Raw genomic sequence first — 72,089 nt, forward strand, 5'->3', positions numbered from 1 at the left:
AGATTTACAGCAAGATTTGGTCAAAACTTGGGATTTAAGCCCCAAAACATATCTTGGGGGGATTCCATGCCCAACATGTATCTTCTAGTGATTAATTGTTCCCTAAGGAACTTGCTCTAATACCAATTATTGGAATTATGATTATATTGAGAGGGGAGGTGAATCTGTATAATTGTAATCTAAAAAATTCCATAATTCATCATAACTAAAAAATAACAATGTGTTAATAAAATAATCATAACTTCAACACATGAGAACGAAAGGCATATGTGGAAAATATTGCAAGAGAAAACCATAAATCTTCTTATCTTCTTCTTCAATCTTTGATTACAACAATTTAGTGGCACAAGCCAGAAGGAGACACCAATCTCATGAAATATGCAAGCACCAAATTGCTTTAGGCTACAACATGATTTAGGCACCAACTACATAAATATGCAAGAACCAACTTGTTGTAGGCTTCAACCTAATGGAGGAACCCACCTCCTTAATCACTTTGCAAGCACCAAACTATTGGAGGCACTAACCTCCAAACTCATAGTGGACCTCCCTTTCATAACATTTTCACATCGGATCCACAAGATTTAACTTAATCTAAAAAAACATACTTTCACCCCTTTTAGTTTCCTTCTAATCTTCGCAATTTCCTCTTTGCTCAGCAACACATTAATTTTGTTATCCAAATCAACAGTGGAATTCATTACCAAACTCTATATGAACAAGAGACTTCATACTCAACACTTTATTTTTATTACTCAAACTTTATAATTACTAAGACTTTGTACTCATTATGGATAACAGGCTTCATTGACATGAGCTTAGTATTATAAACAAGCAACCATACTTCATAACAAGCAGCTCAAATTACAAGCTTCTAGTCAACATGTTGTTTTAGATAGGTACACTACTCATCTTCTTCATCATTCATTTTAATATGTGTGGTCACAAAATTAAAGCTACAACCCTGTCACAAGATTAAGGCTTTGACCCTTATACAAATATAGCTCTACCCCAAAAATAATACAAGATAAACCTACAAGATATTCAACCCTGTAAACAAGTCTTATATCTCCATAACAAACAAAAAACAAATATAAAATAAAATAAAATCTCTGACTTCAGCCCTATGTTCTTTTCTCTAGGTTTCATTGTCCCATACTACAATCGTACTGCAAGAACACACACCTTCCACAATGATTCAACTAGCGTATTTATAAATGAAATTTGGTTCATAATTCAAATTGGGGTCGACCTCAAACCATGGGACATAGTTACAATGGTAATTCAATTTGGTTGATGCAACTCTAGATATCATTTGACTGAATTTGACGGCCTTGAGGGATTACCAATTTATCCCATAGGATCACATTACCAAAATTGTTCCCTTCACCATCATTTGGTTCCAACCACTTAGTCCTTGAGGGCTTGATATTTTTTCCCATGTGACCAAGCTGCATAACACACTCTTAACCATCTAAGGGTATTTTGGTTTTGACGTCAACATGATGAAATTATGATGTCACCATGCCACATGACACCCTCTATGTGGTGTTATTATCACCCAGAAATGGCTCAGTTGGCCACCCAAAAATACCAATTTTGCATGCCACGTGTCACTTTTTGTACAATCACATCATCACTATCCACATTATCTTGCCATACTAGTGGTCCTTTCCATGTTTTCTATCCTGGTTATGCTCATGTCACCATATGTCTTCATCTTGTTATCCATGATATCCACCATGTCATGCTATATATCATGCATCTATGAACTCTATAAACCATTGATTGATTTAACCCTTGTTTGATCAAAGGAATCATTTTGGTGCCCCCTTGCCTACTCAACGTTTAACAAAAGGATGGGGGGGAGAGGTTTGTCACATGTGTGACTGAAACTCTCACACATTTCCCAATTGTTCCATGCTCTCCTCATTGGCCTGTCAAATTGACTAGCAATAATCATACACCAAGGCCCCATGGATTTTCTGAAGTTTAATGTCAAGGGGGGTTGGGGGTGAAATTTTTGTCATTTTGTGCTAAACTACTTAAATTGAGATCAGCAGGAGTTGGAACCCTACTTAAATTTCCAAACTTCAACCTTACTTTTCACTTCACTCATTTGGAATTAGAGCAAGTGCCATATAACATTGGAAAGGTCTCTGATATGACTATTCAACCATAAACTTTGCATGCTCTTTTGATAGAGATAAATATGCAACCTCAAAAAATATTCAGTCCCTTTGACCAAAGAATCCTCGAGCTTCCATATTTTCTTTGACATCAATGATATTATTTATAACCAATGACAACAAACTTGCCAAAAATACCATCCATTAAAAAAATGATGAAAACAAATTTGAAGCATATTATAGATAGAAAAGAGATACTAATGGCCCATAATCGTTGGAGTTTTAAATGATTTCATTCATCTAGAATCATAAGATGCATATGAGAAAAATCACAAGATGTCATGATTTAAATATAAAAAATGTTTGAATCCATTAATGACATGAACTCTTGGAATATCTCTCTATGAGAGTCAAAATATTACAAATTTAATTTTAATTTTGAATAAAGTTTGTGCTTCATGCACTACACAATGTTCCTAATACTTAAAAGATAAAAGGAATACAATCATCCTAAATGGACTGGGATGGGGATCGTATAGACCAAATAAAGTAGTATAATAACTTGGAAGAAAAAGAGAAATGCAATAAGGGATCAATTTTACAAATGAATAGTACACTTGATAGAGATAGATAATGAAATATTGCGATGAAAGAAGGGAAATTGCTTCAAGTAATAAATTAACACACTCACAAAAATGTATAGGAATAGACAATAAATGTTTCTTCCTCATTCATAGAATCCAAGGGTTGGATTATATATCATAGGCTTGAGGTCTCCTTGACCTAACTACCATTGGAAATTATGTTAAGGATATTTTAAACGAATCTTATATATACTCCATTGGAGGAACTATAATATCCCACTTTACCCTAAGTGAAAAATTTGTATTTTCCTTTTCTTTTAATTCTAAGCATAATTGTTCGATGGTTGCCAAGTGGTTATCATTGTTGTTTACGAAGGTAACTAACCACCATTTGATGTCCTCCTTCGGAAAGTCAGTTATATTATCAAATTCATTGGCCCATGAAGTTCTTATTATGCTCAATTCATATTCTAACTAATATTTATAGATTAGCATGGAGTCTCTTGTCATTTGAGGTCCTTGGATATCTTGAAAGACTTTGATTGCTTTAAAGAAAGTATCACTTATCATATCATTAATATTTGTGAAACTAGAAATATAATGTTTTAGCACTTGTATTATAATATATTATCATGCTTTTACTTGCTTTATATGTTGACTTAATGTTAATCCTTGTTAGTTTCTTTGGAAGTCACTTAGTCTTGAGACTCTTACAATAAATTTATTTAAATCAATATCATTGAAATTTTGATCATGTTCTAAATCTTTTGGTAAATGTTCAATGAAATAAGAAATCCTTTGTGAAAGATTAAATAAATATAAACTAATGTACCAAGCTTCCAAAATAATATCCAGTCACTTATTGATGTTTTTTGTTACATATTTTCTCACTCCACTAAGTAACTTGGAAAATGAGGGAATTCATAGTATCTCCACAAAATACCACTTGCTTTATTTTAGTCACTATACTTCTTATACTTCCAATGTGATTTGAGATACATGACACATTTAGTGCTACATTATGGAGTTCTTAGTTGTTTAAAAGTATAGTTTATGAATAACATTTACTCAACATCTCTTCATCACATAACAGATTACTCAACATCTCTTCATCACATACCAGATTAGGAAGTTAATCTAATAAAAGCAAGTCATTTACGCAAATGAAAAGTGATTGATTTTCCTTACACAAGATCACCACCTTTTTCCATGAATATCGGTATTTCTTTAATGTGTCTTGAATTTCCCTGAATAGGTACTTAGGGCATATTTTCCATGAATTCTTCTAAGTGCGGATTATAGATAAATAATTCTTATGAGGATAGAGAATATTAAGGTGTGGGTTGTTTTATGTGTAGAAATATTGAGTATGTGGAGGTTGAAAGTGCGATAGAGTGAGTGAGTGGGAGAGTGGATTATGCAAAGAAATACAATGTGGGAAGATCTTCCACACAAGAATGATAATAAGCTAAGTAAAAGTTGGTGCAAAAGAGTAAGGTGTGTGGAGTGTTGAACATAACTTGTGTGAAGTGTGAAAGATCATTTCAAAAAGAGGGGCTTCGATGTGTGTTAAAATATGTGTCTAAGTATGAGATTCGTATGAACCTTGCACTTTAAAAATGATAAGAAACCAATAATTATAGACCTCTTTGAGGGGGGAACCTCCTTTTACGATGAATGCAATGTTTAATACAAGATGTAATGATCCAAAAACTAGGTATCTTAGTATATATATAGTAGACAAAGGTTACAACTATCATTACAAGAAAAAGACCCTCTAGCAAAGGTTTTTGCTAAAGCCCCTATAAAAATAGCCCAAAAATCCATTTGTAGCAGGGGTCACTAGCGAATTTGGGCAGGCGGATGTTTTAGTGGATTTTTTAATGGTGCATCTATAATAGATTAATGCACTGGTGCATTACTATAACTAGACACATTGGTTCTTAATAGCATATGGTGCACTATGGAAAAGTTATTTTATATATAAAAAAAAAAAATGATGCGCTAAGAACATAAGGCGCACTGATGCATATACTACTTGATAGCACCATAAAAGGGTTAAATTTAAAAATTGTCGGTCGTAAAATTAATTTTACCCAGTCTGGCGATATACTCTCATGATGCCCCAATGTTAAACCAATATATGAATGCCCCGGTGCATAAAAAATATGGTGCACCGTTGCGGGGTTTTTTATTTTAAAATAGTGGTGCACTTCTTATATTATACGCACTGGTGTTTCTAATTGAAATGAAGGCCTCAGTACTTAATAGAAAATTGTACACTGTTACAGGGTTTTTTTTATAAAAATAAAAATAACGGTGCACTATGTATATAAGGAACATCAGTGCATATAATATTCGATAGCACCAGGAAAGGGTTTGTTGGACACCTAATCCTCTATGGGTTGGTGTAGAATGTGAACAGCCATGAGAGTCCAACAGACCTTGGGATGTGGAACCCAATGGTCACACGAATGTACTATAAATATATATCATTGTCAATAATATATAGACGCTCATGTTTATCATCACCTTTGCTATTTACATTCCATGTGACTTTAACATGGTATTAGAGCAGGCGTACTCCTGCCTTGCCCAAATATGAGCCACTAATATTTTGACCTCTCTATGCATGTCAGTATTGCATTTCATGAATATGTTGTCAGCTAAATTGTAGCTGCGATCTCTTCCCAATTATGTAGCAGCTCCCTGCGCAATCACATCTTCTTGCAGAAACCTGTCATTTCTGTGTGCATTGTTCTATCCATTTACCTTCTACATTTGTCTATGGGAAATCATGAATACTGTCTCTTGGGAAGAATTTGTCTCACCAAAAATTTGATCATTAACAACCATAGCAGTTTTAGCATGGGGTGGTTGATATGCTGCAGGTTTTGGTGCAACGACAACAATCTTTGGAACTTGATTTGAGGTTTTGGAGGCTGCATTAGTTGTCCCATTAGCTGTCTCAATCCACAAATTTTCCTTTACTTTCTCTACTAACTCTGGAAGATCTACATATATTATGGACTCTACTGGGTGCCGCTCTGCCTGATATAGTTTGTCAAACACCTTCTTGAAGTATAGTGATCCATTATAAGAAAATATCTTGATCCCATTGTCCACTTACAACCGAGGAGCCAGTGTTGCTATCATAAAATATCGTCCATCAAGCAGCCATTCACTTGTGACTCACCATTTAGCCTTTGAACTTCCAAGCAAATTTTTAGCAGAACAATCCAAAAATTCCATTTCGCCAGGAAAATTACCAAAGCCTGCCATGCATAAAAGTTTTCCATGAGGGTTCCATCTTAGTGTATTGTAAGAGCATGTTCAAAAATCAAAGAGAGGATTTCACTTTTTTTCGAACAATGTTGCTCTTGCAGGCATGAATCCGTAAACCACTACAAATTCAGTTCCTGAAGGAGACCACTTAACATCATGGACAGGTCCCTCCTTATGGAGAGGCACAATCCCTTTGTGACTCCCATCAGTCATCAAGTAATGTAATCTAGACTCCCCATAGTAACTTTGATTTCTTTTGTCAACATCACACTGTGCAATAACCAAGAATCTAGTCGATCCATGGTTCCAAATTAACTGGACATTGGAACACAAAAAAAAAGTTTCGTCGAGCTACAAGCTGGGTTGGGCCTGTTATCACTCAGGTTGTTCCCTGCCTCCAAAAGGGAATACGGCCGAGGTAACCACTAACCAATCTTTTAGCTGCAGATTCTAGCCAATCTGCAACCAGAGAGGGCTCTCTCTTTGTAATTTAACTTTGTTTTGAAGTATTTTAGGCTAGTTATGATGCACAAAGTTTGGTTTTTAGTTTGTTGGATGGTGATCTCAAATAGAGCTGGGATGCAAGTCCAAAACAGTTTATACCATTGGGCAATGGGGTCAATGATGGTGTACTGCTGAAAGTGTTTCTTTGGTAAAGGGAAATGCTACAGAGCAAGATAATCAGTCTTGGAACAACTTTTAGATCTGGAAGTTTATGGAATGTAAGCTAGTGGATGAAGGGCAGTAAAGAATCCTTCATCATGCTAGTAGAGAGAAGGTGTATGAATATTATCAAGGAGCAGTTAAGAATTCCTAAATAGTATTCAAAATGAAAGAATTAGTGAAAACAGGAGCAGCTAAGAATTCCTATTTATGGCTAACTCTGAATAAAACATAATTAATACCAGAGATTGAACACAGAGTGTATTTAAACAAATTCTAGGCTATTCTTCTTCTCTGTTACTAAGACTATGAAACATGTATGAAATTTGCAAACACTGAAAACATAAACGCAGATTAGAGCAACTTATTGATTCATAGAAAGACACAGGAATTCTGTAGCAGTTCCCAGAACATCAAATCCACATTCAGACGGTCCAACAACAGTGAACTTCAACAGCCTTTGTCTCAAAATTACAGTGCAGTCTAGAGAGAAAATCACCAACCCCAAATACATATTATGGGGAGGTATTTATATAAAAAGGGAGATACAAAATATCATGTAGATAAGTTCTGAAGCCATAACATCCTTTACCAACTCTTTAGAATAATTAAATGAGGGAAATAAATGTTGCAGTAAATGTGGATGTGCTGGCTGTCTAATTTGTCAGAGATATTTGACTTTTTGGACTGAGTGAGTTGGTTGGTAGCTACGTCTTTACTCTGTGTTTCCTGCGTTTGCTGCCTTGATGTTGTTGTGTTACTATGTTGCTATCCTAGCCTTGTCATCAGTGCTTGGTTTTTCATTAAAGAGCTGTAGTCACAATTTGACTTCTTATTTCTGTTATTTTCACTCTTTGACAGGTGGCCCGTGCCTTTGACTTTGCTGACCTGTAGCTGATCAAAAGGAAACAGAAAAAAAATTACCTCGGTAGAACATCCAGCATTCCCTGCCACCAGTCCTCTGTAGGAAACTGATGTCTTTGTATTTTAATTAGTGTTTCATCAACTTCAGTGTATCTATAAAAACTGGGCTAGACTTCAAAAAGGTGATTTATCTCATGTTAAATGTAGAAAAGATTTTCCAGTTTATCATAAAGACTCTGTCCAGAGGGAGGCCCTGTTTCTTTTGAGGTGCTTGAGGATGTTGTAATTTGATTGGAAACATAATTATTTACCCTGTTGGCATACTGCTCATGTGTTAGCAGTCTTCCACTGCTGGTTAACAAGTTGGGTAATCCTTTGCTCTGCAATGTTGCAAATTTTAGTTTGAAGGCATTTATCTCTGTCTGCATTTCTTGGCATTTTCTTTCTAGAGTCTGTACAAAATTCCTCAGGGTTAGCAACCTTTTCACTATCAAAATGGTGTCTATCATGTTCCTGATATCTAGCGCTGCCAACTGCTCTTTGGTATGAGTGTTCAAAAATTGAATCATTCTATTGGCTTGCTCAGGCATATTTCCCAATGATGCTTTGGCCTTTTGAGTCTCAAATTGAGCTAAGCCTATCAATTCTATTTTCTCATGTATAGTCTGAATTGATTGCCATTGGTCAGTGATAGATTGGCCGATTTTGGCCCACAAAATTTTCTTGATTTCAGCTAGATTTTTATCTAGAGTAAGCTCTTTTTCTAAGGACTTTATTTTATTGTCCAAGGCCTTTATTTCCCTTGTTTTCTCAGCCACTGTCATTTTTGACTTGTCATAACTCACCTCAATCTTGGCTAATTTTTCCTTGGCTTCTTTTAATTCTGCCATTTGTAGTTCCAGAGCCTTTATTTCTTTCATCATCTCCTCCATACTTAGGCTGGCTTCTTGCTCTGCTATTGCTGTAGTTGTTGTTGTAACTGTTGTTGAAGTTGAGGCTCGAGCTGAGGTACCTGCTGTTGATGTTGGACCAGTAGGAGGGACTACTGTGGTGACTGTAGGAGGAGCAGTCCCAAGAGTTAGAGCTGTTTGAGCTGGCTGAGAGGCCAACTCTCCCTGTTTTCCTTGCAGTGATGCCTCCAAGGCTTTCTCTGTTTCTACCAGTCTTTCATGCATCCTCATAAGCAAACTTACTACATCCTCCTCTTCTTTCTGTTGTGCTACTTCTATGGTTTGAGGATGTATTGTAGCTGGCAGCCTGAGTTGTTTTTTGAGGGCTGCTATGTCTTCTTCTTTCTTCTTAATTAAAGCCTGCACACTCTTGGAATCATTGGGATCATGTCCCAGCTCCATAATGATCTCCTCCAATGATTTGATTCTATTGTCATTGGCTTGTGATGAAGCTTTCTCCAATTCCAATTGGGCAAAGGTGTTGTGAAGTGAATTTTCTAATCTGTGGGCCAATATTGCTTTATCTACCAAGGTGGAGTACACCATTTCTCCAGTTTGTTTGTGTAACTCAATCTGGTCCATTGGGTGGATGTCTTTAGCAAGGACTTCCAGATTGGTCCTAATATAATCAGCAGCTGACTGGGGCTGCTATATTGTAGGCTTGAAATGACTGAGGGTCATTTTCTCTTCTTGGATATCATAGGCTGCCATTAGCCTCTGTTGATTAGTGGGAGCCATTCTTAGTAATTGGTTGTAGAGCTGGAATCTTACCAGCTCATTTCTGGCCTTGATTTTGGTGAATGCCTTATTTATGTCAGAGCCTTGTTTGCTCTGTTGCTTGGTGGATGTAATCTCCACACCTTGTTGTCTCTCTTGCTCCTACTGAAAGGAGCTCGCTGATGCTTCCATGCATGGAGGAATCCGTTGTTCGGTTGTTTCCTCACCCCTTTGATTTCATGTTGTCTCCTCTGTAAATTCTTCCTCAGAGTAGGGATTCAACCTTTGCCTTTTCTCTCCTTGTTGTTCTGTGGAGGACCCTGTGGGTGTCTCTTCTTGCCTGTCCCTTTTCTTGGCTCTTTCCTCATTAAGAGGAGTTTGTAAGACATGGACTTCAGGTGCTTTTGCTTGTGTTGAAGGGGCTTGCCCCTGACTTTGTTCTTTTTCTGTATCTGGCCGATCTACCATTGTCTCCTGCTGCTCTGAATGCTACACCTCCTTGCCTTTAGATGTCCCTGAAGGTGGAGCACTTCCTTGGGTAGGTTGTTGGGAAGTTGTGGCAGATGATGTGCCTGCTCCAAGGTGACGAGGCAATGTGAAAAACACTTGTCCAACAGAGTCTAGGTCAAGTGTCTTTTCAAACTGTTTCATTTCTTTTGCTAATCTCTCTTCTTCAGTAATTTCCTCAACTAGTGTGCCTTCTATCCACTCATGTTGATTAGCATATTATTAAATTTGAGGGATACTATATTGCACATATCCTATAAGCTTGTGTTTAACTCTCCTAAAGCTTATAAAATGTTCAGGGTCATATGGTGACCAAAGAAAGCTTTGTTTCAGCTTAAGTTTTTCACTCAGAATAGTGTAAGCCTCTTTCCATGTTTCTTCCCTTTTATTAAAGATAAAAGGGCCCAGTTGGTGCCTTATCTTGAGCTGTGCTTTTTTCCTAGCACCATAGAAATGAGTCAAATCTGAACCACTGAATTTCCGGTAGTATTCAAGGGCAAAGAGTCTCATAGGGACATATTTTGGCAGTTTGTAGGGAGCCAATTGACAACCATAGATCCTGATCACTGTATGGTTTTGGTAAAAATACCAATTACCAATGTTGTATTCCTTTAAGAGGTGTAAGGTTTTCTGCATTTCAGTAGAGAGCCTGGCAGGAGGAGTTATTGACAACAAGAATGTGGCTGGATATATGAAAAGGTCAATAAACTAACAATATGTATATGGGGAGCTACCAACATGATGGAATACTGAGGACCAAAATATTACAGACCTTCGCTCCCCCTTAGCATCCACTTTTTTAAGGGGAACTGGGAAACTATCAGGTTGATAGTACAGCATCAAATGGTATATATATGCAGTGTATTTGAACACTCTCTCCCTCTCTAAGTTCATGAACTGCTCGTGAATTTTGTTAGCTATGAAGGTGGCATAGTCATACTTGACAGCAGGGGGCTATCCTGGAGCAAACATGGACATCAAAGCAAAGACAATCTCATCCACAATCTCACTTGTTCTGAATCCCAGGATGTAGGAAATCATGTCTATGAGCATTTTTCTAGCCTCAATAAACCAGGCATGGTGATAGGGAATTTTGTATCTGGAGTAGCAATATGGAGGCATAAACAACTTGGCAATTCGGTCAACTTCTGCAGAGAACAACTTGGAGGCTTGGTCCAGCAAATTTTTCATGGTGATAGGGACCAAAGGCTGAGCTAGCTCGAAGTGCAACATCTCATTTATAGACTGAGGGGTAATATAAAATAGGACATTTCCAGAAGGGTCCATCATTGCCCTTTGAGAAGGCTCATAATTAGCACAACATTGATGGATGAGGTCAGGGAAGACATTGACTAAAGGCAGGTAGTATATAGGCATATTAGACTCTCAGATTCTAAATATGTCAGTGTTGTTCTTATGACTATTCCTTATTTCACAAAAAGCTTGCAAGTGAGGCTTCTAACCCTCCATGTCATCAATCTGGAAATCTCTATCAGCAAAAGGTAACCACTCCAACTGCTTATGAGGTGCATTCAGGGGTGCAATGTTTAGGGCCACTGGAGCCTCCATGATTCACTGTGTTTATAATTGGATTTTGAGTCTGTGTCTCAACAGGAAACAGAGTACTGATAGTGGGTTTTTAACAGGAATTCTGCAATCTGAGTTCTATATGAAAATGGCCTTACTGAGTAAAACTTCAAGGGAAGACAGAGTCTGCAGGGTTTTTTAATGAGGAAGCTAAAAAACAGTGGAAAAAGCGCAACTTTTGTAGGTGTTTTCGGTGGTTTTGCAAGCGGACATGAGCTCAAGTTAAGTTCAATGGACAATTTATCAGAGGGCCACAGAATTGGCAATTTTTGCCTGAGAACAAGGTCAAACAGTGAGTTAGAGAGCAAAGGTTTGCAGGCAACAGTGTATTTTAGTCGAATTCAGCTCTCTAGGTTATCTTAACAGTGAAATCACGTAAAAAACAGGGTTTATGGGTGGCTAACGAGTAAATACATGTTTTACGAGAGTTTGGTGCGAAATGCAGTTGCAAAGGGAGTTGAGGAGGTCAGGTTTGTAGCATGAAGATGCCTGGGTGGCGGACTGGGACGTTGATGGTGGATTCAACGTAATTCACATGCACAGTCTCCACTATCCGACGCATAAAAAATAAACAAAAACATCACTTTCGTGACTTTTGAACAATTTGGGCTTTTTTGGATTTTTTGGCGCTTTTTATGCTGATGTCATCATGACGTAACCTTTTCCTATAGCAGGGTATGGAAGGCGACATGGCAGCTAACGTGGATGGGTGACGGGGCAGACACGGTGGATGGAATAGTGGTGAGGGCGCTGACGCAGACGCAAACGTGGGGATGATGTGCGCGGTGGGGAGAATAGGCAGTAAATGGTTTCCATCAGACCACTTTTGGTACGGAGGCGGTTTCTGTCAGACCGGGCCCGATGCAATAGGAATGGGACACGCGTCCCCGCATACGGTGGCAAAACCACTTTCCATTGGGAGCTAACGTGCGGGTGCGGGGGTGGCTCCGATATCAACGAGGTTTGTTGGATCTATAGCGCCGGATCGAACGATTGTCGGGAGAGGTAGGTGGTGGGGTTTTACGATGGGGGACCTGCAAATTATTTTAATGCTTAATAAAGTTTGGCGAGGTTATAAACTTTAGCTTAGGAGTTTTAATAACTGTTGTTATTCGATTAATCAAATATTAATCAAATTCCAATGCTTTTTGCACGGCGACTATGGTTATTCGTTCAACCGGAGGTCAACGAATCCCAGGGTGACAAGTGTCGGGTTGTTATTGGTCCCAGGTGGACCAATGACTCCTGAAAGAAATTTTATAGCCATAATAGGTCGGGGTGGGGTATTTACAATATTTTTGGGTTTTTGTGGATTTTTATACATAATAGGGGGAGGGGAAATATAGGGGATTTATATAATAAAGTTAGAATATTAATATGAATATGAGGGGAGGCGCTAGGTGCATGAAATTAAATCACCTAGGCTTTAAGGTGTTAGGAAAAATAAAAACTTACACAAGAAATGTGGCTTTTAGCTCTTAAGCAAACCTGCAATTTGACTTAAGTTTTTATGAAAATGAAGTGAAGTTAAGAGTTTGGGCATATCCCAATCTCTTTAAGGGATGTTAGTGAATATTTGTTGTGAGGGAGGATAGGGGAAATTAGACATGCAACGTCTGATCTGTCATCACACCTTTGCCATGGCACTTGAGATATCCATGAAGTAGATCATATTGAAAAAGATGACACTGCTGATAGACTTGTTTCAACAACTTCAACCTACTTACCCATTCTACAATTCCTAACATTTTTTATTGATTTTGATTGGGTGCACTTGAACTTGCAAACCCTGATTTAGCACTTTTCTTTTGACTGCCCTCCGATCTAGATCTACCCTTATTTCTTCCAAGGCTTAGATTAAGCAGTTGAGACCCTTTGCTTCTCTACTTAGCTAGTGATCTGCCAAGCTTGAACTGTTTTGACAGACCTTCATTCTCTATTCAACGACAGAAAATTTAAATATGGACTGGCCCAGATTGAACTGTCAGGCCATCCATCACGTGTGTTAAAGACAATGTTTGCACTTTGTGAACTAGCTTTACACAGATAAGATAGTAGTGGCATTTTGGCTAGCCACTTTCCTGGTCTTTCTATGGGGTTCATTTTTCTTTTTCTTTTGTTGACCAATTCATTCTTCTTGCCCTTTGATTTTTCTTTTAGGGCATACCCTCTTTACATTTTTTAATTTTCTTTATCTATTTACAAAATATGGAACCTTTGCAACATGGAAAGGATGATCATATTTGGCACTTCCATAGTCAATCATGAAAAATGATACCTATTGGTATAGGAACCTAACAGTGGCTCCACTTGGGGATGGCTTTTCCAGGTGAAAAGCCAAGAATAGCAGGTCAGATGGCCTTATTTTTAGTTGCTTGTTGTAATTTGAAACTTCCTTCTCCTGGAGACCAATAATCTGAACCTTTGTAGCATGTGTGCACTTCTCATGAGCTGATCTGTGCAAAATTACAACTCTGTTTTTGCTGGTTTCTCTGAGTGCTTATCATCATCTTTATAATTCCCAAGTTTTCTTTTGTTCTCTTCTGATAAATTCAAATTATACATAAAGGTGGTATAATTCCTTGACCTTTTTCTCAAAATCTGCTGCATCTTGTCCCTTATCTAATTGCTCTAAATGAAAACTGCTGGAAAGACAACTATTTATGTACAATATACAGTTGTGCTTTGTTGATCAAAGAGAATCAAAATAATTCTTGAGCATTCACCCATTGACTGGGCCATCCTCAGCTTCTGTGCCATCCAAACTCTTCAAAAAATAGGTGTTGTTTCCTTGTACAGCCTGAATGACATAAGGTCCCTTCCATAGGAAATCAAATTTGCCATGCTTTCCTTTGTCTTCCCTCCTAGAGTCCCACCTTAGCACTTTGTTTCCTATGAAGAAATCTTTAGCTTTTGTTCTTTTGTCAAAGATCTTCTTGATTTTATCTTGTAGGACCTGAGTTCTCTGATATGCTTCCTCTCTAGTCTGCTGCAAGTGAATATTTTGATTGGTCCTTCTCTGAATATCATTAGGTTTTGCTTGTATTTCTTGCAGTAACTTTATCACTGGGATTCCAAAAGATGAAGGGAACCTTGCCTCCATGCCATAAACCAATTCATATGGACTTGTTCCAATGGATCTTTTGGTGGTCAATCTGTCTACCCAGAGTGCATTTACAAGCTTTTTATGCCAATTCTTTTTATTCTCCTCCAAGACTTTTTTGATGATGCTGATCAAGCTCTTATTGGATGACTCAGCTAGGCCATTACCTTGAGGGTAATAGGTTGTGGAGTGGCCCAAGGTAATGTGGTACTTGTGGCAAAAATTGATCATTCTTTTGGATTTAAAGGCAGTTGCATTGTCTGTAATAATCTTTTCCGGACAGCCAAATCTAGACAGGATGTTGGTTTCTAAGAATTGCATGATGACTGAGTCATTGGCTTGCCTACAAGGGATGGCTTCTATCCATTTGGTAAAGTAATCTGTGGCAGTCAAAATCCACTTGTGTTGACCAGAGGATGAAGGGAGGATTTCCCCTATGAAGTATAAACCCCATTGTTGAAATGGCCTTTCAGTTGAAATGGGTTTGAGGGGAAGAGGCAACAACCTTTTCTTGCCTTCAAAAATTTGACACTTATGGCAAGAAACTATAAATTTTTTCACATCAACAAACAGGGAGGGCCAATAAAAACCAGCTCTTAGAATTTTATCAGCTGTTGACTTCTAATACAAGTGTCCACCACAGTCCCTTGCATGAAATTCTTTTAGTACTTTGTCAGTTTCATCCTGAATTAGGAAATTCAGCAAAATACCTTCATGGTTTTTCCAAAATAAAACATTGTCTATAATACAAAACTTTGATGCCTTCATTTTCAAGAATCTCTTTTTAGTCTTGGATAACCCTGGAGGAGCTTGCAGGTTTAACAATACAAAACATATGTCAGCATACCAAGGTGATTGTAGAAAGGCTTGATTGATCTGTGGAGTCGCCATCTCCTGTTCGTTATCCAGTTCATTGATGTCAAGGGCTTGGAAATTGGTTTCAGTCATTAATTTAGCTAATCCTTGTCCTTTTATGAGTTTTGTAGGCTTGATTTCAATGTCATACTCTAAAATGTTAGCTATCCATTTGCCCCTTTTGCCTTCAATTCCTTCTTGAGTTAGAATGTCTTTGACCACAACATTAGGGACATAAGCTATCACATGTGAATACAAGATGTAAACTCTGAAATCCTTGATGGCTTTTACAAGGGCGTAAGCTTGTTTTTCCATGATCTGATATTTGAGTGGAGCATCTCTAAGGGCTTTGCTGAAGAAAGCAATAGGCTTCTCACATCCTTCGTCATCTTTTTGCAATAGGACAGTAACAATAGTATGCTCAGATGCAAAGGAAAAAATCATGAAGTCTCTATCAAACTTGGGGCTTGTGAGGACTGGTGTTTTTGTTAAATCTGTTTTTATGTCCTCAAAGGCTTGTTTAGCCTCCATTTTCCATTTGACTTTTGAATCTTTCTTCAGCATATTATTCAACAATCTTATTAGCTCGGCCAAGTTGGGAATAAACCTCCTTAGGAAATTGATCTTTCCTAAGAAAGCTTGCAGTTCTTTGATGTTTCTTGGATGAGGGACTTGCAGGATAGCTTGAATTCTATCCGGGTCGATTTTGATGCCATCTTTTGAAATTATATGACCTAGGAGTTTGCCTTCTTCTAGGCCAAACATTGATTTCTTTGGGTTCAATGATATGCCATATTTTCTGCAAATTAGGAACACTTGCCTCAGATGTCCTAAATGTTCTTGGTCTGATTTTGAAAAAGTAGTGAGGTCATCAAGGTATATGACTAAGAAATCATGGATCTCCTTTGCAAAGGCTATGTCCATTGCTCTTTGAAATGTGGCCCCTGCATTTTTGAGTCCAAAAGGCATTTTCACATATTTGAAGGTTCCCCAAGGTGTTGTAAAGGCAGTTTTGTCTTGATCTTCCAGGTGTACTAAGATCTGATTGAATCCTGAGAATCCATCTAGCAATGAGATCCTAGAAACCCCCACTACCCTTTGTAGGATATGATCCATTTTTGGTAAGGGGTAGTGGTCTTTGAGAGAGACTTTGTTCAAATTTCTTAGGTCAACACACAATCTTATCTCTCTCGTTTTCTTCCTAGCAGGCACTAGATTTGAAATCCACTCCGAGAATCTGATAGGCACAATGATTCCAGCTTCATACATTCGTTTAACTTCCTTTTCAATCAGGGGAAGGAGGACATGATACACCCTTCTAAGCTTTTGTTTAAAAGGTTTTTGATTCTCTTTCAAAGGTATAGTATGTTGGATGACAAAAGTATCATAGGACTTTTCTCTTTCAAAGGTATAGTATGTTGGATGACAGAAGTATCATAAGACTTGAGGTCCTCATAGCTCCAGGCAAAGACATCTTGGAACAATGTATTTCCGCTTTTGATCAGCAGGTAATGCTTTGGAGAGTTTTACCATTTTGGGATTTTCTGTGGTTCCAGTGTTGCATTCCTCAATTTTTGCATTCAGTGGTTGCATTTTTGGCTTTCTAGGAATATCGTTTGAATCAAATATATCCCCAAAGGAGTTAAGCCTGTGGGCAGAAAATTATCCCTTAGTTCAATTACTTTAGATTCTCCCTCAGTCATTTCACCAAGGTCCATTTTCTTCAGCTCTTGTAAATTCTTGTCATCAAAAGTTGTTGGATGCAAAATCAGATTTGCTATTTGAGCTGATATACTTTGCTCACTTTTGTCTATTTGTTGTTGATCATCAATGTTGCTTGTGTCAATGTTTATACTTGAAAATTCCTCTTTCAAGGTCAGGAAATTATTTATTTGTGTATCATTTTCGAAGACATGCCATTTTTTGACATTATCTGGGACAACAGGTTTGTGTTTGATTTCAGCAGTGAAGTGGTGGTTGGGCTCAAATGGTAGCTTGCAAGTGCTGGCAAAAGTTTCCAAGCTATGTCCATGTAAATTGTGCTTTCTTGGAATTTTGGTGAGTTGAGATTCTGAGAAGGTGTTAAGTATTTCAATGGTTGCCCCTCTGTAAGCTCTCAACCTAAGATCATTGGTACAAAGTTTCCCTTCATGTGTTGTTTAATTAGATTAGAAACCCATAGAATTGTAATCCTAGCTGCCCCAAGACTTTTAATCAATTTGAGACCCAATAAAAGGGCCTCATACTCGGCCATATTGTTTGTACATCTGAAATTTAGCCTATATGCATGACCTTCAACATGGTCATTATTCATGTTGTGTATCCAAACCCCTGCCCCTGCTCCTAATTTGTTCACTGAGCTATCAAACTCTAAGTACCATAAGATTTCTTGGTTATGACTAGCCTTAAGAGTTTTAGAAGCTTGTTCAGTGGGCAGATTTGGCTCTTGTAACTCATATGATATGTCATTTTTCTTTGTTGCATCAATCATATCAAGATTTTTTTGATCTTGGGCACTAGATTGTTCATTTATGCTTTTGGTTTGTGCTGTTTCCAGGAGTTTGACATTAATTTTGGGACACATCTCAGCATTATATAAAATGAATGAATCCATATCAGAATGCATCAAATAAATAGGGAAGTTTTGGGGTTTCTCTTGACTACTAACCACATATTTCATTAGTGTCTCCCTGTACAATCTCTTTGGCTGGCCAAAGACTGAAATAGTGGCATAGGACATGTCTAGCTGCAAAGATCCTTGGAGTTTTGCACCCCAAGATCTAGACAAAAGCATACCATACCTAGGTGGAATATCAGCTACCACCACATCCATCAAGATTGTTTTCGCTGGATATTGGACTAAGGATACACAAAGATATTTAATTAGGCCTAGACACCTGACCTGATTGGAATCAAATGAGAACAAGTCTTTGTATGGCCTTGTGATATCTAGGTCTAGTCTTTCCATCACCGACTTAGGCATTAGGTTATGGGAAGATCCCAAATCAAACATCGCAATATGCAACACTTTGTCATGAATGTTTAAGCTCACATAGAATGGAGGGACTCCTCCATCTACTGTTTTACCATTGACTTCAAGACCAAATATCAGTTCTGGTTGGTCATCTAAAACATTGACTGCATCCCTATTCTCTGGTATTTGGAGTGACCTATTGATTTGTTCCTTATACACTTCATGTTTAGCTAATTCAGACAGAGGAATGGCTATTTTGAGTTTTCCTATTTCTGTTTCTAAGTTAAAAGGCTTTTCCATTTGAATTTTTGTATTGTGGACAACAAATTTTTCCTTTTCAGCTGAATTTTCAGTGACCTTATCTTCATTATTAGTGTTGTTTTGAGGTAAATCTATTTTGAAACTATTTTCAGGAGGGGAGTTTAGATTTTCTTTTGAGGGAAGGGATGTAGATGACTGATTTTTTAGGGTTGTACATCTGATATGTCCTCAACCGTGGGTTCCTTTGGGTTAGGGTTTGTTTTAGCAGGGATTTCTGTCAGAGCAGCCTTATCTTTTGTTTTCTTTGGCTGCTTGGTATCCCTCAGCTTGGTAGGTTTAGGCACATCTATGGTTCTGCTTCTTAATTTGTACTGTTTATGAACCTCATAGACCGCTGCATCATACCCTTCTCTGAAATCAAATGACTCTCCAGATTTGGTTTGAAATTGATTAAAATTATGAGCCTCTTGTTCATCTTGGGTTGAAAAGATTTGTTGCTCATTCTTTAACCCCATTAGATTGATTTGGGTGTCCTCTATTACTTCACTAGATGTTGAGGCTTCTGCATAGTTTTATTGAAATGGAGGTCTGATGTTCTGGTCAGGGCCAACCCTTCCAACATTTGGATTTTGATTTTTTTTAAAGTTTGGGTTTCTTGCAGTGTTACTTGGTTGGCCTTCCCAAGATGATTTTCTTTCAATAGTTTCCACTCTATCTCCAAGTCTGCCCATACCTTTGATGATTGCATCCAGTTTTTGTTCAAATGCTGAAGGCTCTTCTTTGAAATTTGTTCTTCTTTCAGCTCTTGCCCGATTTCATTTAGCAATCAGGTTTGCCTCCACACTAACAGCTATATTCTGCATTTCTGCTAAGCTTGGAGGGGCTCTTTCCCTCAGTTGATATGCCATGTTAGAATCAAATCCATCAGGGAATTTGATCGAGGCCAAATTAGGTGGAGGTCTAAGGTTCTGAGGAATAGCATTATAGACATTGTTGAACCTAGCACAATAGTCTTGGACGGTTTCTTGTGGGCCTCTTTTCAAATTTTCATATTATGTTAAAATGTGTAAAGGCTCTTTCTTCTTTTCCTATCTGTTTAAAAAGGATTGATAGAGAGCTTCTGAATCAGCTATAGAATTTATAGAAAGTGCTCTAAACCAAATCCTTACATCACCAGTTAGACTTTGGACAAAGATCTTCATTCTCACATCACCATCATCAATTTCATAATTCTCAAAATAATCTTGCATTTTCTTAGTGTGTTACTGGGTTGTATAGGAGCCAGTACCATCAAAATATGTGATTTTTCTCTAATAATCCTGAGGCATAGCCCCTGTATTTCCAGGTAACTGCAGGGGAGCATAATGGTTTGCCATATTTATAGGGATAAATGGGACAATAGGAAGAAATAAGATAGCTAGAATAGCAGGGACAACAGTGGAAATATGTGCAGTAGATGGGGGAGTGGAGAGGATACTTTGAGTGTGGATGAAGAACTAGGAGAGACTGTAGAAAGGATTGTTGCTCTCCCAGGAGTAATATCAGATGTAGTAGGGTTTTGCTGAAGTATCTCAAGGTGTAAATCAGTAGACTTTTCTAATTTTTCTTGTTTTATAAGGGTATTAGAAATTAAGTTAGGATTTTCAAAAATAGCTGGAGGATCTGGGTCAGGGTTTGACCTGGTGTAACGAGTTTTCTTCTTTGGAGCCAGATTCTAAATGTGTTTTTTGGTATTTTCTGGGAATGTTTAGGGATCACAATTTTTTTACAATATTCTACAGGAAATTTCCCGAAATATAGAAGGCCTTGGGCTTTCCTGTGAATATGTTGAAATGGGGAAACTAATCAAATCTTTGGGACAACTGTTTAAAGCCTAAAGATATACTGGAGATTGACTGAAGCAGCGTTTATCTACTCCTATAAATGCGTGGCAAAAACAGTTTCAAAGGATACCTGGCTAACTTCAGGTTCCATCTGTAGCTTTAGAAAATAGACAACAGTAACAGACAGTCATTCAGTCCCTAGTGGAGTCGCCAATGATGTTATCACTCAGGTTGTTCCCTGCCTCCAGAAGGGAATAGGCTGAGGTAACCACTAACCAATCTTTTAGCTGTAGATTCTAGCCAATCTGCAACCAGAGAGGTCTCTCTCTTTGTAATTTAGCTTTGTTTTGAAGTATTTTAGGCTAGTTATGATGCACAGAGTTTGGTTTTTAGTTTGTTGGATGGTGATCTCAAATAGAGCTCGGATGCAAGTCCAAAATAGTTTATACCATTGGGCAATGGGGTCAATGATGGTGTATTGCTGAAAGTGTTTCTTTGGTAAAGGGCAATGCTACAGAGCAAGATAATCAATCTTGGAACAATTTTGAGATCTGGAAGTTCATGGAATGTAAGCCAGTGGATGAAGGGCAGTCAAGAATCCTTCATCATGTTGGTAGAGAGAAGGTGTATGAATACTATCAAGGAGCAGTTAAGAATTCCTAAATAGTATTCAAAATGAAAAAATTAGTGAAGACAGGAGCAGCTAAGAATTCCTATTTATGACTAACTCTAAAGAAAACATAATTAATACCAGAGATTGAACACATAGTGTATTTAAACAAATTCTGGGCTATTCTTCTTCTCTGTTACTAAGACTATGAAACATATATGAAATTTGCAAACACAGAAAACATAAACGAAGGTTAGAGCAACTTATTGATCAATAGAAAGACACAGGAATTCTGTAGCAGTTCCCAAAACATCAAATCCACATTCAGACAGTCCAACAACAGTGAACTTCAACAGCCTTTGTATTAGACAGTCTCAAAATTACAACACAGTCTAGAGAGAAAATCACCAACCCCAAATACATATTATGGGGAGGTATTTATATAAAAAGGGAGATACAAAATATCATGTAGATAAGTTCTGAAGCCATAACTTTACCAACTCTTTAGAAGATGTAAATGAGGGAGATAAATGTTGCAGTAAATGTGGATGTGCTGGTTGTCTAATTTGTCAGAGATATTTGACTTTTTGGACTGAGTGAGTCGGCTGGTAGCTGCGTCTTTACTCTACGTTTCCTGCGTTTGCTGCCTTGATGTTGATGTTTTACTATGTTGCTGTCTTGGCCTTATCATTAGTGCTTGGTTTTTCATTAACGAGTTGTAGTCACAATTTGACTTCTTATTTCTACTGTTTTCACTCCTTGACAGGTGGCCTGTGCCTTTGACTTTTTTGACCTGTAGCTGATCAAAAGGAAATCATAAATAAAATTACCTCGATAGCACCTCCAACATTCCCTGCCACCAGTCCTCTGTAGGCAAATGATGTCTTTTTATTTTAATTAGTGTTTCATCAGCTTCAGTGTATCTATAAAAATTGGGCTGGACTTCAAAAAGGTGATTTATCTCATGTTCAATGTAGAACAGATTTTCTAGTTTTTCATAAAGACTCTATCCAGAGGGAGGCCCTGTTTCTTCTGAGGTGCTTGAGGATGCTGTAATTTGATTGGCAACATAATTATTTACCCTGTTGGCATACTGCTCATGTGTTAGCAGTCTTCCACTGCTGGTTAACACGCTGGGTAATCCTTTTCTCTGCAATGTTGCAAATTTTAGTTTGAAGGCATTTATCTCTGCCTGCATTTCTTGGCATTTTCTTTCTAGAGTCTGTACAAAATTCCTCAGGGTCAGCACCTTTTTCACTATCAAAATGGTGTCTGTCCTGTTCCTGATATCTAGCATTGCCAACTGCTCTTTGGTATGAGTGTTCAAAAATTGAATCATTTTATTGGCTTGCTCAGGCATATTTCCCAATGATGCTCTGGCCTTTTGAGTCTCAAATTGAGCTAAGCCTATCAATTTTATTTGCTCATGTATAGTCTGAATTGATTGCCATTGGTCAGTGATAGATTGGCCGATTTTGGCCCACAAATTTTTCTTGATTTCAGCTAGAGTTTTATCTAGAGTAAGCTCTTTTTCTAAGGACTTTATTTTATTGTCCAAGGCCTTTATTTCCCTTGTTTTCTTAGCCACTGTCATTTTTGACTTGTTATAACTCACCTCAATATTGGCTAATTTTTCTTTGGCTTCTTTTAATTCCGCCATTTGCAGTTCCAGATCCTTTATTTCTTTCATCATCTCCTCCGTACTCGGGCTGGCTTCTTGCTCTGCTGCTGCTGTAGTTGTTGTTGTAACTGTTGCTGAAGTTGAGGCTGGAGCTAAGGTACCTGCTGTTGATGTTGTATCAGTAGGAGGGACTGCTGTGGTGACTGTAGGAGGAGCAGTCCCAAGAGTTAGAGCTGTTTGAGCTAGCTGAGAGGCCAACTCTCCCTGTTTTCCTTGCAGTGATGCCTCCAAGGCTTTCTCTGTTTCTATCAGTCTTTCATGCATCATCATAGGCAAACTTGCTACATCCTCCTCTTCTTTCTGTTGTGCTACTTTTGTGGTTTGAGGATGTATTGTAGCTAGCAGCCTGAGTGTTTTTCTAAGGGCTGCTATGTCTTCTTCTTTCTTCTTAATTAAAGCCTGTACGCCCTTGGGATTGTTGGGATCTTGTCCCAGCTCCATAATGATCTCCTCCAATGATTTGATTCTATTGTCCTTGGCTTGTGGTGAAGCTTTCTCCAATTCCAATTGGGTAGAGGTGTTGTGAAGTGAATTTTGTAATTTGTGGGCCAATATTGCTTTATCTGCCAAGGTGGAGTACACCATTTCTACAGTTTGTTTGTGTAACTCAATCTGGTCCATTAGGTGGATGCCTTTAGCAAGGAATTCCAGATTGGTCTTGATATAATCAGCAGCTGACTGGGGCTGCTGTACTGTAGGCTTGAAATGACTGAGGGTCATTTTCCCTTCTTGGATATCATAGGTTGCTATTAGCCTCTGTTGATTAGTGGGAGCCATTCTTAGTAATTGGTTGTAGAGCTGGAATCTTACCGGCTCATTTCTGGCCTTGATTTCAGTGAATGCCTTCTTTATGTCAGAGCCTTGTTTGCTCTGTTGCTTGGTGGATGTAACCTCCACACCTTGTTTTCTCTCTTGCTCCTGCTGAAAGGAGCTAGCTGATGCTTCCATGCTTGGAGGAATCTGTTGTTCGGTTGTTTCCTCACCCCTTTGATTTCCTGCTGTCTCCTTTGTAAATTCTTCCTCAGAGTAGGGGTTCAACCTTTTCCTTTTCTCTCCTTGCTATTCTGTGGAGGCCCCTGTGGGTATCTCTTCCTGTCTGTCCCTTTTCTTGGCTCTTTCCTCATTGATAGGAGTTTGTAAGACAGGGACTTCAGGTGCTTTTGCTTGTGTTGAAGGGGCTTGCCCCTGACTTTGTTCTTTTCCTGTATCTGGCCAGTCTGCCATTGTTTCCTGCTGCACCTCCTTGCCTTTAGATGTCCCTATAGGTGGAGCACTTTCTTTGGCAGGTTGTTCGGAAGTTGTGGCAGATGATGTGCCTGCTCCAAGGTGACGAGGCAATGTGAAAAACACCTATCCAACAGAGTCTAGGTCAAGTGTCTTTTCAAACTGTTTCATTTCTTTTTCTAATCTCTCTTCTTCAGTAAGTTCCTGAACTAGTGTGCCTTCTATCCACTCCTGTTGATTAGCATATTGTTCAATTTGAGGGATACTGTAGTGCACATATCCTTTAAGCTTGTGTTTAACTCTCCTAAAGCTTATGAAATGTTCAGGGTCATATGGTGATCAAAGAAAGCTTTGTTTCAGCTTAAGTTTGTCTCTCAGAATAGTTTCAGCCTCTTTCCATGCTTCTTCCCTTTTATTAAAGATAAAAGGGCCCAGTTGGTGCCTTATCTTGAGCTATGCTTTTTTCCTAGCACCATAGAAATGAGTCAAATCTGAACTACTGAATTGCCAGTAGTATTCCAGGGCAAAGAGTCTCATAGGGACATACTTTGGCAGTTTGTAGGGAGCCAATTGACAGCCATAGATCCTGATCATTGTATGGTTTTGGTAAAAATACCAATCACCAATGCTGTATTCCTTTGAGAGGTGTAAGATTTTCTGCATTTCAACAGAGAGCCTGGCAGGAGGAGCTATTGACAACAAGCAGGTGGCTAGATATATGAAAAGGTCAATAAACTAACAATATGTATATGGGGAGCTACCAACATGATGGAATACTGAGGACCAAAATATTATAGACCTTCGCTCCCTCTTAGCATCCAATCTTTTAAGGGGAACTGGGAAACTATCAGGTTGATAGTACAACATCAAATGGTATATATATGCAATGTATTTGAACACTATCTCCCTCTCTAAGTTCATGAAATTCTCGTGAATTTTGTTAGCTATGAAGGTGGCATAGTCATACTTGACAACAGGGGGCTGTCCAGGAGCAAACATGGACATCAAAGCAAAGAAAGTCTCATCCACAATCTCACTTGTTCTTAATCCCAGGATGTAGGAAATCATGTCTATGGGCATTTTTAGAGCCTCAGTAAACTAGGCATGGTGATAGGGAATTTTGTATCTGGAGTAGCAATCTGGTGGCATAAATAACTTGGCAATTCGGTCAACTTCTTCAGAGGACAACTTGGAGGCTTGGTCCAGCAAATTTTTCATGGTGAGAGGGACCAAAGGTTGAGCTAGCTCGAAGTGAAACATCTCATTTATAGACTGAGGGGTAATATAAAAGAGGACATTTCCAGAAGGGTCCATCACTGCCCTTTGAGAAGGCTCATAATTAGCATAACATTGATGGATGAGGTCAGGGAAGACATTGACTGAAGGCAGGTAGTATATAGGCATATTAGACTCCCAGATTCTAAATATGTTAGTGTTGTTCTTATGACTATTCCTTATTTCACAAAAAGCTTGCAGGTGAGGTTTCTGACCCTCCATGTCATCAATCTGGAAATCCCTATCAGCAAGAGGTAACCACTCCAACTGCTTATGAGGTGCATTCAGGGGTGCAATGTTTAGGGCCACTGGAGCCTCCATGATTTACTATGTTTATAATTGGATTTTGAGTCTGTGTCTCAACAGGAAACAGAGTACTGGCAATGGGTTTTTAACAGGAATTCTTCAATCTGAGTTTTATATGAAAATGGCCTTACTATGTAAAACTTCAAGGGAAGACAGAGTCTGCAGGGTTTTTTTAATGAGGAAGCTAAAAAACAGTGGAAAGAGCGCGGCTTTTTAAGGTGTTTTTGGTGGTTTTGCAGGCGGACATGAGCTCGAGTTAAGTTCAATGGACAATTTATCAGAGGTGTTGGCATTATGATGCATGTGTTGTACTTGATGGCAAACAACTCATAGAAGATCAGCTCACTTATATATATCTAGATGAATCTACGGAAGAGATATATGATGAAAATTCTCAGTATGACAAGTCCAAAGGGAGAGATTGTTGGCATTATGAGACAAGTGTTGTCCTTGATGGCAAATCACACAAATGATAAATTATAGTGCAACAAATTTATTTGATAAATTATAGTGCAACAAATTTTCCTTCATGTAGAGAAAAGTTCACGCATTTTTATGCAGAGAAAATTTTATTCCATGTAGAGAAAGTTCACGCACTTTTATGCAGAGAAACGTTTATTCCATGTAGAGAAAAGTTCACGCACTTTTATGCAGAGAAAAGTTTATTCCATGTAGAGAAAAGTTCACGCACTTTTATGCAGAGAAAAGTTTATTCCATGTAGAGAAAAGTTCACGCACTTTTATGCAGAGAAAAGTTTATTCCATGTAGAGAAAAGTTCACGCACTTTTATGCAGAGAAAAGTTTATTTCATGTAGAGAAAATTTCATGCACTTTTATGCAGAGAAGAGTTTATTTCATGTAGAGAAATGTTCACGCACTTTCATGCAGAGAAAAGTTCCCTTCATGCAAGAGAAAAGTTCACGCACTTTCATGGTTGGTTCATGGTATTAGTCCGACAGTTTTTGATCCTATGGTTTTGGTCCGTGGTATTGCATCCAAAAGTGTTAATCTCACGCACTTTCATGGTTGGTTCATGGTATTATTCCGACAGTTTTTGATCCTATGGTTTTGGTCCATGGTATTGCATCCAAAATTGTTGATCCCAAGTATTGGGTCCGTGGTATTGTGTTATTATGGTTTTGGACCATGGTATTGTGAAAGGCCTAAGACTATAAAAGAGGAAGGAGATCATTTGGCAAAGTATCTTCTGAATTATTGAATATCTGATAAAGTGCTAGATCTGGAATATTGTGATAGGGTTATGGTGCAGATTTGGATCTGAATGAAGAAGGAACCTGAGCATAAGGAGAAGGATAAGTTCTATTGATGGGTCAAAATCTTAAGGCTGGAATATTGGTATCTCTATATGATTTTGATCTGTGGTATGTGGCACACACTTGATCTATAAATCTAATAATCTGGGTTAACTAAATATTTGAAACAATGAATTTATAGATCTGAATTATTGATGCATGTTTTATTGTACACATGTTATGATCTGGGTATACTGCAAAGTTATAAGGAAATATTTGCAGATCTATATACGGGTTGGCTTTGGTGAAAGCATTGATTCAGTATCGGATAAATCAGAGATTGATGATGCTAGTATAGCTGATGGGTTTTTGATGTTCTTGGATCTAGTCTGAAAATTAATGAAAAGTGGTCCTTGAAAGAAAAGAAGTAGGGGGTTGTAGCTCCCTTCCAGGAGAGACTGGAAAACGAGAGAGAGAGTTGTAGCTCTATGCAGGTTGTAGCCTGCGTACTGGTAAAGGACTGCACTAGTACAAAATCATTGTAAAAGGAGTTTCTTATTAAAAGAAGATAGAGACATATTGCAGCAGGTGGTTTTCACCCACATTGGGTTTCCACCTTATATCTGGTGTTCTTTTGTGTGACTATTTGCTTTTCTTGTTCCTACTCATTATTTTATGATACTGACATACAAAGTAATGATCAATATTTGAAGAATTATTCAAAGTATAAATAAGGAAGATATATTGAAAAGAATTTCATAATACTGATTCACCCCCCCCTCTCAGTATTATTTCCAACAAGAGGGCCACAGAATTGGTAGGTTTTGCCCGAGAACACGGTCAAACAATGTGTTAGAGAGCAGAGGTTTGCAGGCAACAATGTATTTTAGTCGAATTCAGCTCTCTCAGTGATCTTAACAGAGAAATCACGTAAAAACAGGGTTTATGGGTGGCTGATGGGTAAATACCTATTTTACGAGAGTTTGGTGTGAAATGCAGTTGCAGAGGGAGCTGAGGAGGTCAGGTTTGCAGCATGAAGACGCCTGGGTGGCGGACTGGGATGTTGATGGTGGATTCAATGTAATTCACATGCACAGTCTCCACTATCCGACGCATAAAAAATAAACAAAAACATCACTTTCGTGACTTTTTGAACAAATTTGGGCTTTTTTGGATTTTTTGGCGCTTTTTGTGCTGACGTCATTATGACGTAACCTTGTCCTGTAGCAAGGTATGGAAGGTGATGTGGCAGCTGACGTGGATGGGTGACGGGGCAGACATGATGGATGGAATAGTAGTGGGGGCGCTGACGCAAATGCAGACGTGGGAATGATGTGTGTGGCAGGGAGAATAGGCGGTAAATGGTTTCCATCGAACCGCTTTTGGTACGGAGGTGGTTTCTGTCAGAGCAAACCCAATGCAATAGGAATGGGACACGCGTCCCTGCGTACAGCGGCAAAACCACTTTCCATCGAGAGCTAATGTGCGGGTGTGGGGGCTACTCCAATATCAACGAGGGCCGTTGGATCTATAGCGCCGGATCAGACGATTGACGGGAGAGGTAGGTGGTGGGGTTTTATGACAAGGGACCCGCACATTATTTTAATGCTTAATAAATTTTGGCGGGGTTATAAACTTTGGGTTAGGAGTTTTAATAACTGCTGTTATTCGATTAATCAAATATTAATCAAATTCCAATGTTTTTTGCACGACGACTATGGTTATTCGTTCAACCGGAGGTCAACGAATCCCAGGGTGACAAGTGGCGGGTTGTTATTGGTCCTAGGTGGACCAATGACTCCCGAAAGAAATTTTATAGCCATATTAGGCTGGGGCGGGGTATTTACAATATTTTTGGGTTTTTGTGGATTTTTATACATAATAAGGGAGGGGAAATATAGGGGATTTATATAGTAAAGTTAGAATATTAATATGAATATGAGGGGAGGCGCTAGGTGCATGAAATTAAATCACCTAGGCTTTAAGGTGCCAGGAAAAATAAAACCTTACACAATAAATGTGGCTTTTAGCTCTTAAGAAAACCTGCAATTTGACTTAAGTTTTTATGAAAATGAAGTGAAGTTAAGAGTTTGGGCAGATCCCAATCTCTTTAAGGGATGTTAGTGAATATTTGTTGTGAGGGAGGAGAGGGGAAGTTAGACATGCAACATCTGATATTTAATCACACCTTCGCCATGGCACTTGAGACATCCATGAAGTAGATCATATTGAAAAAGATGACACTACTGATAGACTTGTTTCAACAACTTCAATCTACTTACCCATTCTACAATTCCTAACATTTTTTCTTCATTTTGATTGGGTGCACTTGAACTTGCAAACCCTGATTAGGACTTTTCTTTTGATTGCCCTCCTATCTAGATCTACCATTATTTCTTCCATGTATTAGATTAAGCAGTTGAGACCCTTTGCTTCTCTACTTAGCTAGTGATCTGCCAAGCTTGAACTATTTGGATAGACCTCCATTCTCTATTCAATGACAAGAAATTTAAATATGGACTGGCCCAGATTGAACTGTTGGGCCATCCATAACGTGTGTTAAAAACAATGTTTTCACTTTGTGAACTAGCTTTACACAAATAAGATAGTAGTGGCATTTTGGCTAGCCACTTTCCTGGTCTTTCTATGGGGTTCACTTTTCTTTTTCTTTTGTTGACCAATTCCTTCTTCTTGCCCTTTGATTTTTCTTTTAGGGAATACCCCCTTTACATTTTTTAATTTTCTTTTTCTATTTACAAAATATGGAATCTTTGCAACATGGAAAGGATGATCATGTTTGGCACTTCCATAGTCAATCATGAGAAATGATACCTATTGGTATAGGAACCTAATAGGGCCAACATCCTCTTGCTTAAATATCTAAATGCTGGTTGGTATTCCCTTTGATTTAGGAATATATGCCACAAAATATGTTGGAGAAGCTATAGCAAGTTGCAAACCAGCTATTCTAGGAAGGAAGATCTTATTCCAAGAGAATCAGCCTTGCAAGAATCCATTCCAAAAGAATTGCAACAATATCAGGGGTTTAAAAAAAAAAGATGATTCAGTGTATCAACAGAATGGCATTGGTTTGAGGCATTGGTACATTCTAGAATAGAACGAAATGAATGACAGGCAGTAGAAAGGTGAGATTCAGTTCATAGTATGCATGTTCAATTCATAGTATGTGATTCATTATGCATTGAAGTCCATGTTCGTGGGTTGAAATAAAAGGTCTCCACGCATTGATTAATTCTTGGAATGAAGCGTTGAACTTCCGTTGATAAATTATATGCCTTTGCACCCTTGTGCATGCCCAGTCTCTGTAGTTCTCCTTTCTTGTGAGAATTTATCCATGATTTCACTTGAATAAGAGCCAGGGAGATGATCTTGTGACGTTGGCAGTTTAATTCGTAGAGGATGCAGCTGGAGTCTCCACGACCCCAACTTGATTCATCAATGACAAGCTCTAATTCTATCTCATGTCTAACCTTGTGAATCTCATCAGAGGAACTGAAACCAGGATGTCCTCCATGCGGGCAGAAACCCTGAGATCCATCTGCGGCAAAGGAAATAGTAGTAGTGGTAGAGGCAGTGCCGATGCCAACAAGTACAGAGCCAAGACAAGGCCCGAAGGAACAACCTTTAACTCCTCCTCCCAGCCTTAAATTGATTGGCTGATCTGCCTACATAACTCTCTTCTTCTTCACTGACTTCAAGCCAAATAGATGTACCCCTCGCTCCACAACAAAACCACCCATAGGCAGCCTTTGATTCAGAAAGCGCAGCGTTACAGAGGTAGAGTTCTCCTCATCCTTCCTAGAAGAAAGAACGCACTCTGAATGGAAGAAAATATTTATATGTATGAGTATATATATTTATATATAAATGTTGTCTAAATATATTTATTTATAAATAGATTGGATTCAATCCAGGAGGAGAAGAATTCACGAAGTGAAGAAGAAGGGCTCTAGAGGCAACCAAAGAAAGAAATAAGGAGACAAAGAAGAAGGGATGATGGGAAACGGGGCTACCGGTATCTAAAAGCTTCCTATGTTTCTGCACATGTGGGAAGCTTGCTCCATTAATGAATGGTCGGCAAGAGTCATTGAATTTAGAACTATTTAAATTGTTGAATTTGGTCTTATAGATTGCAACCTAAGATATTAATTGTAAGCTACAACAAACTTGGCTTACTTTTCATGCACTGAATACATTTGACTATAGCTATAATTGTGGCAAGTTTTAGAGTGATCGTTGGTCATATTGCCAAATTTGAGTGTATTTTGGCCATTGTACAAAATTATCTTTGTGAATTTTGTCCAACAGGGTATCTTTGTTTATTGTTGCAACCATTTTAGCCATATAATTCGAGAGACTTACCTGATTTGTTCAATGAAAATGACTTGAATTAATGCAAAAATGGAGTTCTTGAAAACTCTGATACTATATACTCTGGTGACACATTCCAAATCAGCAAATGATCTCTCTCAGAAATTCAGACTTGTCTACAATATGCACAAGAACAAATTGCTTTTTTGCAGCTTGAATGTCAACTACAACAGGAAGAATTACAACAGTGGAGTCATCATTCTGAACCTGCTTTTGTTCAGATGATTGAAACAGACTCCCATAAAAAACAAGACAATAATGTTATAGTTGATTCAAATCCAGTGCCCAATAAAGCAGCAGAGTTAGATTCAGATGCAAAAGTTTAGTTTACACTTCCCAAGCCCATCATCAAACCTTAGGAAGAGCTTGTCAACAAAAAGCACAGACCAAGTATTGGATATGATAAGGAGGTTTCCTTTCATATTCGAGATTACTCAAATCCCATTCAATTTCAGATTGTTGGATTCCTTCATGACAGTTCACCTTTAGTTTTTCCAAATTATTCTCCTCTTCTATAGCAACAACAACAAATTGTGAAATGCCAATACTATGACCGAGTTTGCCACATGAAAGATCATTATTTTGATCTTCATCCATGTATGCACTGTCATAAAACTAGTCATTCTTCAAACAGATGCTTCAGAAACAAACCCCCTACAAGAAAAAAGATTCATCTTGGATGGATCGCTTCTTGGCAATGGGATTCAACAACCAAGAAAATATTTCACTCATACAACAAGATTTGTTCTCAAATATTGAAAAGTTTTGCAATTGAGATCTCTTCATATTCTCACCTTGTATCTGAAAAGGGGGGAAATGATGGTCATCTACAAGCTTCAAGGCCACATCAAGCGAGCCTGAGCCACAACCTACCATACTAGATTCAGAGTTGTAGCCAGAGACAAAGATGCGCCTGAGCATGCCTTCAGTCGATGATACCTCATCAAAGAATTGAGGACACTTCCTCTAACATAAGACTTCAGCTTTTTTCTAGTTATGGAAGAGTTCCAGGAATTGCATTAAGCATTCCAGAGTTGTTGGTCATCCTTATACCATCACAAGTTGAGACCTCCCTTTTCAGGTTGAGGTTCTCCCTTTTATGCAAGGTGAGACCTCCCTTTATTGGTTGAAGGTTTCCCTCTTCAAACATCAAGAGAACTTCCTCTAGTAGAAGACTTGAGCTTCATGCCAGACTTGGAAGAGTTTTGGGAATTGCAATAAGAGTTCCAGTGTTGGTGGTCATCCTTAAACCACCTCCCTTATACCAACATTTCAGAGAGCACATTCAGCCTAGTGCCGCCATTCAATTTTGCACATTTTGTAATACAACTCTCTTCTTGGACTCATACATAGCCCTTCGGATTAGGGGGGGGGGATTTTGGACACCTAATCCTCTATGGGTTGGTGTAGAATGTGAACAACCATGAGAGTCCAAGAGACCTTGGGATGTGGAACCCAACAGTCACATGAATGTACTATAAATGTATTGTAGGTTTTAACCCTGTACGAAAAATTACCTGCATATGAATTCTAAAACACAGAAAATAAACAATGCGAGAGCATAACACATAAAACAAATATACACATAGATTTCCCCTGGATCCCAAAACCGGGACTACCAGCTTTATTTTTCATTATGTTCCTTTCAATATTACAATACATATTTATACATGCCGAAGCATCCAATACCATGGACCGAAAACCATCGCGTCCAAAAAACATGTGAAAAAATCATGCACAAAACCATAGGTGGGTCTGCCCAACCTAACATAGGGTCCAAAAACCAAAATTTTCTGGGGCGCTACCCAGGACCCCATAAAGTGGGGTTACGGGTACACCTCAAACCCCCTATGAACCCCCCGCTACATAATCGGTGCAACGAAGGAGGGCTCTGCCACCCCCTAACCCCCCGGTTAACTACGTGGGCTAGTCGTGGAAAGAATATAACACAACCCAACATTATCCCACTTGTTGTCTTCTTTCCACAGGGGGCCACAAGAGAGCTTAGTAATTTTTCCAACCCTGAAACACCCATTGTCTCTCTACACCAAGAGAACTTCTCAGAGCTCCCAGATTTTGTTAATGCATCTACAGTATTCTTCAAAGTGTCCACCTTTACCAACAACACCTTTTTGTCTTCTATCATATCCCTCACAAAGTGATACTGAACATCAATGTGCTTTGTCTTTGAATGATATGCGGGGTTCTTTGCTAAAAAAATTGCACTTTGGCTGTCACAATCTATCCTTATAGCTCCCTATACTAACCCCATACTTGAACATAATCTCTGCAACCAAATTGCTTCCTTTCTTGCATGAGTATCTGCCATGTATTATGCCTCTGTAGTTGATAGTGCCACTACAGATTGTTTCTTACTCATCCAACTGACAACACCTCTAAATAGGTTAAACACATACCCACTTGTAGATCTCCTTTGATCCAGATCTCTAACGCAGTATGCATCAACAAAGCCACGAATATTCAACATTCTGTCTAATCCTGATCTTCCTTGATAGCACAAACCATAATCACTAGTGCCACACAAATACCTGAAAACCCGCTTCACTGTTGTCCAATGCTCCTTCCCTAGTTTTGACATAAACCTGCTCAATACTCCCACTGCATGTGCAATGTCTGGTCTATTACAGACCATTGCATACATCAAGCTACCGACTACACTTGCATATGGAACATGGGACATGTCCTCTTCCTCTTCTTGTGTCTTGGGACATTGTTCAGCAGATAACCTCACACTTACAGGAATAGGAACCTTCACCGGTTTACTATCCTGCATATTAAACCTTTGCAGTATTGTCTCAACATACTTCCTCTGGTTTAACCAGAGCTTCCTCTTTGCCCGATCTCTTTTAATTTCCATGCCCCAAATATAGTTTGCAGCACCAAGATCTTTCATGTCGAATTTGGAGGACAATTGGGTCTTCAAATCCTGGATAATTTCTTTGTCATTTCCAACCAGCAACATATCATCCACATACAAGACCAGATAAATAACATGGTCACCAATTAATTTAAAATACACACAGTGATTTGCTTTGCTTCTGGTGAAGCCAAGTCCCCATATAAATGTATCAAATTTCTGATACCACATCCTTGGTGACTATTTTAACCCATACATAGACTTCTTTAACTTGCATACCAATTCCTTCTTACCCTTCACCGCAAAGCCTTCAGGTTGCTTCATGTATATTTCCTTTTCCATATCCCCATGAAGAAATGTTGTCTTCACATCCATCTGTTCTACCTCAAAATCAAAAGAAGCAGCAACAGATAAAGGTAATCTAATAGAAGTTACCTTGGCAACAGGAGAAAAAATATCACCAAAAACAATTCCCAACACTTGGGAATAACCATTTGCTACCAACCGAGCTTTGTATTTCTCCCTTTTTCCTTCCGCATTTTTCTTCTTTTTGAAAACCCATTTGCTGCCAATGGGTTTCCTTTCGGCCGGCAACTCCACTAGATCCCAAGCCTAATTTTTGTGCAAAGATGCCATTTCATCAACCATGGCCTCTTTCCAAAGTTTGCCATCATTTGAATCTACTGCTTCCTTCACAGTTCTGGCATCATCATCAGTAATAGATAAAGCAAAATTTGAAAAGAAAGCAGATGGACTATACCTTTCTGGCTGCCTTCTTTCTCGAACTAATCTTCTCACACCCAGAATTTGTGGCTCTTCATCTTCTAATTCCTCCTGTGCTATAGAGTCTGATCCTTCCTCCTTAAGCTCAAACTTTATCTTCTCGGGTTCCTTTGGTTGGAATTCATGTTTAATAACATCTTTTAACTCTCTAAACACCACATCTCGGTTGTACACAACCTTTCGTGTGACTAGGTTCCAAAGCTTATAACCCTTTAAACCATCCTTATACCAAATAAAGATGCACTTTTCATATTTACTATCCAACTTGGTTCGTTTCTCCTTTGGAACATGTACATATGCATCACATCCAAATAACATCAGATGTGAAACAGAGGATTTCTTACCAATCCATACCTCTTGTGGAGTCTTATCTTCCAACGTTGATGAAGGTGACCTGTTGACTAGGTAACATGCAGTATCCACCGCCTCTACCCAGAATTCCTATCCTACACTGACACCACTGAGCATGCTTATTGCCCTTTCCATAAACGTCTTATTCATTCTTTCTGCAACTCCATTTTGTTGAGGTGTATATGGAGTAGTCTTCTGTCATGCTATACCACACTTCTTACAGAATTCTTCAAATTCTTTGCTGCAAAAATCTCCACAATTATCTATCCTCAGCACCTTTATCTTCTTCTCTGTCTGATTTTCCACCAGAGCCTTAAATTCTTTAAACCTATCAAATACTTCAAATTTCTTCTTAAGGAAATATATCCATGTATTCCTTGAGAAGTCGTCTATAAATGATACATAGTACACAGACTTACCCAGTGATGGAACCTTCACAGGTCCAAACACATCACTGTGCACAAGCTCTAATATATGTTTCGCCCTCTTACCACTAGAGGGGAAACTCACCCGATTCTGCTTCCCATATACACAATTTTCACAGAAATCAAAATCTAGAGAGCTAATACTCATACCTTCTACCATACCTTTACCATGAAGTATCTGAAGGCCCTTCTCTCCAATATGTCCAAGCCTTTAATGCCATAGCATGGTCTTCTCTTTAGAGACCACTAGATTTTCTGCTCCACTTTCAGGAACCACATAACTGTTGCACCCATCAATAACAATGCTACCTTGTAGCTTGTATGGAGTTCCAATCCGAACTCCCTGCATCAATACCAGTGCTCCCTGAACCATCTTGCAGGTATCCTTCTCGAACATTGTTTTTACACCTGCATCATCCAGCTTGCTAACAGAATCAGATTTCTGGCTAATGCAGGAATATGCAGAACACCCGGAAGTGTTCAAACCCTTCCACCTTGCAGCTTCAACTTTACTTTTCCATGACCAATGATTCTAGCCTTCCTGTCATCCCCCAAGAAGATATCACCACCATCATATTTCTCATACTCGCAAAACCACTCTCTATGGGGAGTGAAGTGAAAGGATGCACCTGAGTCAATCAACCATGCCTCATGCTCTACATGTGTACTTGAAGAAGCCAAGTACACATCCCCACCTTCATCTGAGGTGGTTTTCGCCTCTGTGGAAGGAGAATCATCAAATCCCTTTCCTTTGTCAGGAGCTTTTGATTTACAGTCCCTTTTGTAGTGCCCTTCCTTTCCACATTTCCAGCACACCACCTTTACAAGTTTTCCTGGAGATTTAGATCTCCCTCTAATTTATATCTCCCACTCGATGACTTATTTTTGTTTCTATTCTAGGACCGTCCTCATACAGGCAAGGCATCACCATTTTGTCTCTCCATATTTTTTCGTCTCATCTCCTTCGTCAGCAAGGATGAGACTATTTCATGAAAATGCAAGGTAGTTGCATTGCTACCTATTGCAATAACCAAACTATCCCACGAATCTGGTAGAGAACACAAAAAACTGATGCACTTATCTTCATCTGAAATTTTAATATCAACAAATGCTAACTGACTTACCATAGTATTAAATGCGTTCAGATGCTCTGTCACCGAGTCTCCATCTTTCATCCTCAGGTTATACAACTTTTTTCGCAGGAACAGTTTATTCACTAGAGACTTATTGGTACAAAGTCCCTAACTTGTCCCACAAAGCCTTCACCGTAGCTTCCCCTGATACATTCAACAATACTGAATCTAAGACACACAATCGTATTGTGCTCTTTGCCTTCCGATCCAACTTCTTCCATTCTTCATCGGACACTCCCGTTGGTTAGTACTCGGATCTACCGCAATCCACTGATCTTTATCCACCATTAGATGCTCCATCTTGAGTTTCCACAACTCAAAACTTTAACCATTAAATTTCTTGATCTCTATCTTTCCACTGCTCGCCAGCTTCTTTCACCACCAAAATCTATCTCGCAGATATCCCACTAAACTGGGTATACCACAGGCCCAAGCAAAACCCCTTAGCAACAAAGGCATCCCCTTGAAGCCAAAATAGCTCTGATACCAAATGTAGGTTTTAACCCCGTACAAAAAATTACCTGTATATGAATTCTAAAACACAGAAAATAAACAATGTGAAAGCATAACACATAAAACACATATACACAGAGATTATCCCCTGGATCCCAGAATTGGGAATACCAGCTTGATTTTTCATTATGTTCCTTTCAATGTTAAATTACATATTTATACATGCTGAAGCATCCAATACCATGGACCAAAAACCATCGCGTCCAATACCATGGATCAAAAACCATCGCATCCAAAAAACATGTGCGAAAATCATGCACAAAACCATAGGTGGGTCCACCAACCTAACATAGGGTCCAAAACAAAAATTTTCTGGGGCGCTGCCCCGGACCCCATAATGTGGGGTTACGGGTACACCTCAAACCCCCTATGACGCCCTCATCGCTACATAATCGACGCAACAAAGGGGGGCTCTGCCCCCCCTCTAACCCCCGGTTAACTACATGGGCTAGTCGTGGAAAGAATATAACACAACCCAACATGTATATCATTGTCAATAATATATAGACACTCATGTTTATCATCCACCTTTGTTGTTTAAATTCCATGTGCCTTTAACAGGGTTAAAAAAAACGATCATAAAATTCATTTTCACCATTTTGGTGTTATACTCTCACGAAGCACCGGTCCAATAATTGTTTACGAAAGCCCCAGTGTGTAAAAAACATAGTGCACCGTGGTAGGATTTTTAATTTTAAAAATACCATTGTCCTTTAAATAATACGCATCATTGTTGTTAATGAAACTATACAACCCAGTGCTTAATATACAATTGTGCACTGTGAAAGGGTTATTTTTTATAAAAATAAAAGATAATGGTGCTCTAATTAGAACAAGTGCACCGATGTGTACACTACTCAATAGCACTAGACAAGGGTTAAATTTATAAAAAATGTCAGTCATAAAATTCATTTTCACCATTTTGGTGCTATATTTTCATGAATCACTGATGTTATCCCTATTTATAAAATCTTCGGTGCATAAACAACATGGTGCACATGGAAGAGTTGTTAATTTACAAATGGTAGTGCACTTCATATAAAATAGGCACTGGTGCAGTTAATAAAATTGTATGCCTAGTGCTTAACATACAATAGTGCACCATGGAAAAGTTATTTTTTATAAAAATTAAAACAATGGTGTGTTGAATCAATACGACAAACCGATGTGTATATTAATCGAAAGCACAAGACAAGGGCTAAATTTATAAAAAAAATGTCGGTCATAAAATTCATTTTCACCATTTTATTGCTACTCACATAAAGCATCATTGATTTCCAGTTTTACAAAAGCCCTGATGCATAAACAACATGGTGCACCATGGCAACGTTTTGAATTTAAAAAAATCGGTGCACTACTCATATAATAAACACTGGTGTCATTCATAGAACTATACATCTCAGTGCATAATAGATAATGGTGCACCATTGAAGGGTTATTTTTTTAAAAATAAAAAATAATGGTGTGGTAAGTAACTCTGGAGCACTGGTGCGTATACTACTTGATAACAACGGACTAGTGTTAAATTTAAAAAAATGTTGGTCGTAAAATTCATTTTCACCATTCTGGTGCTATACTCCCATGAAGCCCCGGTGCTATGACCTTTTTTGAATGCCCTTGTACGTATATAACATGGTGCATCGTTGCAGGGTTTTTAATTTAAAAATAATGGTGCACTAGGTGAATCCTAAGCACCAGTGCGTATACTACTTGATAGCACCGGACAAGTGTTAAATTTAAAAAATGTTGGTCGTAAAATTCATTTTGACCATTTCGGTACTATACTCCCACAAAGCATCGATGCTTTTCCTTTTTTGAATGACTTGGTGCGTATAAAACATGGTGCACCATGGAAATATTTTTAATTTAAAATTAGCGGTTCTCTTCTTACATAGCCAACATAGGTGTTGTTAATAGAATGGTACACCTCGATGCTTAATAGACAAGTTGCATTGTTGGATGTTTATTTTTTTGAAAAATAAAAAAGCAATGATGCACTAAGTAAATAGGAATATATGGTACATATACCGCTCAAGAGCACTGAAAAATGGGTTAATTTTAGAAATATGCAGGTAGTAGAATTCATTTTCACCATTTTGGTGCTATACTCCCATGACTCACCGATGTTATTCCTCTTTTGAAACACTCATGTGTGTAAATAACATGGTTCCGTGTGACAAGGTTTTCAATTTTAAAAATGGCAATGCACTTCGTACATAATCCACACGGTGCATCGGGTACTTGAGCACACTAGAACAAGATTAATAAAAACAAAACACTTACAGAACATAGAATTCACTTTTACAATTTGTAGTGTTGTAGAGGTCTCAAGAACCGGTGCTACTTTAGCCTTTATGAAGCGTGCTTCCATTGGTGCTTCCCTTGCTTTCCATCTTTCCATTTGTTGCTCATTGCATGCCTTTCAAATTTTTTCAAACAATGGTCAAATTTGATTTTTTCAATTTGGTGGAAACCATGCCTCCCCGACAACCAAATTTCTAGTTAATGTCTATGTTTCTTGCTAACTTAAATTTTTAGTGGAGTAGAATTGAAAATTAAGTAAAAAAATTCATTGTTTTTTAATTTATTTTTCAGTGTAATGCATTTCAGATATTCGGCTCGCACCATTCACTTTACACCTTATAAATTAATAGGGTGAACCAAAAATCAATGCATAAAGTTGAAGCACCGTAATTTTTTAATATTATGCGGTGAGTTTGGTAAATGGAAACACACTGGATCGTGAAGTTCCACGACGCACCGCTTTAAATTTTTTATTTTTTTAGGTAGTGCATTGGGTAACAGATTGAAAGCACCGCTAATCGGCGTGTAAGATCAATGCAACAAGAAGTTACATTTGAGGATGCACCTCTATAAAAAATATTAATTTTTTAAGGGTGCATCTGGTAAAAGTAACTTCCTCGTGCGTTTATTTTTACCAAATGCACTACATAATATTAAAAATGTATAACTTGATGTGTTCATTAACCTAAACGTTTCAGTGTGGTATGTTGACATAAAATTAATGCACTGGTGCAAAATTTTATGTCGATGCACCACATTGAAAAATAAAAATAACTAATTTTATGTATATATGTGCACCAAAAGTGGTCCATCAAATCAATGTATGCACAATGTCTGGTGCATTCTTGTTTTTTGGTGCACCGAGGTTGATTTTTTTTAAATTGAAAGTTATATGTCCATATTTATAAACACATTTTTCATTTAATAATAAAAAAAAATGTATGTTTTATGTATGAGGTTGATGTATTTTATATGTCAATCATGCAGAGACGTCAATGGAGAGAGGAGCAACAATAGCAGGAGAAAAGGGTTGACCAATACAATGTGGTATGATAGTGGGAGGCATGGGAGAGGGAGATATATTTGTACCCTCGCCCTATTACGGTAGTGACCCAAGGCATCTTGAGGAATGTAGGCCTCCTGAGTATTATGAGGAGGTTATATCCCTGAAGGGGCACTCACAGTTGTTGGTGCAGCTGATCCGTTGGTGGAATGTCCACCGTCAAGATTTCCATGTCAGTCCTGACATGTGGTACCATCCCTATGAGGAGGACATATATTTTATCACTGGCCTATCCAGGAGTGGGGGTGATTTTCCCTAGTTCCCTGATGGACCCTCTCAGTATTGTAGCAGATATTCAACTTATCTACTCTTAGAGATATATTGGGGATCACATAGTTTCTCTAACGAATTTTTAGGTGTTTGGTGGACAACTACAAATCTCTTCTTTTGGTGCATAGGAGGTTACATGTCTCTCACTTTTAGTGGCTACCATTATACACTCTTCAAGTGATGGGAAGCGCATTAGTTTCCCTCTTTTGTTTTATGTTGAGTGTTTGGTGTAGAGGCTATGATGTATCAAACGGTATGCCATTTTTTTGTGGCAGTTTTGTATATTTTTAGATAGATGTATTTCCATGATACATGGGAGGTCAAACTTCCCCTTTTCTTCAGATTTTTTTTGTTTATTTTTTGAGAGGTTTCTAGAGACGAGGCCTACTTTTGACTGTCACCCTCCTAGGTCGATGCCTTAGGTACAAATGCACATCTGGGGAAAGATGATGCCCACAAGGGGCCCGTTGGAGTATCCAGCCAAGATTTCCACCGACACATTGGGGCTACTAGCCAGTGATATCGACCACATGTTCATCATGGTGTTGTGTCCTGTTGAAGCCCCGAAAATTGAGTCTACAACAAGGGGGATACCCACCCGGTCTGGACCTTGAAAGTAGCTCCTTCTAAAACTATCCCGGGATTAATTTTTCACTTATAAGATCTAAAATAGTTTCTAACAGCAATCGGTAATAAATATTATTCAATTGCTACGAGAAAAGAATCCATTAAAAGTAAATTGTTTCGTATAAGAAATTAGCCGAAACAATTATGATAATCATATCGCAAAATAAGTTATTCATACACTCAGCATAAACAGAATAGTTACCACCGTACAAAAGTGCCAAATGATAACTTAAACATTCAGGCTTTCATATATAAACAATTGAAAATAACATATCACTTGACGCATAAGCATAAATCATTAAGAGATAAAAGTAACATTGATAATAAGTCCTACTCATAAGATTCAGCAATATAGATTTATCTTCTCATAATTCAATATCTACTAAGAGTACAGAAGTGCATTTCAGTAGCAAACATTAAACACAGATATAATATCCTTCCATTCATTCATCAAAACCTCCTCAGAGGGTGTAGAAGTGCATGTTCTAAAAAACTGTTTTTAACAAATTTTTGGACCCCTCTCTAAATGCATGAGAGGGGTTTAAATATTACTAACTAAAGACTAAAAATAGTTATTAAAAAAATATAGGAGGAGGTTTAAATGACCATCCTCATTTAAAGCAAAAATAAATCAAAATTAAACTGAAATTGTATCTGAAAATCAACTATGCATCTGTTCTCTTAGGTCGCAAGCATTCAACATCGACTTCAAGAGTGTCGGTTGGCCAACCTCCAATTTTAATTGTCCTGGGAAAATAGAATTAGCAAGCACTAGCGCTATCTTCTCGGTGGAATTGGTAAGGCACTTCAGAGTCATACACTAACTGTGTGGTTTCACCAAGTATTGGCAGTAAGTTGCACAATTTAACTTAGTTAACTTTTTTATTGACTCTGCCCTTTCTTCAGCTTTCTGTCTCCAACTTGTCTGTAGTTGTTGTGTTTTTGGGAGAAATCCTAGAGCAGTTTCCGATATCAGGTTGGCTCTGTGCAGAATTTTATTGACACATTCAATGAAATTGATTGCTATTGTCGTTGCTTCTTCCGTTGCTTGTTCTGATTTCTTGATCTGTGCATCCCATTTATTAAACAACATTTCTTTGTGGGATTCATTGATCTTGGGCGACCCTGCTTTCTTGCCTTCCTCTGATTCCTGCCAATTCAAATAATCAAAAAATTTCTTATCAATTAAATCATAATCAAGTCGCAAATCCACAAATTGACTTGTGATTTTGTCACTCATTTCACAGTGAGAGTTCCATTGCGATATTATTTGGCAAAGGGTTTCCCGCTGTTGCAAGAGTTGATCATTTAAGGCAAGGGATTCTGTGACAAATTCTCCGACTTTAGGGTCATGTTTGTGCATTTCTAGCGTGGCCTGTAATTGATTTTCTTTTTCGGCCAGACTGCTTTGATAACCCAACTACATTTGCTGAAAGTCATGTTGTAACTTTTCCAATTTTTCTTCTACTTCCCAGCTAGCGCTGGCCTGCTGTAACTGTTGCTACAAAAATAGTATTTTATCCTCTTTATCCTTAAGCAATAGCTGAACTTCGGATGCTTTTTCAATAGTAGCAGAAGCATAAGCTCCTATAATTTGGGATGATTTAGTCAGGTTCTCTATCAGATCAGTGGTAGGGTCTCGCTGCAGGACATCTAGCTGCTCTCCTTCAGGTGAGAGCACACTGTCTAGTTTTCACTTCTTTCTCTGTCTCCTAACCACTGCTTTGTGCTGTAGACTGTAAAACACATCTAGAGGAGGGATTTCCCCTATCTTTAGCATGATTTCAGATGACGGGCCTATGGGAATGTGCTCAGTTTCTGGAGCATTCACAACTATTTCAATCACCATTTCTGTGTTTGTCTGTGCTAGATTCCTTGAAGTCTCCACATTTTTCTCCTCGGTGTTGATCAATTCATTAAAGGTTTCCCACTCTTTCTCCAGCTCTGTTCTTAATGGCTTTGTTGGCTAGATGAGAGGAGAGGGAACTTCCTGTTTTGGTGACACCACTTGCTGCTCAGGATTCTCCTTGGATTGGGCAGTATCCCTGACTGATCCTTCACTCTTATTGTGGTTGCTCTCTGACTGTCTAGACCCTTTTGGTGATTCTCTTCCAGACTTAGATTTAGACCTGTCTGGCCTAAGCTTCCACTTATACTGATGCTGGGAGTGGGTTCCCTCATTGGTTCTAGGAGAAATTTATCCAAGGGGAGATTTGCCAATTTTCGTTCTCTACAGAGTTTAAACTCTTGAAATTCCATTGGGCCAAACTTGATTTGGGCCATGTGTAAGATTTCTTTGAGTGTGCTCTTCTGCTAGAAAAAATCGTCGAAAAGATCATCTTCCTTAGTGAAAACCTTTATTTTAACAGCCATGGTAAAATTCTTTATTACATCAAAGGGATCAAACTGTCTCCCTGGGAACATAGACAATCATAGACTCAACATGTTTTCTACTTCTCTGAAAGCGTGACCTAGATCAAACAATGAAAAAGCCCCACATGCCATAGGGAATTGCGGCCAGATTTCCTTTTTCTTGTCTTTAAGTTCTTTGCTCATTCCTCCAACCCCACAGTTTTGGTAGGCTATTTCACGGGCCATCAACTCATCAGGAACATACAAGGGAAGTACATGAGGAGAGGCAATGCTTTCGAATACTCTGATATAAGTGAAAAATTCTTCTCTGAACCATCTTCCAACAGGAAGAATATCAATTTCAGCTTCAGGAGAAAATCCTGGGGCATCTTTATTATACAACATCTTATGAATGGGTAGCATAACTCCATGGCAGATTTTATAAAAATATGGGGTGAACTTAGAATCCCATAGTTCATTATGGTAGACTTGAATGGGCAAGGGATTTTGTACCGTCCATTTCCAACCCATGAGAGGAAATCTAGAAACAAAACAGATAGCATCCATGACATAGGCAGTTAGAAAGAAAGGAGGATAAATCCTCTAAGAATGAGTCCTTTTAGACCGATAATTCCAAATAGTGGAGGTCAAGTTATCAAACAATATTTGGGACCAGTCCATTATAGTGGCATTGGTGGCCGTATCCAATAGGGGTAGCCACTCGAAGGAAAACTTATTGATATCAGGTTTTCCAAATAGCCTACATAACATTGCAACAACGAAACAATTTGGAGAAGAGAGGGAACCAGTACTGTACATACCATATTTGTCCTTTTTTAACGGCTCTTCCTTCGTTGACCAACTTTTAGTGCATTTTTCCAAATCTTCGTTCTCCTTGGCGAATTTCTCCACGAACTGCTTGTTATAGCTAGCCTGCGGCTCTGGTAAATGATACATGCGTTTGAAATTATGTGGGGTAAATGACCCAATAACCTCCTGGTTTCGCGACATGAATTGTCTGTCTGTTATATCAGCGTCGTCTATCATCCATTTGACCATATCTGTATAGGGAAGTACTTTTGGACTTGCTGCGATACGGTGCATGAATGAGCATGCAAGGTCTGTAAGTGATGCTTTGGATGACCTATGTGCATCTTTCGTAACCGTAACCTCCATGACTCTCGGGTTTTCTTCCTCCAGTAGACTATACATGCCTTCCCAAGTAGATATGCCTGCTTCTCTGGTACAGGTGGTGTTTGTGAATAATGGAGTCATCTTTGTTTTTCAGATACCAAAGCTTTTCCTTTCTTTCCCATCACATTCTGCACACTGCTCTGTGTGTTTTTCTAAGTACCACTCCTGTAAGCTCACAAGTAGAGAACTAAGACACAATGAGAAAGATAACGAATGATGGTAAGTAATAAGGTGACGGGAAAGCTCTTAATTTCAAGATCACATCAAATATATTACCCTACGTGAAATAACCTTTCGCTTAGATCTAAATCATTTCTCATAAATAACCATCAATAAACCACTAAGTTGACATTAATGCCCATAACTCAGTATCAAATGATGAGAAATATTTTATCGAATGATGAGCACTTTTGATCTGTGATAAAGTAATTTTTTAGTTTGCTTTGCAATATCGCAGATCGCAATATTGCTAATCTTTCTTTGTTAACAATCATTTGTTTCATTATTCGGCTGCGAGATGTGATTTGTGAGATGATTTATCACATTTTTCAATATCGAGGCGTTTTATCATAGGTGGTACTATGATGTATGAAATCTGCAATATGCGATAAGTCTGTGTGGCGTGCAATCTCGCATCATCGCGTTTTCGCAATTCCGAAAGTTCTTTATATGTGATGTCCTCCATTACCCTTTTGCGATGCGATGTTCATCATTAAGAGAACAACTTTATTTGAGATTTTTTACAATGCTTAAGACTTTGTGTTTGCAGATGTTTTTCCTAGGTTTATGATAGTGTGTTTTATTAAAAGGGAATTCTAAGTGCTAGTTTTTTATTTTTTTAGAAAGGTCCCCATTTATTTAGTGTTATTACTAATACTAAATAAAAAGGGGGGTTGTTGCTAGCCACAACAATTGGCGATTCACTAGAAAGAACCAGTTATCTCTGACTATCTTTTGAATTTTCTAAAACTTCCAATACAGAAAAGTTTTCTGGAAAATCAAACTTTATTACAGAAATATAAAGTGCATAATTATCTTTGCCATTAACAATAGTTTGTTCCTTCCATGCTAATTCTGATTATTTTCTTCGCAAAGCTAGTCATTGCATTTACATCAGTCACTACTTGGTTTATAAAGATAAAAACAAAGACATCTGTGTAGATCAGTTTTAAGTATGCTCATTTGTCATAGGTAGAGCCTTTGCTGCTAGCAGGTGTTTATAGCCTCAACAGGGTTACTTGTTACCCAGAAATGATCCAGTATCCTACTTCAAGAAGTATACAATTTTCAAAGATAAATCCACATTCACACTTATTGCTTTCATTTTCTTTTAATTCTTAAAGAACAATGTTTTGGTTTGGTAGCCAAATTTTGACAGTGCCATTCACTTGATTTATAACTTCACTAAACAAGCTGGCTCGTGATGAGACCCCTTGTCTTTTGATTGCAACAATCTTGAGTCACTGACCTGTTTTGGTATGACGTTTTGGAAATGTCATCTAGTTATAATATTTATGATCATGATAAGCCGGCTCTAGATGAGACCTCTTATTCTTTAAGTTTAGAGTGCATATGTGGATTACTCTTTGAAACTTGTAATTCCCTAAGTGGGGAGGAATTCATTGGTTTCTTAACAATAGCTCTGCATGACAATTATAAAGTTTTTGAAGACAACTTTTCTACAGAGAACCTTCGTTTTGTTATTGATGCCTTTCATGACCGATATAAAACAAATTCCCACTAAAGGTTGTTTTTAAATCAAAATATGTAAGGTTGAAACTAGTAAAATTTTCAAGCTTGTAGCACTTGACTATATTTTTCAATAATAATGATTAATTTTCCAAATCAGTTCTATTATACAAGCGAAAAACAAAATTTACGAGAGACATTAATCTTTTTCGTGAAATCCAAAAGTGACCATTTACAACCTGTTTTATTATGAAAATAAAGCTATAAACAATAATTTACAAAAATAGAAGAGATCATCTTCTATGGAAAGTATTTTCTAAGGATTTTCCCATTAACAGGTAAAGATTCTCTTTTCCCTACTAAATCTTGCAACATGAAAATCAATGGACCTGTGATTTCAACAATTTGGAATGGTCCAAGCCACATTCGTTGGAATTTGGAATGTTTGTCTTTTTCTTCGTGAGCCTTATCCCATTTCAATACTAAATCTCCAATTTGAAAATCCTTCCTAGATACCATGTTTGAATCGAAAGAGGCCTTTACTAATGCTTGATGATGTGCATGGGTAATTTTAGCTAGTTCTCGTTGCTCTTCTAGCTTAAGGATCTGCAATTGTCTTAGTTGTAAAGATGAAGGAGGTGTTTCTTCAATAAATTGAACTAATGCTAAAGAAGGAATTGCTATATGAGTTGGGAGAACTACTTCTTTCCCATAAAATAAATTAAAGGGAGAAGTTCCAATGGAATCCTTTTGAGTTATTCGATTTGCCCAAAGAGCATAAATCCAAGATTTGTGAAAATTTTTATGATTCTGATCAATGGTTCGCTTAATGATTCTGATTAGGTTTTTATTTGTTGATTCAGCAAACCCGTTCCATTAGGGGTAATAATTGGTAGAATACTTAAATTTAAAACCTCTTTTAAGTGCAAATTCAGTCATAGCATTGCCAGAAAAATATGATGCATTATCAAACATGAAAGAAGAAGGTAAGCCAAACCTGGTAATTATGAACTGATCTATGAAATTGATGATATGTTCAACATTAGCTATCTTGAGTGGAACCGCTTCTACCCATTTAGTAAAATAATATGTAGCTGTAATGATGTAGCTATGCTGTTTAGAAGAGTGAGGAATGATCTCACCTATTATATCCAATCCCCATTGCTCAAATGGTTGGTTGATATTAACTGGTTGCAATGGCAATGATGGTTTCTTTTATCTTCCAGCGGCAGTTTGACAAACTTGAAATTTCCTTACATAGCTATGCGCATCTTTAAACAAAGTAGCCTAATAGTATCCTGCGCGCAAAATTTTGTGTGTTGTTTCATATCCTGCATAATGTCCACCTACTGGTCCATCATGGAGTTCCTGCAACACTTTTTCATATTCGGATTTCTCAAGACATCGAAGAAGAACAAAATCATAATTCATCCTAAAAAGTACATCATTTACAAGTTGATATTTCTTAGCTTTCAATCTCAAGGCTCTTTTGTTTGTATGATTCAGATTTGAAGGAGAATATCCATTTTTTAAATAAAACATGATATCAACATATCTTGATTCAATATCATTTAGGCTTACTTCATACATTTGTACCTCTTGATTGGGAAATGGTATTTCTGATATAAGCGATGCTCCAACCAACATCCTGCAAAAGCCTTGACATTTCACAATATTTGCTGGTTTGATCTCAGCATCGTATTTTTGTAGGGTAGTGACCCAATTTTCTCTCTTTTCACCCACATCTTTCTGTATCAAGATATTTCTTACCGCTGGAAACGAAACTATTATCTTTGTATGGGTCTTAAGAAAAAAGGGTCTAAAGTGCTTGATTTGAAAACAACATAAGCTTGTTTCTCAACATCAGAATAATTTAATTCAGCCCCTTGCAGATTTGAACTAAAGAAAGCAATTGGGGCTTCCGCTTTGTCTTGATTGGCTTGCATGAGTATTGCAGCATATGACTTCTCAGAGGTGAATTTATACAAAATCAAAAGGATCATAAAAATTTGGAGTCACTAGGGATGGGGCATTAGCAATTGCTTGCTTAATCAGATTAAACAGTTCATATTCTGCCTGGCCCCATTTAAAGAGTGAATTTTTCTTGATCATTGCTTGTAATGGTGACAAAATTCTTGAGAAGTCTGGGACAAATCTTTTCATAAAATTAATTTGACCAAGGAAGGATTGCATTGCTTTCTTATTATGTGGTAGGGATATTTCAAAAATTTCCTTAATCCTATCTGGATCAATATGGATTCCATATTTAGACACTATAAATCCATGAAGTTTTCCTTCACTTAATGCAGAAAATTACTTTTTTGGATTAAGTGAAATCCCATACCTTTGACAAATTTGAAAGATCTACTTTAAATCTCTGAGGTGACTACTACATTTTTTAGAATATACTATTATGTCATCCAAGTAAATCACCACTAATTTGTTTACTAATCCCTTAAATGAAATATCCATGGCCCTTTGAAATGTGGCGCCAGCGTTAATGAGCCCAAAAGGAATCTTTTGATATGCATATGTACCCCATTTGGTTCTAAATGTGGTTTTTAGTTGATCATCTGAATGGACTAAGACTTGGTTGTAGCCAGAGAAACCATCTAAAAAGGACATCAATTCTGATCCCACAACTGCTTGTAATATTTGTTCCATAGGAGGGAGGGGAAAGTATCCTTTTGGCATGCTTTGTTAATATTTCGAAATTCAATACAAATTCGAATGTCTCCATTTTTCTTTTTGACTGGAACCAGATTGGAAACCCATCTAGAATGCCAAATGGGAGAAATAATTTGGCTTTCAATAATTTATTGAGCTCAGACTTAATCTGACTTTCCAAATTAGGATGGATTTTCCTCAGCTTTTGCTGGAGTGGTTTTTCATCAGTTATCATCAGGATAGTATGCTGAATGATCGAAGTGTCGTAAGTCTTAAGGTCATCGTAATTCCAGGCAAAGGCATTTTTATATTGTTTTAGGAGTCGAACAAAGGCTAATTTTTCTTCTGGGGCTAGACCAAGACCTAAGTTGATATTCTGTGGCTTAGTATCCATTCCTAGATTTACTAATTCATAGTTCAGAGTTGAACTCTGAAGTTTTGAATTGGTAGACCTTTTGAATCTGTCTTTTAAATCATATAGGTCTTCCAACTTGACTACAGATTTTGGTATGGCATTATTGGTTCTCTCTTGTTGTAACTGCTTGTCATGTTGGTTCTCTTCAATTATCTAATTACTGTAAAATCCTTCTGAAGTCAGGAAACTTACAATATCAGGGTCATCGTTAACAATTCTCTAGTTGGTAACATTATCAGGGATGGAAGGCCTAAAGATCAATTTGATTGAGAATCTATCTGGGCCATAGTCTTCTGAGGGAATGAGCTTGGAAGCTACATTATCCAGGAGGTTAGCACTAGCATTTTGGAGTCTGGGAATAGATGAAATATTGAATGATATAAAATGTTCAGTCAGATCTTGTACTAAAGATTGATAATGTTTTAAATGACTTGATAGACAGTGTATAGTATTTCGTACTTGTTTAATAACAATCTCAGAGTCTCCAAAGACTTGTAGATATTTGATGTCCACTCCGATTGCCTTGTACAGCCCTTACACTAAAGCTTCGTATTCTGCAGTGTTGTTTGTGCAATTGAACTCGAGTCTACAGGTTAGCATGGTTTATTCTATTTTGGACTAACTAATACACATCCTACTCTTGCTCCATAATTAGACTTAGAACCGTCAAAAAATAATTTCCAAAACAAAGAGTTATTTACAGGACTATCTACAAAATTAATGCATTTAGAACTGTCTGTTTGATAAAGTTTTCTACTTGAGACAAAATAGAATTTTCTAAATAAGGCAAAGTATGAGCATTAAAATTTCCTAAGAAAGAGTCAAAATAATAGCTCCCAATTATATTGTTGTTGTATGCTATAGGTTCATTTTCTCCTTCCAATTCCGTCACTATGTACTTTTAGTGTCTTTCTCACTCAACCTTTATCTGATTTGGTTTACCATTGTAAGGGAGCCACATGTGTGACCAGTCGGTCGCAAAGTATCCATGAAGCTTTTCAGACCAATCCCTGCTAAGAATTAAACCATAAAATTCAGGAATGTCTGCAACTAAAATATCAATGACTTGACATACCTTTGGATTCGATGAGAGCCTTATGGTCACTTGATTTAGTTCACCAATTACTTCAACTTGTGATCGGTCTAGCTAAACTATGCATACTACAGATTTTTGAGGTTGGACGTTTAATTTTTCACAAATTGTTTTAGGAAAAATGTTAGATGAAGCACCTGAATCTACCGAACATTTATGCAAATTTTTGTTGAAAATTTCGTAAGGAGGAATGGAGTAGTATGGAATTTTGACCTACCTCCAATCAAAGAAATATCGTTTGGGTCAACTTTATTTTCCATACTAGTTGGAGGTCTTCCCATTTCATGAGAAGCTTGTGAGATTACAGTGGCAGGAAGAGGTGCAACAAGTATTGCATGTAACTCTTTCAAAAGTAATTTCTGTTGATGTTTTAATTTTCTCAGTTCCTGAAAAGTAATGTTGGCCCTAGTCTTTTTCATGTCTTCAACAATATTATACTCCATCTCATCAGAAACAATCAGTTTTTTAGATGGAGTTGATGAATTGGATTGGACTGGGCTTGTTTGAGTCGTTTTGGGTGATGATTTATTACCTGCGACTTTTTCCTTGGAAACTGAGCTTGTGTTCTTCTATTTAGAACTAGGCTATGGAGGATCGAGTTGATTTCTACCTCTGGTACTGATTGGAAATGCCTCTTAATCCTCTTTGTCTAGAAGAATGAAGTCCCACATTCCCTGTAACTCTACAACCTCATCTTCATCAATAGGTTCTTCATTGGACACTTCGTCTTCTTCTCCTTCAAATTCTGCATTTGTTATTGCATTGGGAGGATTTGGATCAGTTGAAGGGTTTTTTCTATAAGGCTTGTAGGGTTTCTTAGAAGAATTTTCCACTACTTGTCTTTTAATGTCCACCATTTCATTAGAAATGGTTTTTAAGACTTTCTGAAATCCTTCTAAATCAAATGGTTCCTTTAATTTCTTTTTCTTAGGATCATCTCTAAAAACAACCTTCTTAGATTTCCTTTCATCATTAGTGTTTTTCTTTTCTAAAGCTAAGATAAGCTTTTATACCACTATCAATTCCTTCATGTTTTCGGCCAATGTTGGCTTGGAAGCCCTATCAACAAAGATTGCTATATTAGATGGTAAAGCAGATATGTACCATTCACTTCGAACTTCTTCGCTAGGCTTGGAAGTGGTAGGGATTTTATTCAAAAGTTTGTTGAAACACAAGTTGAAATCTTTGATAGGTTCTCTCGATTCAGTCTTAATATTGGATAGAACATTGATCAATGTTGTTGTAGACCTATCATTGCCGAAATTTGTCAAGAATTTCTCTTGGAACATGTCCCAACTAGTAATGGATCTTGATGGTAATGAAAAATACCAGGAACCAGCTGCTACTTGTAAAGTATAAGGAAAAAGTCTAACAACAGCATTTTTATTTGTAACTCCATTTAAATTTATTGATAACATGAAGTTATTTATGTGTTCTTCTACTAGCATGCCTGTTTCAGGATTAGACTTGGGTAGCCATTTCTCAGGATGGGCCAGTAATTGACTCAAGGGTGTCAGCATTGAGACTGCCCCTGGATTGTTCCATGGGTTTTGAGCCATCAATGAACTACTAGCAAAGGAAAGCAAAGATGAAGTTCCTTGTGGTGGGGACGAAGATGTCGAAGTTCTAGTACTCTGTTGAACAACGATATGAAGTGGAGGAGTGGATGGTTGACTTTGCAATGGAGAAGATGGAATGGATGATGATGATGAAAGAGTCTCACTATCAAACCCTTGAGGTGTCTTCCTTGCTCTTTTCATTTTAGGCAGAGGTAATTTAGTTGGTTCGATACCAAGCTTTTTGCTCTGTAATCTGGTAAGAGGATGGGAAGGAATGTATTGCGAAGTCACGCTACCTTGAGATAATTCATATTTCTGCAGTGATATGGAAAATCCTTGAATTTTATGGATCAAATACTCAACTTCAGGGGTTTCGATAGTATATTTATCTGAAATTTTTGGGTCTGTGGCAGTGGTTGTTGTTTTCTAAACTTCTCGCTTAAAATTTAAAGACTTAGAATGTGATGGAGAAGTCGGGGGAGATGTTGCGGGCGATTTACTCTCAGAATGGTTTTTAGATTTAGATTTACTAGCCATTCACAGTTCGGGCCCTCCTTCTAGCGCCAAATATGTTGAAGCCCTGAAAATTGGATTTACAACAAGGGGGATACACACCTGGTCCAGACATTGAAAGCAGCTCCTTTTCCGTTTGGGATAGTGGGTCTCACTGGGGATAATGGGACCAGTTTCCCAATTTGTTTGTGATGATGCTAAGGGATGATGTTTTCCTTTATAAAAAGTTTCTAAATAAAATGCTTTAATCTAAATCTAATATAACACATGCAATTTTATTCTAATGAACGTAAACATTTAATTCTAAAATTATCCCGGGATTAATTCTTCACTTATGCGATCTAAAATAGTTTCTAACAACGATCGGTAATAAAGATTATTCAATTGCTACGAGAAAAGAATCCATTAAAAGAATTTTTTCGTACAAGAAATTAGCCGAAAAAATTATGACAAGCATATCGCATAATAAGTTATTCATACACTCAGCATAAACAGAATATTTACCATCGTACAAAAGTGCCAAATGATAACTTAAACATTCAGGCTTTCATGTATAAACAACTGAAAATAACATATCACTTGACGCATAAGCATAAATCATTAAGAGATAAAAGTAACATTGATAATAAGTCCTACTCTTGAGCTTCAACAATATAGATTTATCTTCTCATAATTCAATATCTACTAAGAGTACAGAAGTGCATTTCAGCAGCAGACATTAAACACGGATATAAATAAATCTTGTTCCATTCATTCATCAAAACCTCCTCAGAGGGTGCAGAAGTGCATGTTCTGAAGAACTGTTTTTGACAAATTTCTGGCCCCCTCTCTAATGCATGAGAGGGGTTTAAATACTGCTCACTAAAGACTAAAAATAGTTATTACAAAAGTATAGGAGGTTTAAATGACCATCCTCATTGAAAGAAAAAATAAATCAAAATTAAACTGAAACTGTATCTAAAAATCAACCATGCATATATCCTATTAGGTCGCAAGCATTCAACACCGGCTTCAGGAGTGTCGGTTGGCCAACCTCCGATTTTAATTGTCCTGCGAAAAAAGAATCAGCAAGCGCTGGCGCTATATTCTCGTGGGAATTGGTAAGGCACTTCAGAGTCATACACTAACTGTGTGGTTTCACCAAGTATTGCCAGCAAGTGTGCCAATTTAACTTAGTTAACTTTTTGATTGACTCTGCCCTTTCTTCAGCTTTCTGTCTCCAACTTGTCTGCAGTTGTTGTGTTTTTGGGAGAAATCTCGAAGCGGTTTCCGATAACAGGTTGGCTCTGTGCAGATTTTCATTGACACATTCAATGACATTGCTTGCTGCTATCGTTGCTTCTTCCATTGCCTGTTTTGATTTCTTGATCTGTGCATCCCATTTATTAAACAAAATTTCTTTGTGGGATTCATTGATCTTGGGAAACCCTACTTTCTTGCCTTCCTCTGATTCCTGCCAATTCAAATAATCAAAAACTTTCTTATCAATTAAATCATAATCAAGTCGCAAATCCACGACTTGACTTGTGATTTTGTCGCTCATTTCGCAGTGAGATTTCCATTGCGATATTCTTTGGCAAAGGGTTTCCTGCTATTACAAGAGTTGATCATTTAAGGCAAGGGCTTCTGTGACAAATTCTGTGACTTTAGGGTCATATTTGTGCATGTCTAGTGTGGCCTGTAATTTTTGTTCTTTTTCAGCCAGACTGCTTTGATAACCTAGATGCATTTGCTGAAAGTCCTATTGTAACTTTTCAAATTTTTCTTATGCTTCCTGGCTAGTGCTGGCCTACTGTAACTGTTGCTGCAAAAATAGGATTTTATCCTCTTTATCCTTAAGCAATAGCTGAACTTCAGATGCTTTGTCAATAGTAGCAAAAGCATAAGCTCCTGCGATTTGGGACAATCTAGTCAGGTTCTCTGTCAGATCAGTGGTAGGGTCTCGCCACAGGACATCTAGCTGCTCTGCTTCAGGTGAGAGCACGTTGTCTAGTTTTCTCTTCTTTCACTGCCTTCTGACCATTGCTTTGTGTTGCGAACTGTAAGACACATCTAGAGGAGGGATTTCCTCTATCTTTAGCATGATTTCAGATGATGAGGCTATGGGAATGTGCTCAGTTTCTGGAGCATTGACAACTGTTTCAATCACCATTTATGTGATTGTCTGTGTTGGATTCCTTGGTGTCTCCACATTTTTCTCCTCAGTGTTGATCAATTCATTAAAGGTTTCCCACTCTTTCTCCAGCTTTGTTCTTAATGGCTTTGTTGAGTGGATGAGGGGAGCGGGAACTTCCACCTATGTTGGCAACAAAACTTGCTGCTGAAGGTTCTCCTTGGATTGGGTAGTATCCCTGACTGATCCTTCACTCTTATTATGGTCGCTATGTGGCCGTCTAGACCCTTCTAGCGATTCTCTTCCAGACTTAGATTTAGAACTGTCTGGCCCTGAGCTTCCACTTATACTGATGCTGGGAGTGGGTTCCCTCGTTGGTTCTAGGTGCAATTTATCCAAGGCGAGATTTGCCAATCTTCGTTCTTTGTAGAGTTTAAACTCTTGGAATTCTGCTAGGCCAAACTGGATTTGGTCCATGTGTAAGATGTCTTTGAGTGTGCTCTTCTGTTGGAAAACGTCGTCGAAGAGATCATCTTCCTTAGTGAAAACCTTTATTTTAACAACCATGGTAAAATTCTTTATTACATCAAAGGGATCAAATTGTCTCCCTGGGAACTTAAACAATCATAGACTCAACATGTTGTCTACTTCTTTGAAAGCGTGACCTAGATCAAACAATGCAAAAGCCCCATAGGCCACGGGGAATTGTGGCTAGATTGCCTTTTTCTTATCTTTAAGTTCTTTGCTCATTCCTCCAACCCTGCAGGTTTGGTAGGCTATTTCACAAGAGATCAAGTTGTCAGGAGCATACAAGGGAAGTACACGAGGAGAGGCAATGCTTTCGAATACTCTGATATAAGTGAAAAATTCTTCTTTGGACCATCTTCCGACAGGGAGAATATCAATTTTAGCTTCAGGAGAAAATCTTGGGGCATCTTTATTATACAACATCTTGTGAATGGGTAGCATAACTCCATGGCAGATTTTATAAAAATATGGGGTGAACTTAGAATCCCACAGTTCCTTATGGTATACTTGAATGGGCAAGGGATTCTGTACCATCCATTTCCAACCCATGAGAGGAAATCTAGAAACAAAGCAGATAGAATCCATGACATAGGCAGCTAGAAAGAAAGGAGGATAAATCCTCTAAGAAGGAGTCCTTTTAGACCGATAATTCCAAATAGTATAGGCTAAGTTATCAGACAATATCTGGGCCGAGTCCATTATAGTGGCATTGGTGGCCGTATCCAATAGGAGTAGCCACTCGGATGAAAACTTACTGATATTAGGTTTTCCAAATAGCCTACATAACATTGCAGCAACGAAACAATATGAAGAAGAGAGGGAAATAGTACTATACATACCATATTTGTCCTTTTTTAATGGCTCTTCCTTCACTGACCAACTTTTGGTGCATTCCGCCAAATCTTCGTTCTCCTTGGCGAATTTATCCATGAATTGCTTGTTATAGCTAGCCTGCGGCTCTGGTAAATGATACATGTGTCTTAAATTCTGTGGGGTAAATGACCCAATAACCTCCTCGTTCCGCAACTTGAATTGCTTGTCTATTATTTCAACGTCATCTATCACCCATTTGACCATATCTGTATAAGGAAGTATTTTTCGCCTTGTTGTGATATGATGCAGGAATGAGCATGCAAGCTCTATAAGTGATGATTCACATGACCCGCGTGCATCTGCCATAACCTTAACCTCCATGACTCTCAAGTTTTCTTCCAATAGTAAACTATACATGCCTTCCCAAGTAGATATGCCTGCTTCTCTGGTACAGGTGGTGTCTGTGAATAATGGATTCATCTCTGTTTTTTCAGATACCAGAGCTTTTCTTTTCTTTCCCATCACATTCTGCACAGTGCTCTGTGTGTTGTTCTGAGTACCTCTCATGTAAGTTCACAAGTAGAGAACTAAGACACAATGAGAAAGATAATGAATGATGGTAAGTAATAAGGTGATGGGAAAGCTCTTAATTTCAAGATCACATCAAATATATTACCCTACGTGAAATAACCTTTCACTCAGATCTAAATCATTTCTCATAAATAACCATCAATAAACCACTAAGTTGACATTAATGCCCATAACTCAGTATTGGATGACGAGAAATATTTTATCGAACAATCAGCCCTTTTGATCTGTGATAAAGCGATTTTGCAATTTGCTTCGCAATATCGCAATATCACAGATCACAATATTGCTAGTCTTTCTTTGTTAACAATCATTTGTTTCATTATGCGGCTGTGAGATGCGATTTGCAAGATGCTTTATCACATTTCGCAATATCGGGACGTTTTATCTTTGGTGGCGCTGTGATGTATGAAATCTGCGATATTCGATAAGTCTTTGTGGCGTGCAATCTTGCATCATCACATTTTCGCAATTCCGAAAGTTTATTTATATATGATGTCCTCCGTTACCCTTTTGCGATGCGACATTCATCATTAAGAGAATGATTTTATTTGAGATTTTTTATAATGCTTAAGACTTTGCATTTGTGGATTTTTTTCCTAAGTTTATGATAGTGTGTTTTATTAAAAGGGAATTCTAAGTGCTAGTTTTTTATTTTTTTAGAAGGGTTCCCATTTATTTATTGTTATTACTGATACTAAATAAAAAGAGGGGTTGTTGTTGGCCATAACATGTCCTTACGCATTGATGGATTGGGGAAAATGTCCCAACATCCTCTTCACACATGATGAGCTAGAAAATGATAGAGGTAACATTAGTGTTTTCTTTAAATTAATATAGTTTCATTTTAGTGTCTTAATTAATTAGAATAAATTTATTCTAGCATGTTCTTTAACTTTTTTTTATTAAATTGTTTAATGAAATTGTCTAATTACTATTGTGTACTATATATTTTGTAGATATTGGCACATTCGTTGGGGACAAGCTTCCTCCTCCATCATATGCATATTCGGATATGGTTAAGGCCGCAATGGGTGAGGGCTATCCTCAGATACAAATACCCATGGGCATGCGGCCACGTAGGCATGATATTAGACTCAAGATGGAGTTAGGTGACCGACTCTCTACACTTTTGGATGAGGAGGGAGCCTTCTTTGCGACGGTTCGAGACATCAAGGAAGATCCTAGGCTCCTGGAGCTTTGGAAGGACTTGTCACACGATATGATGATTCTTATGTGTCACATTATTGAAGCTACCAAGCTACTGGAAGCGAGGGAGGATGTCCATGTAGATACACAATCTTCACCCAGTACTACCCCATCGGATGATGATCAAGGTGGTGATCCTTGTGGTAGTATTTCACCTCCTCCTCCTTAATCTCACCCACTACTTGTTTCTCCTCAGATAACATACCAACCACCTACTTCGAATCTTGAGGCAATTGACCATCCATCATCTTCTGTTATTGTTGACAGTGTTGGACCAACCAACATTCATGGGATCACCCCGATATGAAGTACCAACTAGACATCACACTGTTTGGTGTGGGATTCCCATCTAGTATGATGGCATGGTTACCATTGTCTTAAGGATTTTCCTCAACTCTTGCTTGCCAGCACAGGAGAGTGTTCTGCTTTTCCTTTGAGAAGTGGGGTTCATGTACCTGGTGAATGCTAGTGTACTGGTATCAATGGTTCTTTCACTTTAAGGGGAGAGGGTGAGAGTGAGTCCCAAGTTGGTTGGGATGAAGTCCCAACTCGGCTAGGAACACACAACACAACAAGGCATGCACAACTTCCGGAGGAGAAGTCCACACAGATGCAGAAGTCACAACATATAGGGTAAGATAACACATACGTACAACACTCAACAGATGAGTTCGAATGAGTGCAACAATTGTTACAACAAGTTTCATGTGAAAGGTTTATCTGATGTCCAGGGAGATAGCTACCACAAGTGAGACAACATTAACAACATATAAAACACATTTCCAATAACATACTATGTATTACAACAAGTGAAATAGCTCAGTTATTCAACACAGGTTAAAGAAACATGCATTTCAAGTGTTAAGATTAATTTTATACAAATTACAATACATGTGCGAAAGCATGCTGGCCTGTTAGCAGACTTCTGAATTAAGTGAAATTTCCAAGACACATCGTTACACCATACATCACTAACCCCAAGTGCGGGGCATTGGAGCCACTATTTTCTCCTCAAATAAAAGATTACATACTCCCTTGGCTATGTGGGAGGAGTTGAGGTGAAAAATCCCTTTCCATGTACAAATGAGGGGGTATTTATAGCCAAGGGTGAAACTGACCCTTGTGGTTGTTCGACTACACTCATGACTATTTGACTTCCATGGCTTTTCGACTTTACATGACTCTTTGTACAACAAGTGGGTCTCTTGGACTTCCACATTACATTACATTGATTGACAACATAGCCCATAGTAGATATGTGGGTGACATGACGCATGACATCACTCGACATGACAATGTTGGTACATTCGTGTTGTTGCTGGAATGCATGTCGAGCTACAGTGTTGCTCAGTGATGGATGTATTCATGGTGTGTCATAACTTCACCTCGGCATGGAAAAGTGCACCAAGTGTTCGATAGCCTTTTGGTTCGTGTGATAAAGATTTGGCATGTTGTTCCTTGCTTGCATGTTGGAAGGCTTGACAGGCTCATTTGTTCGTGAAAGGTGCATGTTTGTCCGTTTGTTCGTCCGTGAGCACATCTTGCATGTTTTCTCATTAGTTCATCGGCGAACACATCTTTGCATGATCATCCATTCGCAATCACATCCCTTCGCATGCACCATTTGTTTGTTCATTGGTGAACCTGTCCTTCTACATGTTCTCCCTTTGTTCATCCCATTCGTCGTCGTGCCATGTTTGTTGGTGTACCTGTACCTGCAGTCACTCATGATGAGATGACATCAAATCCAAAACCTCCTAGTCTACCACGACATATGATCATTTCGAATGCAGGCGACTAGGAGAGGTAGCAAGGTTGTGAAGTGGGATGATGGCTCCAGGAACTGCTGATGAAAACTGTGCAAGAGTCACTAAGTGATGGAGATGGGCAATCCAAGTCGACAGTGACTCTCTGCAAGGTGTGGCTTGGTTGGAAGGAAAAATTGCGCAAACTTTTGGAGGGACAGTTTGGGCTACAGGAAGGCAAGGTATGCAAGATCTGCGTAGTTTCTGGAATGAGCGGGAAGCAGGAGACAAAAGGCCAAATTTGTGAAATTTTTTGGAGGAACAGGTAGGGCTATAAGGAGGGTTAGCAGGCATAAATTGTGTAGTGTTTCAGAGGAACATCCCGGGAGCCTGGTAGCCAAAACTACGCGATTCCTAGAGGGAACTAACAGTTGGCCGTTGGGTCACTAGAAGCCAAAAATGCACAATTCCTAGAGGTCATTGGCAGTTGGGTGCTAGGTCACTTGCATTCGGCTGCTAGATCATTGGCAGTAGAAACTATGAAATTCTTGGGAGGAACTGACAGTCTGCTGCTAGGAGTTGCTAGCGAGGGGAACTGCACTAAGGCTAGGAGTTCGTCTTTTTTATCATCTCTATGCAATTTCTGAGCTGAGTGAACTGCTGGGAAGTAGAAGGTCAGGTCATGAAAACTACGTAATTTCTTGGATGAGCAGCAAGTCAACTGTCAAGATGACTGCCTGGGAAAATTACACAAATTTCTAAGGGAGACAAGGACGGGCACTTGGTGTCTTTCAAGCCTGTCTGCGTAAATTCCTCAGTCAGATGAGTGAGTAAGGTCAGTGGCCTCTACACAATTTTTTAGGGAATTCAGTCCCGAGGTGACTACCGGGTTTGACTATCTGGGTGGTTAGCATGAAATTTGATTGAATTTCTTGTGGGTAGCGCAGCTTGAAAAGACTTGCTTGGTGCTTCTGCGTTGTTCTGGTTGAGAGTCGATAGATTCAATGGCGGGGTGATGGTCCGGCTATCAGAGGGGAGTCCGGTCATCAGAACTTCAGCAAAGATGACTAAGTGTGTGAACGATCAAAAGACGCATAGGTGATCATGCCAACACACACTCTCATAACTCAACGACGAGATGACTCAAACCATCCAAGCACACCTGTTCAACCTAACTGATTGATGGTGCAAGTGAAAATGGTGAGACTCATTATTCATTGTTGATCGATCACGACGACACTTCTGTGACAGTGAATGTGTTTCCGTGTGTGAGTGCGACAAATGCTTTCATAGTGAACACAACAAGTATACACGAAGCGAAGACTTTGAGTATAACCAGAACATGGTCGCAAGCTTGACTCACACACCAGCATACAGAAACTTGAATGAAATGAATAAGCAAGTCAGATGCAAGGATTCACACGAGCTCACGAAGTGAACCCAAGTGTGTGCAGTCATCAAGTGAAACTATCAAGGGAGGCTCTGAAATTAGGTGCAGGCCAAAATTTTGGAGGGTGGTTGTAGCCTTTACAACACTTGGCACTGGTAGAACTCCAGCTTCTCTGTTTTGGTTCATTGCTAGCACAGGGCCTTGGTATTTCAGGGAGTATTGAATTGTTGTGTGGGTTACTTCATCTTCCCCACTTACCCCATGGACATACATGGTTCACCCTTTGACAACTCAGTCAAACACAATCAAAAGTTCAACTTGATCTCAGTGTTTTGAATTTGGGAAGGGTAGTTTAGCCTGTGAGTTGAAGATTTTCATAGTATAATTTTTCATCTCTAATGTTGCTTCGCTGCTAGTAGGCCTAGACAGTAACTCGACGGAGTCACACGGGAACACACACATTGTTCCACTACCAATGAGCCTAGTTAGTACCTCGGTGGAGTTGCATGCTTCACCTCTCTACGCAGGAAGCCTTTCTCTTCTTTCACCTTTGTATTTTTCAAGATAATTGTGCATAGGCACTTATTTAAATTTGGGGTGGAAGAGGAATCCTGACTTATTGAGAGCAGAAGAGGTTGTTCCTTCAGAGAAGCATGTAAGACCTCTGACATAGGTTTTCTCGTTTAGATTTCCCCTTATCTATTTCGACTAGTTGGATGAGCTTGAACACATAGAGCAGAAGCTTGAGTATAGGCATGGGGTTTCCAAGTGTGGACACAGGTTCATGGTTGGACCAAAAATTCCCTTGTTGATGGTTTGTATTTTTCGTCAATACTTCATCGACTTAAGGTTACAACCAAGCACAGAGAATACAAACACAAGATTGGCCAAGTGTTATAGTGTCACAAGTTTCTTCGAATTTTAACCACATACTCTATTCAGAAGCCAAAACGTAGTAGTTGGCAACATTTATTTCTGGAAACAAAAATAGTAATATAGTAGACAAGCAACACGAACATGAAAAAAAATAGTAAGGAGTATCAAACAAAGTAAAAACAAAGCTAATAAGCAAAGCAATCAAGATGAAAACAACAAGCAACAAGCAGACTATGTACATGGCACGGGTGCGGCCCGACCTATTGAAGGCAATGCTTGAGATCTTGGTCATTGATAGGAAGGTTGTCAATTCTCCTGTCAAATGATTGCAAGTGATACGTGTGTGGGCCAATCTTCTCGTTGACTAGTGCAAGTCCATCAAGCTCCACTACCAGAATCTGGAGGTATTCCAAAAGACCTTTAAGTGAAGACAACATCACTATTTTAGGTACTGTGTGCAACATGTGCTCAGATGATGGTATGGGGTAGTTGTTTTTATTTTGTGAACGGTTAAAATTTCTAAAATCAATGCATAAGTAGATTTTCCCAGATTTCTTACGTGCAGAATTTAAATTATAAAAACAAGTATGATGACGAACTTTGCAAGTAATCCAATCATCCAAAATGTTAGTCAATGTTTCTTGTATAAGGAGTGCAAACAACATGTGTGTGTTACCTATTATTTGCTGCAATGGCTTGTCTCCTCCTTTACCTGGAATCCTGTGTTGAATTGCTCTCTTGTAGTGTGTACTCAAGTCATCATCTTCCCATGTAGATCCATCTCGGCATTGTTCAGTCGAGCATTCAAAGATTTGTTGTTGTTGCGGTGTGTATCTTGTACCGAGATTGGTTATCTTTGGATCATGATAGGTTTCCAGGTTGCTCTATTCATTCGTAGTGGTGGTCTTGTGGGTCCCACTATTTCTCGGCCCTTGACATAAATTCTGTAAACCATAGAGCTTGTTGGGGGAAACCCCACCCTCGGGAGTGAAGTTACCTCTCTTTCCCGCGGATGCAGTTTTCAGGGGTTGCTCGTGATTAGCTTCATCAATTATTATGTCCTTGAAAGAATCAACATTGTCCGTGGGGTACAGTATCACTTTGAGTGTGGCCGCATTGAGGCTGATGGCCCTTTGTAAGCTCAGCACGAGTGCTTCATACTTAGCAGTGTTGTTCGTGCACTCGAACTTCAAGCAACTTGAAATCATGCATTGTCTATAATTTTGGACAACTGAGATACATTCGGTCCTTGAGCCATCATGTGTCTCTGATTCATCAAAATTCATGGCCCACAACTTACCTATGCATGGACCGTTTGGAATGCTAGTACTATTGTTATCACTATTGCTGCTACTACTGATACTATCGGTAAAGTGAACTGTTCCAGTTTCATTACCATTAGTTGGGCAAGGAAGGAGTCCCAACTCCGTGTTTGATGAGGTTGGAGCTAGTCGTGCAGGATAACACTCCAATGTTTTTTCAAGGAAGCAATTGCCAAAGATGAGTTCTATGATGGCCAATGGTTCGTTCTCACCATTAAGGGGAGTTACATTGTGTTTCATATACCTATCGGATAACACCCAGATTTGGTTTCATTTTCCCTTGTACAGAAGCCACATGTGAGACTAGTCTGTAGCAAAATATCCATCTAGCTCGCTGGACCAATCTCTTCTGAGCAGCATACCATATGCTTCCAGTATGTCCACAACAACTAAGTTGATGCATTGGTGGACTCGATTGTCATGAGATAGTCAGATGATCACATCTTGTAGTTCACAAATGGTTGGTACCAATGTTCGATCGAGTTGGATGATTCTTGTGGATGTTTCGCTCCATTGTGTGTTGATCTTCTTAGCAATGGAGAGCGGCATGATGTTGGCTGCCACACTAGAATCAACCAAGTAGTTGTGAACATTGTAGTTAAAAACTTCAAATGAGAATAGGAATGGAGGGCAACCTGAGTTTGCTTCTTCCATCCAGAGTGTGTTGAGCACAGTGGATAGTGATTCAGGAGGTGTGCTTTCTCCCTTGCTGGTAGAGGTTGTGATGTCCATTGTTGTTTGTCCCAATCCAAGCAGCAGGATATCTCGCTAACTTTGGACCTTGGCTAACTCTAACAAACTAATGTTTGCTCAAGTTTTCTTCATGTCATCAATAATGTTGTAGTCCAAAGGTGGTAGACTCACTGAGGTTTCTTGGGTGGAACGAATGTTCGTGTCACCTGGTGGAGTGTTTTGCAACTTGTTGCTCATGGATGTACTCTTATCCATCACTATATTCCCATCCTTGCTTTATGTTTTCAACCTTGGGGTGGCCGGTGGATCAACCTTCTTTATTAGCAGTCTCACCTTCTCTTGCATTTCCCCAAGTGTAGGGGGAGCCCCTTTACTCCTAAGATTGTAATGATCATTTTGCTTTTGGGGCTGCTTCTTGGCATTCGTCTTCGACATGACTTGTGGGCACTGATATGCGTTCACCACATGCCCAGAACTTGATGTTTCATTAGGTGAAACCACTTCGTCATCGTCAGTGTCTTTCAGCTTCTCCAGCATATTGCTTTCCACATCGAGTGTATGACTGTAGACAGAGCTAATGACTTGATTCTAATCCAAACAAAATTTCTCGAGGTGATGCTCTTCATGGAACGAATATAACTTAGGATTTGTGCATTGTTCGAGTTAGAACACAGGCTTTTGCACAGTTTTTGAAGCGAACCAGTTGTTACTTGATGAGTCGGTCGATGAACTGTTCGCCTGTCTTTTTTTGGGCAGATGGCTTCTTGCAAAAGTGTTTGTTTTCCATTTCTTGAGCTCAGACACTTCGGTGGTCAAGTTCTTGACAAGGCAAGTGAGGGTCTCAATATTGGTTGCTTCCTTATCTCTACCCTTGCTTGCCGTTTCTTGGAGCTTCCTACTCGCATGCTTGGAGTCCTTCATTGATTCGTCATCCTTGATGACTCCGATCGCGCGCAGGTCCTCAACAATGATAACCTCTTCACAACTTTCCAAGAGTGTTGGTTTCATAACTCGCTTGATGAACTGCGCAATGCTAGTTGCCAGTGTAGACATGTGATAGTCAATAGTGATGAAGTCATGGTGTTTAGTGTCAGCTGCAAGCTTGTTCAATATACATGTAAACCTCTTATTGAAATCTTTCACTTTCTCTTTTCCCTCCATCTTGAGGCTTCCCAATTGTTTGAGTAGCATGGCTGGGATCTTGTCATCAACGAAATTCTCAAGAAACATGTGTTTGAATGAAACCTAGTTTTGTATAGATTTCGGTGGAAGGTTGTGATACTAAGAAGCTACATTACCATCCAAGGTACATGGGAACAATCTACATGCTACATCGTCATAACGTACCTCACGGGTCTGCAACTATAGGTAGAAGTTGACTAAGTGGTCTTTTTCCTTCACCGTTCTATCAGGGTTGAACTTGATGTTCAATCTCTCCACTCGCTTTGGCATCTTGTGCAGAACATCCCAGAGAGCCAATCGTCCTCGAGTCATCCATTCAAGATTTGGGTCAGCCATCTCTTCTTCTTCGTCGTCCTCTTCATCTCTTTTGGAGTTTGATGGTTCCAGCTCTAACTTTGTTGGTTCATCTCTGCCTACGCCTCCTCCATTGCCTTCCCCTCCGCCTCCTATACTAGAGTCTAATCCCAAGATTGCAAGAGTGTCTTGTTCGCCTTGCCAGAAGACCGGAGGTTCCTGTCCGTCTTCAATAGCTTCTACCAGACCTTCAAGTATGGCAAGGACTGCTTCTTCCATCGATGATCCAACAACTCCTGTGGTAGTGGCTTTTGACTTCTTTGATGTCTATGAAATATGTTGTATGCCTGGGATCAATATGACTTCTTTTGCGAAATGGCGAGTGATGGGATGGACGGAACAAAGGTGTTGATATGGAATCTCATGTTCAATTCTGGGAGGTGAGGAGTAATCAACTATAGAGTCGCGTGTAGGTGAGAGGGAGTGCGAGTTACTCCCTTAACCAGATGATTGATGAATGAGTGTGAGGGGAACTTAAGCCATATACAACTAGCTTCCCTCCTTATAACGCTAGAAGTGTTCACAGTGCTAGACCCACCAACATTCAGGGGATCACCCCAGTATGAAGTCCCAACTAGACCTCACACCGTTTGGTGTGGGAGTCCCATCCAGTATGACGACCTAGCTGCCATTGTCTTAAGGATTTGCCTCAACTCTTGCTTGTTAGTGCAAGAGAGTGGTATGCTTTGCCTTCGAGAAGTGAAGTTCACGTGCCCGATGAATGCTAGTGTACTCGTGTCAATGGTTCTTTCAATATAAGGGGAGAGGGTGAGAGTGAGTCCCAAGTTGGTTGGGATGAAGTCCCAACTTGGCTAGGAACACACAGCACAACATGACATGCACAGCTTCTTGAGGAACAGTTCACACAAATGTGGCAGTCCCAACATACAAGGTAAGATAACACGTACAACACTCAACAGATGAGTCTGAACGATTGCAACAGTTGTTACAACAAGTTTCATATGAAAGGTTTGTCTAATGTCCGGGGAGATAGCTACCATGGGTGAGATAGTGTTAACAACATATACAACACATTTCCATTAACAGATTATGTATTACAATAAGTGAAATAGTTCAAGTGTTCAACACAGGTTAAAGCAACATGCATTACAAGTGTTCAAGATTAGTCTTAGAATAGTTACAATACATGTGTGAAAACATGCTAGCCTATTAGCAAGCTTCTAAATTAAGCGAAAGTTCCAAGACACATCTTACACCATACATCACTAACCCCAAGTGCAAGGTATTGGAGCCACTACTTACTCCTCAAAGAAAATATTATAGACTCTCTTGGCTATGTGGGAGGAGCTGAGGTGAAAAATTCCTTTCCATTTACAAATGAGGGGGTATTTATAGCCAAGGGTGGAACTGACCCTTGTGGTTGTTCGACTACCCTCATGACTGTTTGACTTCCATGATTTTTTCACTTTACATGACTCTTTGTACAACAAGTGGGTCTCTTGGACTTCCACGTTACATTACATTGATTGACAACATAGCCCATAGTATAGTTGTGGGTGACATGACTCGACGTGATAGTGTTGGTACATACATGCTACTACTGGAGCGCATGTCGAGCTACAGTGTTGTTGGGTGATGGATGTCTTCATGGTGTGTCACAACTTCACCTCCGGATAGAAAAGTGCATAGAGTCTGTTATCTCAAAATCAGGCCCTGGAAGGCTGCTGACTAGGAAGACTTCAAGTAACTATTTCAGACCTACTTTAGGTTGAGGCTTAGCCTCTTCAACCTGAGAGGGCTCTCTCTAAATGGGTTAATGATTTTTACTTAAGATAAGATGGCTAACTCTTTGTGATATATCTGTGATAAATATGGATGCTGGAAAAACATTAAACAAGTTTCCATTGGGCCTATGGAGTCAACAACACCTCAGTAAACAATGATACTGCCTTTACATAGAAGTCAGGGCATTCAGCATTTGAGTATTCAGTACATAACACATATGGAACCACAGCTCATAAATGCATACAGGAAATCAGAGCACAATCAGTGAATTCTGAGTGATTATACATCTATGCAACTGTAAAAGACATTAAGGAAAGGATAAAATCACACATTCTGAACATACAAATCCTTCATGAATCCTGAGAAGTAAAGCAGCCAAATTATATTACTGAAACTCTGTCTTTACATAAGCCAAAACAATGCTCTGTTATAAAATTTCCCAACCCTCATTACATTGCTGTTTCAGCTATATATAGAATTCTTATTCTAACTGATCGAGTTTCCTCCTCCAGCATGAGGAGAATTCGATAACTACCTCTAATGACACCTATCAACCATTTAACTAACTAATAAATACAATAAAGTGCTGACTGGAGTTTTTTAAGAGTTCTAAATTAACTATGACTCTAACTCCATTTTCCATGCATAATGGCTTCTCCTTGTTCTTTGACACCTGGTCTTCTTTCGATTTGGGTGAGCTGGATGTTTAATGCTCCATATTGACCTTGAACGCTGAATCTTTTAACTGCTCAGAAGTATTAGGAGATTTCCCTTGCTTCTCGGTTTCAGTTTTCCTCAAAAAGTTCGAATGTATAGAAGCATGTCTTCTAGCCTTTAATAACCCAAAACATGGAAAAATGCCACGTTCTTGATGCGTTGTAAGCTTCATCGATGAACATGTGTGCAGGCAAAAGTTCCTTGTATGCAAATCATTTGATACCTCTTGAATGGTGATAAAGGGGCTTTACAACAGAAATTTTAAACTTGGGTTGAAATATTCCACCTTTTTTAAGCATCCACTTGTCTTGATCTGATTGACTATTGTTGCTCCAGCTGATGTTTTGCACACCCTTTAGGAATTTCCCTTTCAAAATTCCCGCTCATAATTCAAAACTGCCTGTTTGCGTTAAAATCATCACCTACAGCAGTTTCGTAGCGCGCTACGAAACTGCTGAGTTTTTTTTTTTTTTTTAAACAGCTTGCTTTTGCCCTGAGACCCTTATTAGCCGAGTATTTGATTGCCCAAAACTTCCTTAAACTTTACACATGTCGCACAGGGATTTATGTTTCCTCAAAAAGATAAAGTCAAGCAAATTTGTCAAAATTTTAAAACAAAATCTTACTTGGCCTCAAAACTCATTTAGCAGGTAGCTGACCTAGCTGTGCCTTCAGATCTTCAATTTGTTTCTTCATAGCTTTATTCCCAGCTCTCAGTTGCATATTGATTCTTCTGATGTACCTGGCTTCTCTGATTGCTGGTACTGTCCATGTGTGAAATTGTGAATGGCCATCAACCACTGAATTCAATTGGTTTTCTAGGGTTTCACTCCCTTTCCATAGAGCTTTACGATACTTTGCGTATATGACTGCATGTTTTCTAGCGGCTTTCTTCAATTTGGGAATCTCATATTTAGCTGCTTCTAATTGGCTCTTTATGGTTGCTATATTATCTCCTTGAGATGTGATGACTATTTTGCTTGTGTCCTTTTGCGTTCCTTTCCCTGTTTCCTCTGTTCTTGGCAGTGCTTCCTTTACTTGCTGGAATTTCCTTGTTATAGGTCTTCTGGGTTTAAAAATGAATTCTTCAGCTGGCTCATCGAATTTAAGCCTTTTTGAGGCCTTAGACTTCTTGGTACCTTCTTGCTCTGACTGTGTCAAATCAATTTGGACTGGTTCAGACTGCTCGAATTCAATGGCCTGTAATAAATCATTCAAACTTGCCTTAGACACTGGGTTCTCTTCAACTGCTATGGCTTTACCTTTTTCCTTATTTATCTGGCTTCTTGTCCTTACCCTTGAGGCTGCTTCAGATGTACTTGTTTCAGGTATAGTCTTCTTATCATGATTTTTTTCCTTTGTTGATTTTTGAGGTTGATCTTGAATGATTAGTGGCTTCACTGGTTTTCTTAGCTGTGACTTTGGAACCCTTTTAGCTCTTGCTTCTTTTTGGAGCTCAACTATTGTAAATTCTCTGGATGGTTGTGGAGTGAGGCCAGTCTTGCTTTGGAATCCAGCCATGAAAATAAAAGAATTCCAGTCTCTATCTATCTTTTGGAGGCCATCTAAAACCAGCAGCTTGATCAAACCATGATGAAACAAAGAGGTTTCACAGTCCTCTTTCCTTAGATGCACCTTATCACACATCTTACTCAAGCTGCGAAACAAATAAAAAGGAAGGTCTATGGAGACTTTCCCAGTGAAATGCAAAAGCAGTTTGAAATGGTAAGAATAAACCTTGTTGTACCTTCCTTCACAGGTTAAATATTTTTGTATGCAGGTGAGTAGAAGAGCATAATGTTCCTTGACATAACTCTTTGGCACTGCTTTAGTTAAATCTTCATTTACATATGCATCCTTTAAAAACTCCTTACAAGGATTCAGGTCAAATTTGAAATTCTTAAACCATTCCTCTTGTCCTCTTGGGATCTCTGTCACAGCAGATATTGCTTCTGGAGAAACCTGCACTTCTAACATGGCTACCTTTGAATTTAAACCAGTGAAGTTTAGCGCAAATTCTTTAGTTACCTGCGCATGTCCTCCTTGTAGCTTTTTGCAAAAGTTCCAGCACCCGGCATCTTTAAACGCTTTCTTCACCCCTTCATCTCTCAGCGTTATGTCCAGGCCCTCAGGTTCAGTCCTCTGACATTTACCGGATCTGTGCTCTTTTTTCTCCATTCTTTCTTCGAGATCTTCACATACAAAGACTAACAGCTCCGGTTGAAATCATGATTCAGCTCCTTTTTAATTCAGCCTCGCTTGATTAACAGCCTCGCTTGATTATCAGCCTCGCTTGAAATTTAAACTCTTCCATTTAAAACCTTTCAATACATAATCGGGCAGATTTGTCACTCATGCAGCACTTACGACCATCATTAAGGTTTATGCACGGTAAAATTTCTTGGGAATGATACTCTGTGCATATCAACAGATCTAGTGGTGGTGACAGTGGCAAATGAGCATTCAAACGTGATACGAGAGGTACATAAACTGACATGAGAGGACATAACTGATGACTCACCTAACGGACTTGACATTTCGGGAAAGATTCACTGCGAAATGCACGAATCCATGATTTCGCAGTGCTGTTAGTTTTAAATTTTAATGATGCACTGCGAAACGGCCTAATCATGATGCGCTGCGAAAACGCTTATCCATGATTGCGCTGCGAAACTGGAGAATGGGATTACGCTGCGAAATTACTAAAAGACATGGTGACTCAGATAAGACAAGATATGACTATAGAACAATGATGGTGGAGGAGAACCAATGGGAGTTGAGTATGGTTTGAGTTAAAAACTTTTTAAAACTCCAAATCCTAAGTGAGGAAAAAAGAAAAACGAAATCAACTTAACACAGACCTTTGTCATCGGACTAGGATAGAAAATGATATACATCAAATTTTTAGTTCTAAGTGATAACAGTGGCTCCACTTGGGATAGTGTGCTCCTATAGTACACTAAGAACTCGTAGGTCCAGTGCTTTATCCAATTTCTGAAAACATAAACAGAGTTGACAAGCATCCCTTTCTAGCTTTGTGGGCCTTCACCTCGGGCTTGAGCTTCCTGTTCAGCTTGTCATTTATTTTCAACAAAGAAAGACTAATAAAACGGTTATATACAATGTTTGTGAGACACTTGGCAAAGATTCAATCAATTGTAATGCTTTAGGAACCTCCCATTAACAGGTCCTCCAGCATATGGTGTTCCATCAACCTCCTGTAGAATGTAGGTGTTATTCCCATGGAAAGCAGAAATTTGATATGGCCCTTTCCACAAATTTTCAAATTTACCATGTTTACCTTTCTCTTCAATTCTAGCTTCCCATTTCAGGACTTTATCATGAATCTGGAATGTAAATTCTTTGATCTTTTTGTCAAATGCTCTCTTGATCCTGTTCTGGTTTTGTTAATGACTGTCAAACACCTCGTTTCTTTTCTCCTGCAAAGCTATTAGCTGATTGATCCTTCGTTGTACAGCATTTGGTTCCTCTTCTAATCCTTGAATCAGCTTCATTACTGGTACTCCGAGGGATGTTGGAAATATAGCCTCTGCCCCATATACAAGCTCATATGGTGATGTTCCAATGGACCTCTTTGTGCAAATTCGATCAGCCCACAAGGCATATTTCAGTTTCAAATGCCAAGCCTTTTTATTTTCTTGCAGCAGCTTCTTAATGATTCTCACAAGACTCTTGTTTGAAGACTCAGCCAGACCATTTCCCTGTGGATAATAAGCAGTGGAATGTCCCAGGGAGATGTGATACTGATGACAAAAATTAATCATTCTTTTGGACTTGAAAGCTTGAGCATTATCTGTAATGATCTTGATTGGGCAACCAAATCTTGATAATATATTATTTTCTAAGAAAGCAATAATCACTTAATCATTTGCTTGCCTTGTGGGTATTGCCTCTATCCATTTTGTAAAGTAATCGGTGG

General features: G+C 38.6%; 1 pseudogene; it reads right to left on the reverse strand.

Annotated features, from left to right (window-relative positions):
* Positions 1-5,488: 5,488 nt before the first annotated feature.
* On the reverse strand, positions 5,489-45,018 carry LOC149252438 (uncharacterized; annotated as a pseudogene).
* Positions 45,019-72,089: the final 27,071 nt, after the last annotated feature.

The sequence above is a fragment of the Pinus tabuliformis genome, chromosome 7 (assembly GCF_031772625.1).
Source record: "Pinus tabuliformis cultivar Carrire ecotype Pingquan chromosome 7, CPIR1, whole genome shotgun sequence".
NCBI lineage: Eukaryota > Viridiplantae > Streptophyta > Pinopsida > Pinales > Pinaceae > Pinus > Pinus tabuliformis.